The sequence below is a fragment of the Eufriesea mexicana genome, unplaced genomic scaffold (assembly GCF_001483705.2).
Source record: "Eufriesea mexicana isolate 0111107269 unplaced genomic scaffold, ASM148370v2 scaffold8777, whole genome shotgun sequence".
Classification (NCBI taxonomy): Eukaryota; Metazoa; Arthropoda; class Insecta; order Hymenoptera; family Apidae; genus Eufriesea; species Eufriesea mexicana.
In genome coordinates this window covers 147086-218797 of record NW_016916521.1, presented here as the reverse complement: position 1 = coordinate 218797, position 71712 = coordinate 147086, and the positions used below count along the sequence as shown (strand labels likewise).

The 71712-nt window shown below is 35.3% G+C and overlaps 6 protein-coding genes across 8 annotated transcripts in view; 1 reads left to right on the top strand and 5 right to left on the bottom strand.

The window, feature by feature from the left end:
- Positions 1-7054, bottom strand: part of LOC108552956 (protein glass) — a 9669-nt gene extending 2615 nt beyond the window's left edge. The window contains exons 1-4 of the mRNA XM_017907662.1: positions 7031-7054; positions 5955-6137; positions 3939-4269; positions 1223-1495 (exon numbers count right to left, since the gene is read on the bottom strand). Of these exons, the coding sequence (XP_017763151.1) occupies positions 1223-1495; positions 3939-4269; positions 5955-6018 (668 nt within the window). The 5' untranslated portion in view covers positions 6019-6137; positions 7031-7054. The remainder of the gene's footprint in view (positions 1-1222; positions 1496-3938; positions 4270-5954; positions 6138-7030) is intronic.
- A 10771-nt stretch (positions 7055-17825) lies between these two features.
- Positions 17826-21353, bottom strand: ABCD (ATP binding cassette subfamily D). The gene is made up of 8 exons (XM_017907660.1): positions 20218-21353; positions 19894-20132; positions 19403-19780; positions 19237-19331; positions 18980-19163; positions 18800-18897; positions 18048-18722; positions 17826-17949 (listed from the first exon to the last, which is right to left on the bottom strand). Exons 1-8 carry the CDS (start codon positions 20775-20777, stop codon positions 17902-17904), a joined length of 2277 nt encoding a protein of 758 aa, XP_017763149.1. The 5' UTR covers positions 20778-21353; the 3' UTR covers positions 17826-17901.
- An 11200-nt stretch (positions 21354-32553) lies between these two features.
- Positions 32554-42760, bottom strand: LOC108552953 (osmotic avoidance abnormal protein 3). Of its 3 annotated transcripts, none has more exons than XR_001890600.1 (7): positions 42657-42760; positions 40056-40127; positions 36504-37279; positions 35661-36356; positions 34952-35451; positions 34145-34632; positions 32554-32870 (listed from the first exon to the last, which is right to left on the bottom strand). XR_001890600.1 is itself a non-coding variant. In XM_017907659.1 (7 exons), exons 2-7 carry the CDS (start codon positions 40125-40127, stop codon positions 32857-32859), a joined length of 2334 nt encoding a protein of 777 aa, XP_017763148.1. In that variant the 5' UTR covers positions 42657-42760; the 3' UTR covers positions 32554-32856. The 3 variants fall into 3 exon arrangements, 2 of the variants coding, with proteins under 2 accessions (XP_017763148.1, XP_017763147.1); XM_017907659.1 differs by having other exon boundaries at positions 34357-34632; XM_017907658.1 differs by lacking the exon at positions 32554-32870 and having other exon boundaries at positions 34013-34632.
- Positions 42761-42932: 172 nt separating this feature from the next.
- On the top strand, positions 42933-51296 carry LOC108552947 (Cytochrome c oxidase assembly factor 7). The gene is made up of 8 exons (XM_017907652.1): positions 42933-43083; positions 43146-43280; positions 43468-43926; positions 45459-45751; positions 48066-48227; positions 49350-49547; positions 50772-50927; positions 51034-51296. The coding sequence occupies exons 1-8, from the start codon at positions 42981-42983 to the stop codon at positions 51136-51138; spliced, it is 1611 nt and encodes a 536-aa protein (XP_017763141.1). The 5' UTR covers positions 42933-42980; the 3' UTR covers positions 51139-51296.
- Positions 51297-51839: 543 nt separating this feature from the next.
- On the bottom strand, positions 51840-56996 carry LOC108552955 (Krueppel homolog 1). The gene is made up of 5 exons (XM_017907661.1): positions 56082-56996; positions 55350-55687; positions 54644-54805; positions 53192-53627; positions 51840-51949 (listed from the first exon to the last, which is right to left on the bottom strand). The coding sequence occupies exons 1-5, from the start codon at positions 56947-56949 to the stop codon at positions 51840-51842; spliced, it is 1914 nt and encodes a 637-aa protein (XP_017763150.1). The 5' UTR covers positions 56950-56996.
- Positions 56997-61568: 4572 nt separating this feature from the next.
- On the bottom strand, positions 61569-63678 carry LOC108552946 (aladin). Its single transcript, XM_017907651.1, has 6 exons — positions 63652-63678; positions 63091-63481; positions 62901-63018; positions 62362-62831; positions 61961-62285; positions 61569-61883 (listed from the first exon to the last, which is right to left on the bottom strand). The coding sequence occupies exons 2-6, from the start codon at positions 63447-63449 to the stop codon at positions 61569-61571; spliced, it is 1587 nt and encodes a 528-aa protein (XP_017763140.1). The 5' UTR covers positions 63450-63481; positions 63652-63678.
- Positions 63679-71712: the final 8034 nt, after the last annotated feature.

Below are 71712 nucleotides of genomic sequence, written 5' to 3'. Positions count from 1 at the left end.
TGCTCGGATGGTAATAGGGATCGGATGTCAGGTGAAACGAAAATTAGTAAAAATATTGTATCCTAAACATAAAGAAGCTTTTTCTTTGTACTTGTTTCGTCATTCCTTATACTTTGAAAACGTGCTGAATTAAGGTATTTCGAATATTGCAATATTATGCGTATAGGTTATTCAATCTGTCTTCTAATTATTTATTTAGAAGGAATGAATTTATAAATTAAACTAAATGCAATTCGTCGAGTAAGTTTCGTGCAACGAAATAAATTATTTTGATACAAATTTGCATGCAGAGAAGTTACAGACTTTGACAGTTATTCGAATTATTTAAATTTCCCGCGTTAAATGGCGTACCCTTTAAGATTAGAAACGAATAGAATAATTGTTGATGTATTATTCGAATTGTGAAAAGACGAAATATATTGTTACAAGTTTACGTAATTAAAAGGAATTCGTCCCTTTTTATTTTCGCAATACAATCACGAAGTGTTGGTTCGCCTTACAATTCATATGGCTTCCAACAAAGTGTCGATTTCTAGTAAACAGAAAATGATAGTCTCGCTGTATTTCTAATTAATTGTAACATCACCAATGGAAAGAAAATTTTAGCAATTATCAGCATATAAAATTCACTCTTCCTCGAATTTCATGAACATATTTATTAAAAATATACCATTTCCTGCGTTACTTTTCCAAGCTTTCTTTCCCTGTTCAGTAAATTAATTAAAATTTCGAAACCTTAAAATACACTAGTTCTTCTCTAACTTCTTAAATATCTTTCGAAATTCTACAAATTTTACCGAACAGAAATGACGCAGAAAATGGTGGTATCTATAATAGACGATATTAAAACATTTTTATCAAGAAAGGTACCATTTGCGTCACCACCATTTTCATTATCAAACCTTTCACTATTCAGCAAACTATTCGAAATATCAAAATTCTCATATATAATGGACTCCTTTCTATCATTCTGAATGTTTCTCCAATTTCTACAAATTTTCTGCCATCCCAAATGTGTATCTCCAAAAACATTTTAGTAATTCATTCCTTCGTCAATTTTAAAGACCAGTGGTGTCTGACATCGTAAATTTTAACAGAGGCATCCAAATAAATGATCAGATTAGGATATAGAACTTAAATCCTGGATTAAAAGGGTTTAGAAAATTTGTAGAATGTTAGAGGACGAAGAGTATCGAATTTTCCATTTGAAAATGGTACTCACCCAGAGTGCATGTTCATGTTCATGGTCATATTCATAGAAACGTTCACAGACATGGCTGGGGTGGATGTGTAGTGCGTGGGTGGAACAGGTGGCCCAAGATTTTGCGTGTAATCCTGGGAATAATGATGACTCGACCCCCCCGTGGAGTAGTATCCGCCGGTGGGACTTCCGGGATGGACCACCGCATGTTTTAACGATAGTAACACATCCGCGACACCTTCTCCGTTCGGGTTGCTCGTTCTGGGCGCGCAATCTCCTCTGGTGCAACCCCAACTGCAAGGACACTTAAAAATTACAAGGTACATCGAATACAGTGTTACAGTCATGTTTAAGCTACGTGCCTCTTCATGTTTCTTTTTCTGTTTCCCATTTTTCCTGAACGTCGCTTCCGATGTCAGCGACAGATTTTCCTAGAGAAAATCGCTAGTTTTCGAATAAGGGGAGAATACGGAAAACTTGATTGATTTCAAGCTCGCGAAGTTTGAATAAAGTTTGAGTTAAATATCTATAATTTTGCAGGGGTGGATATTTCTTATTTTGTAGTTTTATGCGAAATATTTGGGATCGTGCAGAGTCCTTTGAGAAGATTCTAGTGTTTTTTGAAAAGTTCCTAGTGTTCTTTGAAAAGATCCTAGTGTTCTTTGAAAAGATCCTAGTGTTCTTTGAAAAGATCCTAGTGTTCTTTGAAAAGATCCTAGTGTTCTTTGAAAAGATCCTAGTGTTCTTTGAAAAGATCCTAGTGTTCTTTGAAAAGATCCTAGTGTTCTTTGAAAAGATCCTAGTGTTCTTTGAAAAGATCCTAGTGTTCTTTGAAAAGATCCTAGTGTTCTTTGAAAAGATTCTAGTGTTCTTCGAAAAGATCCTAGTGTTCTTTGAAAAGATCCTAGTGTCCTTCGAAAAGATCCTCGTGTCTTTTGAAAATTGGTATCGAGTACCAAAATTGGTGACACGCGTATGATTTGGATGGGAAACATAGTTGAATATGTTAAAGAAATTGGAAAAAATTCATTGCTCGAGAAGAGGAAAAATTGTTTGTGGAAATGATCATGAATTGGTTCATTGGTAGCAGGAAGTCATAGAAAAAAGAAAAGTACCTGTGTTAATTTAAAATTATAATAACAAAATTATAATAATAAAATTATAATAATTGGAGTTCTAATAATAAAATTATAATAACAGGATAATATAATCATTTTCGAATCTTGCTTCGAATTTTCCTCACAATCCAATACTTTTCTCACCTTTCTTCGACTTAAAATCTCCTCTCGTTTCTTTTTTATTTTTATCCAATTTATGAAGATTTAATTTTAGAATTTCTCAGAATATCAAATTCGAATACTAATTAAATATTAGGTACAATAGGATTTAGTACACGATTTTTATTACATAGGTGGTGAGAGATTTAAAACGTTTTTTCGGATAAATAATGTAGGAGATGATGGTTCTAAGTAGAAACGTCTAACATTAGTCAGGCCAGCCTGCATCGTGTCTCGTTACGTTTCCGAGTGAAATAGTAAGAGGATGAAGCGTTTGAAGGGATCAAATTCGTAATAGCATGCAAATCTATAATCCGTATTATTTTTGCTTCTGCCTTTACCTCATTTGCCTCGACTACTTTCACAAAAATTTCCGTAATTTCAATCGATCAATCGGAATTTATTCAATTCTATCTACAATTCCATTACAGATACGAATTCTCAAATAGATTTTATAATTATTCTGCATTTTTCACAAATACTAATTACAATCTATTATACTCTATTACAAACGTTGGAAATTTATAATTTATTCCTGACAATGTACTAAATGAAACTTTAATCTATTTAATACTAGAATTATCAAAATGGTTCATCTCGGACTCTTTTTACTTCGTAATTTTTGCAATTATTGAAAGCATACAATGCTTTTGGTCAAATTTAATATCAATTTTTATTAAGATAGAAACGTAAATTTATTTTTGTCGTATCATGTTAATTATCGTTATTATCTACGATTATATGTGACAAAATCATAGCACTTCTTGATTTTCTATTTTCACAGTAACTTCAAAGCGATACATTTCAGTGAAAAATGAAAGAATCGTGTGATTGTTAAACTAATTCAATTTTCCAATGGGGTAGTACCAAACGATTGATAAGGATATTGTAAAAAATAAATTTGTCTTTGGAATATTTTTGCAGACGTCACAAAAATCTATCTTCTGCTCATTTATCTTCCAAACCAAGTATCACAAACAATTCTTCCAACCAGATTCCAATTCACCACGTAAATCTCTTCCTCCCTACTCGTGTTATCATTTTATCGCATCCAATTTTCCCAAAATAAGCTAAATCTCTATTAAAAATACTCTAAATCGCGATTAATAATCCTTTTACACGATTACAAAGAGAATTACATTAGTCTCGAGAAAATTGAAAATCACAGAATCACAAAGTCTGTAATCACTGTCCCCATAAACCGGTCACATTTGCACAAAACAAAGCGAACTCCGTTTAACCAAATTATTAACTACGTACCTAAATGTACATACGTCTCATTGTTCTGAACAAACACTGAAAATCGTGGAATACTATACAATTTCCTCGAGTACTGTTATCAACCGAGGAAGAAGAAATTCTAACTGAACTTCGCGAAATGATAGATCGTCTTGGATCTCACTTGGCTCGAAGGAAAAAAGTAAAATGAAGAGCACGAAGAGATATTTTCTGCGACTCACTTGTAGGTACCCGAGCATGGGCTGAAGAGGCCTGGAGGTAAAGGGTCCAAATCCAGCGGCGGCAAAGGAAAGCCAGCCATATCGTCGACCCAGAAGCTCGCCCCGAACTCGCTCACCACTTGATTCTGTCCAGAATTTTGGATCTGCTGGCTCTGATCACCGCCGATGTCCTCTGGCGAATTCTGCAGATCCTGCAGACGAAGGGTGCCCTGCAGAGCACCCAGAGTCTCCTCGTTTTGGTTGTCTGTTAGGGTGTCTTCGCTGGACAGCACTCCTAGAGGCCCGGTGCACAGGCCGGAAGGTATGGTGGCCTCTATACTCCCTACCGAACCTGCGAATGCAAAACACGTGGAAGAATTAACGAAATCTATGTCTTTTCTATAGTAGTCCCTTTTAAGTACAGTTATTTTAGCCGCGGTCAAATAAAATTGCAAAATGGAGCAACTCGGATCTATTGTACCCCATTTTCTTTCTTTCTCTTTGTCCCACGGTTTTGCTCCGAATTGAAAAATTGCTGTATGAAAATTAGACAGTGGTAAAGTTACAGTTAAAAATAAAGTATTCTGAATTCGGTGAAGTTACAAATAAAAATTAGGTATTCTTGGATATGAAATAAAATTGAAGGTTCTTTGAGAACTGTTATGGAATATTCTATAGACTTTGTCTAGAAATATATAGCAAAATTGAGTACAGTATAGCAGAGTATAGTGATTAATTTTGGAAATTAAATATGTTTGGAAGATACATAGAAACTTGGTTTAAACTTTGAAATTCTAAATTTTCTTATCTTCTGTAAAGAAATTGTTTCTGAGAAATTATAAATCTTCTGCAGATCCTTGTGACGTTGGACTTCATCCAGAAATACGTTCCACGATCTACCACGTTATACTAAATTATGGTAATCTAAATTATAGTATCTAATAAATTATTAAATCATAAAATATATGAAAATTTGATTTAATCTCGATTCGTCTGTATTACGCAAAGTAGCGACGGCAATGTGAAAGAAATTGGAAATTATTGTTCTTCCTGAATTAAAAAGAGACAAATATGAGCAGGATTTATTAATGATCAACATAGTTGCGTTATTTAGATCATTTTCACGAAAATACCGTTGATTACGTATCTCCATCTAAGTCACCATTTTGAACTTATACTTTTAAACTAGGGAAAACCAATGACTCGTAAATTAAATTCAGTATATTAATAATAATAACGAACAAAGAAACACAAGTATGGTTCCTTAACTTTTATAGAACTTACGAATCGCAGAAAATCACCGAACTGATAATTCCCAGAATTTCTTCCACGAAATATTCCATCCAGCTTCCCGGACTATGCATAAACCATAAACTCGTCAAGTTCACTGATACATCATCTCCCACTTCCACTTTCAATTTCAAGATCATCTATCCCCAGCCCAAGATCGTCATGAAACTCCATAGAAACCGAAGAATAAATTATAATAAAGAAATCAAATTTATTAGGTTGGTAGAAAAATAATTTCGTTTTGCTTCTTTTCTATCTCTAATTAATTAACCTAAATAAAACGTGAATCATCACTTCATACAAGATGTTTATTATCAAGATATAGAGCGGAATCAGCGCTTTCGAATGATGCATAACATAACCACATTTACAATTTATTGCAATATCAAGCTGCCAAAATGGAAAATACAAAAAACGAAATTATTTTTCTACCAACCTAATACATAAATTAGTATAATAATTAAATACATAAGATGAACTAAAAATTCCCAAATCCGATAGAACTAGGATACAAAACACGAGTCTGTGATCACACGAAGAGGAGCAAGATGAAACGAAAAGAAGATGCTTCTGACACAATTAATTCCACTTTTAGTAATTAAGAAGCCAATTAAGAGGCCAAAAATAATTTTTCTTTGCCAAGAAGCCTCGAAGTAACGTTGAAACGAACGTTGCACCGGGGCCCCTGGATTTTCGCACGAGTTCTAGTAACAAAAATTCTTTTCCATGCAGGACACTGTGGCTCACCTGTGCCAAGGGTGTACGGCGGTTCGGAGGTGTTCACCGTGTGATGATTCTGCAGAAACTCCATCTCTGCGAAATTTCTGGTCGCAGCCGCCCTTAGAGACACCCCCTTCCCCGCCTCTCGACAAAATACACGGACGGATTGCCTCCTCTCTGTAGAGATGTGGTCCAGCCCCTCTGGTCTCCCTAGCAACCGCACATTGCTCCGTGAGTATGACCGATTTCTTTATCAATATTTTTCGCCAGATTTCCGTCCGTCTACGTTTTCTTAGTTACCAATCAATCGTGCTCTCTATAGTACCTTGCTTGCCCCCATGAATGTCTTTTTCCTAATTTTTACAGGTCCCTAAAGCGTCGTTGTTGCGTCAAAGGTCTACCAAGGACCTGTCTGTGTTCGTCTGTTCGTCTGTGGATTTTCTGGCTGAGGAAGGTGAGCGATTTTTCTTTGATAGTTTACAGTGGAGTTTATATGTTGACCATAGGAATGCAATTTCGACGCGTGAAAATTAATTTTCAAAAATTAGTCTTTAAGCTGTTGGATGCTGTCATGGACGAAGTTGGCAGTATTTGGGAAAGATGTTCGTTTTTTACCGAATATTCTTGGTTTAAGAGTGGTGGAGTCGCGTTATGAAAGCTGGAAGAGGTGTTCGAGTTACAGTTCAAGTCTATAAAAGAAGAAAAGAAGGTGTTGTTCGAGAAAATGGCACTTCTGAGTGCAGTGACACGTAGGATAACAGTTTGGTTGAGAATTAAGGATCTTACTATCGGTAATTAAATTTGTTTTGGTAAAGAAAAGCTTAAAGATGTTGAATATTCCTAACTTGTGAACTCCTGATGGTATATAAAATATTTGTATATTCGTTTCTCTATTAATCGCATCCATTTGTCAACGACTTCGTTTCGATATTCGTAGTAAAGCCATCCTGAGTCATTTATTTACACAGTGGATCGGTCGCTAATGTCATTCTGTATAAAATAACGTGGCAAAATCATAAAAAATCAGCGAATTTCATGAATGACTTTTTATGAATGGCTGAAAGGAAAATGCACGTGCATATGGACCGAGCGTATAGAAGTACCTTTATGGCTTGGAAGACCTGCCGGTTTCCTCTAAAGGCTTCTGCAGAAAATCTGCCAGATATTTTCATTCATAGCCTGAAAACCATGTGCATCTTCCCACGTGATTCGGTTCTCCATATTCGACGATTCGCGTGATCACCGACTGCTTCAAGATCCTCGTCTCCTATATTTGCACCGAAAAAATGGCCCTCCACACTCTCCGCCCGCAAACTTACGCTTCCTCCGCTACTTCTTCCACTTGGACTCGATAATTAAACGATTACGAGGTATAACGAGTATCTGATATTCGTTGTACGTAGTATCCAACGCGCGAAGGCACTCGAGACTCGAAGCTAAACTCATCTAAATTGTTTCCTCTGCACGGTGCACAATTAACTTGGAAACATTGTCCCCACAGTTTCTTAATAGTATCCTTTGTCCTTCTTTCTGTTCTTGTACTGACTTCTTATTCTCTTTTCAAACATCTCCGAGGTCTCTTTCTTCTTCTCTTCTATCCCAGAACTATACCTCTTGGACCACCGTTCATCTTACTACGTTCGAACATTTCCCTTACAATCGACTCTTCAGTCTGATCTTGAAGCACAAAGACGACATAATTGCACTCTGCGCACTATTCTCCCTCTACTATGAAAGGCACTAGGAACATCCAGAGAAGTCCAATTTCGGAATCCACCGTGTGTTAACTTCGATATCACAACGAGGGATCCGCTTGCCGAGTTACGTCTTTCCGAAATCGTCCCGGCCGGCGTCAGTCATCGCGATGACGAGAGGAAGAAGTCTCGAGGGATGGCACCGCGTGCTGCTGCCATGCTGGCACGATGGCTTGTCAATGTGTCTTGGCTAACTAGGGATCTACCACCTACTATCACCCACTCTCACCCCTTACTCACTGACTACTACTTCGACCCCACTCCACCATGGGCCGGCCTTTTCTTCCCTATCTTTTTTCACCCACTGCGTCCGGCTTCGTTCCACGCACGTACCGTCCTCCTCTTCCACGTGTGTCTACCCCTACCCCAGCCAGCGTTAACCTTCCGTCCATGCTGCCACGGCAAGGTGTTTGCTAAGGAGATTTGCAGGACTTTTCAACTTTGTCTACGGTCAAATGCGAGCCGACGTTTCACGCTCGATAATTTTACTTTCGGGATGATTTTGCAGAGAGATTCGGAGATGCTGAGGTCGCAGGTGGAGTTCAGAAAAATTGATCGAATGAAAGAATTTTTCGCGTGATTTTCTGACGCTACGCGTAGATTATTGTGGCTAACGACTGATTGGAAGCTTCTTCTTTTCCCCGTGTATGAAATTTCATTGGATTTTGAAGAGTAAGTTCGGTGAAACGAGTTAGGTTTGGAGTGCGATTTGGAAATGGGCAAGTCGCGGTTAGAGTTGAGGATTGCTTGAATCGGAGTTTAAAGAGTTGTTAATGGTGATTTTCTGTTGGTAATTGCAGGTTACCAGGGCTGATGACTGATTGCAAGGTCTGTTTTCTCGTGTACGAAATTTCGTTGAATTTTGAAGAAACAGAATGGAAAAATGGCTTGGCTAATACCGATTGTAAATGTCATTACTGATATACAAAATGTTTAAGATTCTGAGAAGTAAGTCGTTGATTAAGTATAATTATTGAAACACGTAGAATTAATTACTAGCAATAGTTACTAGTACTCTCACCCAACGACATTTGTTTTGTCCTATAGATAAGTCCCTTAAGAAATCCCCTTAAAAGACGTTTTAAATTAAAAATAGTCTCCAATTCTTTCAAATTTCTCTTACACACGACAAAGGTACATCTGTATAACTACTGCAAGCACAGGAAGAAGCACCAAACTCGCTGTCGAAAGACCAAGAAACGACTCGTTGGACAGCGACCCAACTCGTCACAAGCATCTCGTCATCGGAATGAAAGGGGATGAAAATGGCGATGGAAAAAAATGGCACTCTCCGTCGTATCTATTACGAAGTAGAGAAGGATGCGATAAAGTGTTCAAAGAATGCTCGAGCCGACCGGGAGGACGCGAGGAAGAACGGTTTGAACGATATCCATGTCCACAGGCGTGTAAGACGCAAGAGTTCGAATACACGGGTTGGCCGTCGTCGATGCCGACGACACGGGATACTAATCGTTCATTCGGCGATCGGTGATCGGTGATCGGGCCTCCTTCGAGCCTGGTTCGTCTCTGCTACACCGATATCCCCCGTTGCCAGAGCGGGACGGGGAAGTAGGATATTATTTTCTTCAGATACCATTACCACGCCGATCACGGTGGTCCTGCCTCGCAGACGAGTGGCCCCGATACCCTCGAGATCACTGGCTTGTAATGCCTTCCCTTTCGTGGATTATTGACCAGTGAACGGTGAGCCCGGCTGCGAAACACTCCGACGCTACCTATTCCACTCGCGACCCGACTCAGCCACCCTCTCCGGCCCCAGCCACCTTGTGAACCGTTCTTCGTCGTCGCGGGAACACTGGTCCTCCACTTTTGCCGACTTTCACCGACGTCCAATTTTTTACCTGACCTATCACACATCCTTAACTTCTTGCTTTCCGATTCGTTCACAAGCTACTCCGGCGGAATACGTTGGTTGCCGGAGTTCTGGTCACTTTAGGTACGGTGTCATCTACAATTCTTGGAAGCGAGACTGAAATGTCGGATGATACTTGCCACCGATCTTTCTAGACTCTTTCGAATATTCGCATTCGTCCTTTCTTATCTCAACTGAACTCCAGAAAGACACCACCACGCATGGGCGTCCGGATTGGGCCCAACTGCGGACGCTAAAGCGAGCAGTACTGTATCCGGTGGTCGATGTTCAAGTAAAGCTCTGGTTGTTATTATTAAATTAAAATGATTAATCTCGGCGAAACGAAGAGACGAAGAATGTGTTTAGTTTAGTTCTTGTACACTTACTGACGATAGTTAGGAAGCAATTTTTGAAAATCTTCATCTTCTGCGATACGTGTATTGGAATTAAAAAAATAGGATGAATAGATATATCATGTATCTATAAACAGCGAACCTCTTTTAATTTCAATCTGCAATACAAAATTTTCTAAATCACTAGTTTGTTTCTTAACTTTTGTTATATGTGTATATTTTAGCATATGTAGGACGAACCGTGACGAATGTCGATATGCATATATTAATGTTTATGTAATGTAACATTTCCTTCTTTATAGATTTTTTGGTACATATCTTTCAAGCTTGTCTTCGAGCTGGACTCGGACGAAATTTAGAACTTCATCGTTGAACCCGAGGTTTTTGCACGGCTCCTTTACAAGGTTTCTTGCTTTATGCGCTTCGTTGAGATTGTTGCCCTATTCTTGCGAGACGTTCTCAGCAGGCTTTGCAGATCGGGATAGCGTGAATGTGAAACCTGTGGTTTAATTACATGTATGCGTTTAGTAGTACAAATATTTGGACATTAAATTCATGTAACACGATAGCAGCGTTAAGATCGAGTTTAAATACGAAGCCTTTGAGTATCGTTATTAAATTGTTATGAACACCTCTCTTGCCGCATCTAAATACGAGTTAGAATAATTCATTGTTGATCGTGTTATATCTACTTCATTAGCTGTCAGGTATTTCTAGTAAATTTAACCTGATTTTCCATTATTATAATACCACGATACAACCACAATTTCCAATTTGATGACAAAAGCTGCGGTATCTGGAATGAAGGAATTCAATCAAAAATCCATAAAATAAACGTAGAATTAACGCTATAGAAATAGAAAATTCACTAATCTTCATTAGCTTTTATCCTTTTAATATTAGACAATTAATGAATTTTTATAGTTACAAACTGGATAAATTACAAATTTCTTTTATAAGAGGGTATAACAGTTGGACGCATTTTAGAAACAACTTTCCCTGTTACACATATTGCGAACCTTGGACAGGTACATGCGATATCGTTACGAGCCTTGATAGTCCACAAATCAATCCAAACAGAACCACCTTTGTGTAACATTATTATCTTATCTCCAAGTTCTACATTTAATTACTCACTCAAGAAAAAGCAAGTCCACGAGATATAACTCTCGCTCAACATTTCACGCTCGAACACGCAAGTATAATTACTACAATCTCAAAATTTTATTTCACCTTGCATACCACGAGTCACCATCATTCCTCAACCTTCAGTCTCCCAGACACGAATCATCTCAGTATCAGCAACCGATAACCAGCTCCTCGGACGCGAATCCTATGTAAAGAGAAAAACTGCAATAATCACCTGATAAGAAATCTCTGCAAGCATGGATCCTTATACCTAATCACGACTTCCGAGAGTGCGATGCTGGAAGCGCACTTCCGGAACGAGGGAAAAGGGCAGCCAGCCGTTGGACGAGAGTCGGTCGAAATTTGAAAAAGTTGCTGGCGGCTGGATAGGCCGCCTCTCACGAGGCCAGGCGCATCCGACTATCGAATGTCTCGACATAATCGCGAACCGTCAGGCCGGACACCTGACTACGTAGTTCCGACGTGGACACAGGAAGAGGAAGTCGACCGCACGGCAGCGTTCTGGCGTCGACCGTGTGTCACCATCGAATATCGTACATCAACTCTATACTTATCGAGTAGAAGCACCATGTTTCTCAACGTGCAAAGCAAGTCCAGAGCAATTGCCAATGAGCCTGAAAAGAGAAGAATCTCTCGTATTTATTTGTCGAAGCGTGATATTTCGATGCAAATGTTTCAGATTCTTATACTGGCACTGACACATTGTTGACGGTATAGTGTGAAACGAATCACACGAATCAAGTTCGGTTGATAGATGTATATTACAAATTCTCTCTATCTCTCGTAAAATTCGTGAATGTATTACTGCCCTTTCTGAAAAAGAGAAGAAGTGAAAGATGAAGAGGTATAGGTAAAAATGCGTAAATTTTCGGAATACGATGGATGGAGAACCAGACAGAGAGCCAGGAGAAAGTGAGACGGGAAAAAAAGGGGAGAGGGTGTAAGAAGGAGACGGGAGGGTCGCATAGAGGAGCTCGCAGTACGCCGAGTGTACACCCTGGGTATTGGCTTACACTTCCAACCGATTGGGCCCATGGTATTTACGCAGGACCCCGTAGAAAACCGGACCCCGCCCTCTCTCTTTCGATGGTAACGCGCGATTCCATGGAACTGTAACGTTTCCAACGAGCTGAAGGAGTTCCTTGCACCGCGACATTCTTCGCCTGCCGGTTGGACCTGGGAGGGCGGGTGGCGATAACGATGGCCGATGGCATGAGTCCTCTGCACGGGTGTAAAATCGTTTAAGGTAAGGGGTGTAAGTCGTTTGAAGTGGAAAGATGGAAAATACTGATTGGAATAATAATGATTGCAGTAGTAGACGTTTGAATTAGCTTCTGTTATGATGTTTGATAGATAATCAATAGCTTAAAATGTGTATTCATATGCGCTGGTTGGAAGTTTGGTAATGTAGTAGTCCTATCGTATTTCAGATATAAGAATTTTTGAAAATGTAATTGACAATGGGTTTAATTAAATTACTTAAAGGTAACTAACAAAACATTATTGGAATAATTACATATTCTGATTTGTTTAATATAGATTGTAGTAAACGACATGGTTCATTGCTCATCCTGAGAGAACTACTAAAACTACAGGCATTAAAGTTACCCATAACCCTCGTTCCACTAGGGTTACTCTCTTGGAGAAATGAAAGATCTAGTACAAGTATAATAATTAAACCAATCGCCGGAAAGAATAATAAAAATCCATATTTTCATAAACGAGATTAAGCTCGATACATTACAAAATAATATTAAACAGAAATTCTTCATTCGCATCGTTTCATTATTACCCCAATCCATTATTCAAAATTCAAAATTTGTTATATATAAGACCGATACCCAACAGAGATATATAACCACAGAATTTGCATCGAAGGTTCACGCTCAATTTCCCAATCTCAGATCGTCGATTCAAGGGCGCAGATAGCATCTATAGTAACCAGAATCAGTGTTTCCACCCTCTTCGAGGGAGCATTGCGTCCACACCTGTGTTTGCTCGCACCTGAAATCAAAGAGGCGATTACATTCTCGCGATCGTTCTACCAGCGATGGTAGAAGTAAACACGCGTCGTACATTGCATATCCGCCTTGATCACGTGTGCACGTTAGGTGACCCTGTAGACCGGGTTGCATCGACAATCACCACTTACTCGGTGAATACTTTCGTAAATACTTTCTGCAAACACGGTCATGGTTCATAGGGAGATGTGTTAATTCTTGTAACCGGATTTACGTTTCCTTATGGGAAAAAGATTCTTGCCGATCGCAGTGACTCACTTGGATCCGAGAAACTGAAAATATGATAATAGTTTTTATAAACGAACTGTTCTGGTAATGATAAAATAAAGTAAATGCAATGGTGCAAATAGGATGGTTGTGTTGAATCAAGAACGCAATGATCCTTTGAACAAGTGAAGAAGTTTCAAAGTTATCAGTCTGTCTTGTACAAAGAGCGAAATATTTTTAAGGAATAAAGCAATTTTAATTGAAGACAAATTTGAGACAAATTGATACTTGAATTGTTTAACTAACTAAAATGAAAACGTAAGCTGCTGTTATCGAAATTGTTGATTCCCGATATATTAAATGACACGTAACATTGGCTTGAATTATTACCCAGTTATGAATTTATATTTGATAAATGTACCGGATCATTTTGATGAATCAAACTCTTCCATTTTATACAGGCAATTCTTTGAGACAACAAACCTTTGAAATGACTTTACATTCGAATTACGCTCTCAAGTACAAATTACAGTTAAACGCTTGGTCCCTGTTCCAACGAGGTATAACCCAGTTTCCTGCTCCTGATCGCGTACATCATGTATCAACGTATCGTTTCCACTCTAGTCGAGATAACTATCCTAACCGGCGGTGTAGGCCAACATACGAGCAGGAAACGTGTTCATCGCCGCGATTCAAAGTTGAATGATTAACCCTCGTGATGAGATGACAGTGATGGTATTGTTCACGATCAAAAGTTCCTCCCACTGGTACCATCTCCCTTCGCTAAAGTGATTGCACATCGGATAATCTTCGGTGCTGGGATAAAACCAGCTTTGAACGATCGAGATGTTACTAAATACGTCACGGGTGCTTAATTACATTTGCGGCGAACCACCTCTTGCGGCTGAAGTAATTTTCAGACACTGTGTAATTAGAAAATGGCGGGGTCCAACCTCTAACTGGAACTACCGCATTATTGAAGTCACGTACTTTATGATTAGTGATTTAATAAAAAAAGTTAATATTTATGTAATTTCTTTTAACATATCTTCTTCTCAGGATTTATTCCATATTTATCTGTCAAAAACAAAGATAATTGTCTATTAGCAGAGATCCAATTTTCCAAAATATCTTTAACTCTTTGTTTTAATAAAAATAATTCTTTGATTGAAGCGTATCGCTCTATATATCAGTTCTCCTACATACCTGCAGTTAAGTAACCACCGTTCAGGGCTAAATTCGCAGCAGTCCTTTACCTAGAGCTCTTGCGAACAAGTAGCTTCTCAATTTCTTATATTTTGGGGTATCTAAAACTGTGTGCAGACCCTGACCAGCTCACGTGTCAATTACGCTTTATTTTTTGGCTCGTCTCTTTGGACAAACTATAGACGAATCGGTAGACTATAAGTAGAGATAGAGATATGTAATTGAGTCGAACGCGTGACGAAGTTATATCAGTCGAATACAAAAATACCAATATTCCAACTTCCAAAACAATGACTTTAAATATTTGGGCCAGATAAAGAACTTGATAAAAAATTTGATAAAACGTTGTCTATAAATACTGTATGATATTCACTTGAAATAGGCTATTCCATTGCTCATATTGACAATGACTTATAAAGAATTCTTTAATATGTTGGATATATTAAACAAAATATAATACTAATGAATTAATAAATTAACTTGAAATTAGCAGTCAATCGTCAATATTTTTCCTTACATTATTTAGTCCACTAAGTGTCCCATTTTCTCATATATATATCCTCCCTCCCTAACAGTTTTTGAGAAAAATAGTCGGCCCTTTTCTCCTCTCCTCAAAGATCACATCTGACTATACAAAAGGCTACAATGACTACAAAACCGCGTCGTCGGGAGATTTGCAAGGTACCACCTCTTTGTCGCTAGAAATCCCATCGGGTGACAAGATAGTGATCGGATAGTGGCTTATTACGTTCTTTATTCCAGTGAAGATCTTCAGGCGTATGCGGTGACGGTGGCGGCCGGCTGGCACGCGCCGCGTGTAATTCAATCGGCTATTTCGACGACGAGGAACAGCGAGGGGGCGGGCTGGAAAGTGGACAAGGTTTTAATCCTCGAGGAAACTGTTACGAACAGCCAGGCTCATGCTCCTTTCGCTAATCATCCCGATGATTCTTACCGTATTTTCTTAGCCGGCTCGGACAGACAGATGCGGTCGCGTCTTTCTTCAACCCTTTCTCAAAATACGAAACTCGATACCAGCCGAGGATGTTTCAAATTGCCGCCTGCAACTGCGCTCTTAGCTAAGAATAGTCGCCTATGGTCGCTCGTTTTTGAATAAACAGCAAAGGAAGGGATGTCTGAGTGATTTGAACATCGAAGAAATCGAGGTTTCATATTTGAGTTGACCAGGGGTTGATGAATTTATGTATTCTGTAAATGGTAGTCGTTAATTAGTGGTTTTGTAAATTGTGAACTTTAGTATCTTATTTTAGGTTTCTTTGTGTGATTGCAATGTCAAATCAGGTTATTTTTGTAGCTATTGATACACTGACAGTCGTTTTTCAGGTGTAAGTTTTGTGTTTTAATGAAGTTTGTGAATTCTTTTCTTGAACTATTATTTATAGAAATTTTAGTACCAACAAACAGTTATATATTTCTTCTTAATGTAATTTAGAAAATTGTGAAAATATAGAAAAAGATCATATTTATCATATCTAAATCGTTGAGATGTCTATGTAATGATATTCTGCATAGAAATAATTAAATCGTACGGAGCTTAAGATTTTTAATAACACCTAAAAATAAAATTTAGGAATTATATATATAATTCTAATCTATAATCAACATTCAATACTTAATTGACTTATTCACCTATTTGATACAACATCCGCTTCATTAAAACAACCCTGAGTGACTTAACCTATAAAACGTAAAACATACTAGACGGAAACTCATACGCAACAAACTAGACGCTTTCTAAAGCTTCAGGTATTATTAATCTCTTCGATTAAACTAATCAAGTAATTCAATCTATTCTAACGTTAAGAAAATATGATACTATAAACAAAAAGAGGAGACGAGTTCTATTGCATCACTGGAATAATGCAGAGAATCGAGAGGCGCGTCTAATTGCGCCAGTATTCTGGAATTGCTTTAAAGCATTAGCTCGAACGTCGCAGAGAGGTATACAACCCCCCAAGATGGCTGCTCCCGGGCGTATCGACGTTTGGCGTTTGCAGGGTTTCCCAGAGGTAAGCTCATCGGAAATTGTAGGTCTTCCCTCCCCTGGCATCGCCCCCGCCGCCTTTGCTGGCCCTTCAAAACAAAGAAACACACGTAATTAAATTTTTGTCCGGCACAAATTAATGTGCGCACCACGACACGCTACTGCCCACAGCTGCACCGTCGCTAAAGGTAGTTTAATCCACGATCCGGATTTTAATCGCGACCCAACCTATACCGTCCTCGCGCCCTTTCTTCCCTCTCTTCTCTTCGTGCTATATTTCTTTACGATCACTCACTTTCATTCTTATATCATTTGCTTCGCTGAATTCCGTTTTTTAACCTTTGTCTAGTTTTCCTTTTCTCTCCTGTTTGTACCAATATTGAGATTTTTTCGATTAGATGTATATTTTGAAAGCATTCTTGATAATAAATTTAAAGAAAAATATTTTTGAGAAGAGCAAAGATCATGCTGTAGACAGATTGGTATTATAATGATTCGTTTTGATAATCTGAGGTTATTTTCCACGGGTCGATAAGAAAGGCATTTGTGCATAGATTATAAATCATGTTGTAAAGGTTGTTAAGTATAAATTTATTCCACTTGACTCTTTATTTCACGAACTTTGCCGCATCTTTATAGCGCTCGTCGTTTTTCCAAACTTTTTAAATTATTTATAAAATGTAATAAATAAGGAATAATATAATATATCGTTTTAAACACATATGAAATATATATATATATATGCATTCATTATTAGTGAATGTATATGATTATATATTTAATAATGATTATTAAATTTTCAAGAATTTTTAAGAAATACAAAATTACGATAACATCATTTCATTATTATTATAAATTTTATATTTTGATTTTATTATTTTAATGACCAATTAGTTATTTATTCTTACATTATTCTCGAATAATTTGTAATTTTTTTCTACTATATGATTTATTATTCACATATTTCAATTGAACATGACTTTCAAAACGTGTATAAATCTAATTGGAAATTTATATGGAAAGAAAAAAAATATTAAATTGAGAGAACATTAAGAGATTTATGAAAGACGATAATATTCATATCCAAAGCAAAAAGTCTAATGATTTATGTCATAAGACATTAAGTGTAAATTAAGCTATGAGCAGAAATAACATTTTTATTTTTGGATTGTCATTGATATAGATAATAAAAAATAAATATTACGATATAGATATTCAAATAACATTTATTTATATTTCATATTATTAAATAGTGATGTTTACTCATACAAAAATAGAGTATGTACTTAGAAACCGTTGTGAACAACTGTACAAAACGCATTATTGGGAATCTATTTACAATTGCACAAATTTCTACATAAATTCACTAGAGCAATAACAAAATAATTCGTCTTGCTTTGTTTTTTTCAACTAATTCCAATTTTCGTTTCCTCCTTGTGGATGTCATGGAGTTCCTGTAAGCAAAAAGTACCAAAATATATTTAAGATATACTCGTTGCAACATGGTTACTCGTTTTATATCAAAAAAATAGAAAAGGATGCGCGAACGTACATGTAACATCTGATAGTGGCCTCCTTTCACTTCATGTTCTTCGGTTTCTTCATAAGTTTGATTTGTTAGATGCGATATACTTTCTGCGTCTAACGGACCGAAAGTCCAACCACCTTCTCCGTCGAAGCGTAACAGTAATTTATGATGCTTTGCGAGGGAAGCCACACGATGCGTAATAGTTAATAGCGTTATGCCTTTTCTTTTGGCAGTTTCGTAGATCACACTTTCAGCCTCAAGACTTACGGCACTGGTGCATTCATCTAACAGCGCATACTGCGGCGCGTGATAAAATAAACGCGTTACTGCGAGTCTCTGTTTTTCACCACCAGATAACGTAGAGTCCCAGTCAGCAAAAGCATCAAGTCCTTCCGGCTCTCTTTCTGCCAGACTTCGTAAATCAACTTCTTCTAGTAATTTGAGTAGTTCTTCGTCGGAACCTACATCTGTTCGTGATTCTGTGGGATATATGATTTGATCGCGCAAGCAACCAACAGTCATATAAGGTTTTTGGGGGATATAAAATAGGGCAGGTCTTCCTTGTTTAGCAGAATAATTTTCAGCTGGTCTTATTAACGTGCCTCCATATATTGGCCATAAGCCAGAAATTATACGAAATAGAGAACTCTTTCCACAGCCATTAGGACCAGTAATTAATATATGATCCTCTGGTTTTATCTGCAAAAGAAAAAGCAATTTGTTAGTAATTTTTCTTGTTTGATAATTTATAGTTTAAAAAGTTCATTAATACCTACATGAATAGTTAATCTAGGTACAATAACTTCACAGTTTGGTGTAACTATTGGCACATCGATTAAACTTATACTACCATCTGTACTTTCACGCACAATTCCTGTTACAGATGTTGTTTACATGTTATTATTGATATGCACTTGCTCAAAGTATTGTTATTTTACATATTTGTAGAAGATTACCTTTTATCACTGGTATTCCATCCTTTAATTCAATTATGTCACTTATAGCGAAATTAGGTGTACCATTTGCTATCTTTAATGGACTGTTAACAATATTTCTTCTATATTTACATAATGCAGCATCTTTAAATACATTTAACATTTCACTGACTCGTGCTGCATATCCTGCTAATGCTACTAATTCCTATAGTAAATAAAATTTATTATAAACATATATTATTTTTAAAATATTTGAATGCCATTAAATTAAATCTTACTTTATAAGATGACATGAGCCTTTCTACGGCATCAGCACCAGAACTCAAAAGATTTTTAGAAGTTGTCAAGTATCTAGTTCTTTCACTCACTCCATCTATTTATGAAAAAATAGCTCTATTATTTACTATTTTGCACATTACAAGTTTTATATCATCATTTACGTACCATCAGCATTATTCCTTAAGACTGGAGATCCTGATTTAATTGAAGTATAAAGAAGAGGCATGGCAATAACTAAAAGTCCAGTACCAGACCATACATACTTCATAAGTAGTTGTTCTAACATCACATACCAAAATTTGAGAACTAGTACTCTTTTTAAGTGTGAAACAAGAGATTTATAAGCAGTGGTCAAGTATCGATGCTCCCTATAGTGACCTCCATAGAATGCAATTTCTTCTGCATGTGCACTGATGCGAGCATGTGCCTCTCTTAATGTTCCACGTTTCGATGCTTCTACAGTCACTAATTGGCCAAATTTGGGAGATGCAAGACGTAGAATCTGTCCAGTTATGGCAATTACCGAACAAGATAACAATGGTCCTAGAAAACAATGCAAATGAAATTCAAATATATATTAGTACATCACTTAATTTACTTTTCTACCAAATACTTTATTCTTATTCACACATTTCATAGTTTCTTTATTATATTACCATGTATTCTTGGCCCTCCTATCTTGGAAGAAAATGAAATAAGCGTAATGCACACTAAAGCACAATCTAACAATGGTTTGGTTAAGCTGGAATACAGATGTGCCACAGAACTAGCCAGTTCAGATAAATCATCTGTCAGTCTTTGTTCAGCATCTCCAAGTCTAGTATCCAATGCAGATACTCTATAGTAAGTTTGTTGACTCAGATACATTTTGTAAGCATGATCCACCAGGCGTCCTCTTTAAAAACAAGAGAGAAACTTGACACTTGTTTATAAATTTTCAATAATATAAACACATATCAAGATAATGTCCATGTAAATACCTAAAGCTAAGAGCCAATCGTCCGTCTAAATATCGAATAGCCGAATTAACGAAAGTCGCGGGTAAAGCGATCGCAAACCATCTCGCGAGCATCAAGGAAAATCCTCGAACATCTCGCAACACGATCCTCTTCACGATTTGACCTTCCAAAGTGGCTACATAAATCGACAAAAATGTCCTAGCTAAAAGCGTCACAGTGACACATGTCAATAATCCGGCTTCGCGTGTTCTCCATCCGGGAACCATGATCTTCAGCAGCGCGATCAGCTGTTTAATGAACTCCCGGTCCAAACCCACACTTGGTTTCCCGACTTTCTGGTTCGATTTGCAACTTTCAATATTATTGACATTATTTTTACACCGCTTCGGCACTTCAATATTATTTTCATTTACTTTCTTCTTCTTTTGGTATTGTTTTATACCAAAAGTTACGAACGGATAACCGATCCTAATGAGATAAAGCGTGCCCACGACGCCAACTACACCACGGATCAGCTGGTTCTTGTTGATACCGTATTTGGTAGACGTCGCGTCGATTAATTTCGAAAACACCGACGACATCCTGTCAAAGACACGCTCTCATCAGAGCGTAGCGTGATGTAGAAAACTTGTTTAAACGTCGTTTAATCGAAACAATTGTTTCGATATTGGTTCGTTCATCAACGACGACAGTTACTCATTGTGGTATTATCGGTGGCGACCGCTTCCTCTTCACGTCTCTTCCTCACTGCGAATACCAGTCAAGAAGCACACGATTATCGCGCGGATCAGAGCGATTGAAGAGCTTGCGTGTGCACGACTGTGTATGCACGTAGGAGAAAAAGAGACGCTCACTCTACTCAAGACTGCTCGATCCACGTAGACCGGCTACCAGCTGGCGACTGCTCGTCACGTCTCTCGTAGTCCACCGCTCCGTTCTCTTTTGAACCCTCTCCGCGGGCGGCAAGCAGAACTGTGACTGGTGGTTCACTTACGTCTATCGCTGGACTTGGATCTGAGCTCGTCGACTCTACGTCACTTGTTCTTCTGAGCTATTGTTCCCAAACGTTGAAATGCAGACGTTTGGTCCGCTAACATTTGGTCTGCTCTATTGGGATCTTTTTGTATACTTTGTGAGTAGGCAGTAGTTTTCCATGAAACTGCTAGCACTGATAGGTAATTAGATCGTGAAGTATAGAATTCTATATAAGGAAGACTCTCGTGTAAACAGTTTATCAATTATGCAAATTCTTTTAAATTATTTCAATTGTATTGCTATAGTGCGTATATAGGTGTTTAAAATTACTGGTATAAAAGTTGGTTATCTAGAAGAGGAAGAGAAATTGGTAAATTAAAAACTAATAGCTTTTGTCGAGAAGTTTATGACGATATTAAAGTTAAATATGTATAATGTGTGCTTTATTTTTATGCGTGGAGAATCTGTAGAAATCCTCTTCTCTTACTGAACGTGTAATCTAAAAATATCACCTTTTAGCGTGTTAATGTACCAAATTTTAATTGATATCTAACACTAGAGTCGGAACTGCGTCTTGCTTGAACACGTGGTACATTTGTGGATCAAAGTGCCGCTAACATAACTGTATTCGCCTTCCTCTCCTTTCCCTCAGAGATAAAGCTGCGCATATATGTTTGTATATATGTATGTATATCAAACGTGTTATTAGTCATCTCGTGATGCGTCTTTCATATGTATATTCGCTTCGAGTTTCTTTGTCTTTCTTCTTTATAGTCCTTTTCTGTGGCCTCCTTCTCCTTTATCATTTGTCCTGCTTGTTAGTCATGAATATCGCATGGTTAAGGGCGAAATGTCAGCGGCCAGTTACGCCTCTAATTCTCGGGATTTTTTGGCTGACTGTTGGCTTCTGGTTAATTCTTATTTTAGACACAGTTGTTGCACACGGCGTTTTATAGTCGTCGCCTAAGAAATGAACATAAGAGTAAAGAACAGTAGATTCGTAAATAGTTAAAAGAACGCGTAGTACAATGTAATGTTGCATTTCGTAATTGTAACAAGCCGTGATGAGTAACCGCTGGTTATGTTCCTTATGTATATAGAAGCATCCATGCTTCTTGTAGTTTCTGCTTTTCTTCTGTTCGTATAGTATACAAGCTATGGTGTACATAGACGGACGTAGCGTACACTGACCCCGACATTCCGTGAATTATCTGTCTTCTGAAAACTTCGTCTTACAAGTATGATGCTTGGAATTTGTTGCAGAATAATTAAGTCATTCCGATAACAGTTGTTAGTATAACTTTTTATTATGTCGAAAAAATATTTTAGATTATCGTTTGTGCATGAAGTTTGCTGGACCACTCTCGAACAGATAAAGCTTCGATGTCAACAAGGAAGTCGATCGAAATAAATATTCCAATTGTGACACTGAAGAGACATCTATCGTGATTTATAGATGTTAAGTGTCTACTTATTCCTAGATTAGATCTTGAATAGTGGTACAATGATTAAAAAAAAATATTTAATCGAGACGAAAGTTTGATATATTTCTATTTATTTCGATCGTTTAGCATTATAATATTAATTAGATAAAAATATATTTTAGAAAGTCAATAATATCACAAGATAATTTTGTTCGGGAATAAATATTTTTCTGTTTAGTTATGTACTTATCAAATGATAAAGTTTATATTTGTTTATGAAATACTATTAAGGAGTAGAATTTTTAAAAAGGGATTATTGTCATTCTCAATGTTTAGACAGGTTTTAAATTAAATAAATTTCCATTCCTATATAATTGTTAATTTATTTGATACAATGATACATCGATTTAACTAAGATGAATTTCGCAACAGAACTGACATGAACATTTCATTACTGTTCCTGCCCTTCAGATAAAAACCATATCTATCAGGAATGTTATCTCATCGTTTTTATGGCAATTTAATACGCGTTTATCATGAGTCACTTGGCCTCTCAGGAAATGAGCTGCAACATTGGCAAAAATTAGGATTATATTAAAAGAAAGTCTCAAACGGTAACTACTGCACAAATCTTGACCATGAAGATTCGATTAGATTCTGATATAATTCTAGAATAATTGTATAACCTTAAAATTTCACATTTATCTATAATCGATTATCGATATTATTCATCAATATGTAATTAAATAATTATATTATGTTAATTATATTCGGTAATTATACTTAAGTTTCACTGTCTCTTATTAGAGTATGTGTATAATTTCCGTAATGAGTTTTTAGAAAATTGAGAGGAAAAGTTCTTTATGCCAATTTCATTATCCACGATGTCAATTTCAAATGTCTTCCTTGTAGAAGAGGATCACGTAGCAACCGTCTCATGAAATATGGAGAGTAACAAGGTCAGTGCTCTGCTCTGATTCGTGTTACGCGATGTCGATGCTTCTTCCTGCTCCGGGAAGCGTCGTCTTCAGTGATTCCACCGCTGTAGAAGAAAGAAGACAGGGGTAGAATGAAATGTGCCAGTTGAACTTCAGACCCGATATGTGATGTAATCATGATAATATATGAGAATTAGGATGATTTTTCCTCGAATTTATTTATGTTAATGTAAATTAATTACTTGCACGTGGTATATAATTACTCATGCATAAATTTCATCGACACTATTTTGTTTTATTCTGTACGATAATATACTGTTCTCTCTGTTCCAGCTTTATCTTGTTCATTGAGTATGAGTAATTGTTTATAGAGAAGGTCATAATTGTTATTGATGTTGAATTCTATGTACATAGGTAACCTATTTAAACTTTTTTATTTTATAAAACACAATTTTTGTAGAAACTGAAACCAAATATTTCTAATTGAATATTTTCATAATTTAAATATGATTTCAATAAATCAAATTTTAGTTAAATTTGAGTAACTTTTAATATTTTCTTTTTTATGAGAGTTAAGAAATTTAATTAGAAAGGAAATTTTTCTAGAATTGAAGATGAATTTACGTAATGAACGTACGAATGTACGTACGTACATTATGTGTTACTATTGTTTTAGAGGTTAAAAGGGATCGCAGTTACATAAGTAATAAATGAATGATCGAAGTTTTCCTATCTTAGATAAAATGTGGAAAATTTCACTCACATTAAGAGAAAATTTTCATAGTTATTACTATTGTGACGTGTTTTGGTTTAATTTTTAATACATTCAAGTATTTGAAATTTGAAAGATTATAATTACAAAATTTACAGATAAAACTTTTATAGATAAAAGAAAATGAAGAGGAACTTTCTGTTGTACCAAACACGATTATTTCATTATAGCATACGAAAAATGGCTAACAATATTCATAAAATTTAAATTAATTCATTGGAAAGAAACAACTTGTTCGTATTTCTTAAAGTTTCAAAATCGTGGTAAAAACTTAAATTCGCATAAAATGGCTTGATTCATTCTGCCTTTTGCAATTAATCGGCGTCAAATTAAATGGTTGAAAGTACGGAATTGACGGCATTAAATGTAACGAGCAAGGAAAACGATTTCCAAGTTTCATAGAAATTGAAAGCTGTACTTATACATCAGGTAATAAATGTAAATATTTAGAATTCTTATGGATTCTAAGATTCCAAGATTATTAATCTAAAATTTAATTGTATTTAAAGCTTTGAAACTTTAAAAATTATTTCAACATTAGAATTAAATTCGTTTTAAATTTGAAATTAAATTTCTGGATATAAATGGATATTTGTATTAATGCAATCGTTCAGTACAAATTACACTAACAGATTTATATTGTGACATAAAGTCGGTGTGATTTTATAAAACATGTAAACGGTAAGATCGACGTAATCTGCAATTATTACACAGTATCAGATTGCATAAAATTCTTGTACAAAAACTGGAGAAAAAACCAGTATTAAGGTTTTATATATACTTGGAAATTAGGTAAAGTATTTGCATACATATCTATATATATACATTTTTAAAAGTGTATTTTATTAAGTGTATACATATTATTTACGAATTATTATTTGTGTAATAATAATTTGCACATTGAAGAATTCAGTAAGTATTTCATCAACTTCGGAAATTTCAATTTAACACATTTGTTGCAACAATTGTACGATAATTAAAATGATTTTCAAACCGATAGTAATATTAGGTACACATATAATAACAATTTTTCTAAAATCACTATTTTAATTTACACACTTAACATTTTTTTTTCAGATTTTATTTATAAATTGGAAGTTCCTCACTCTTGATGCTCCTTTTAACAGACGCACAGTCCCATTTTTCCTATGAAGAAATGCTTGTTGTTTCCTCTCCTAAAAATTACTTGATAATTCAAAAAAAAAGGTAAGAATAACTAATAAATTAAAATTGAAGAGCGAAAAGAAAAATACTACGTTTAGTTCCACCAGTGGGATGATTACTAATTGCTCGTTTATTCGTTTTCCTTCATGCTATACGAAACTTTCAATTACTATGATTTCCTATTATTACTATGAGACGGATGTAATTGCTGACTTTCAAATAATTCAAGCCGAAAAAACACATTCTACTGGCTGGACGATGGATGACAAGTGCCTTGAATCCACGTTAAATTGAAAGTATTCATCGCCACGATATGAATCACAAAGGATTTTGAGAGTAGCCACGTCTCGATATCTTGAGACAGGACGAGAGGGAAAGCGGTCTCCTTTCGGCTTTTACCAGGCTCGCGGACGCTGTTTTGCGTTTCGTGCAGAACAGAGAAAGTAAAAGTGAGCCATCGCCGGTATATGTATACAGCAAGCTGGTTTCTTCCATCATTCGCTTTCGTTCTCTCTGAATGTTCGTGCTTAACGAGCTCATGAGCTCCCTTGTGACTCCTTTTGACAAAACGTTTACGATAGTTTCACTCGAACACGAGTATCCCTAGATCAATTTCGTTGTCCTTTGTGAAACGTAGCTTTTCTTTAGCCATTTTTCTCGCGACATAATTTTGGTCGAGATATTCTGTAAGAAAGATGTAGGAAATTTTTCAATTTATTATTTATTTAGGAATGATTGTTACTGCTAAAAATATTAGGATCATTTTCACTGTACCAGTGAGTAGTTCAGATTAAAAGAATTAATCATTAACTAACTTATTTTGGAGAAAGTATACTTTATTTTTCTTTTCTTGTATTTTCTATTTGAATATTACAAAATTGTTCCATGTTAATCGATTTAAAAATTAAATTATTTATATTATATTATACGGTAATTATATTCATTTATAATATTCGGTTGAAACATACGTATTTCTTCATATCTTAAAATATGAAGATGCGATAAAGTCGTTTGGTGTAGAAGAAAGTTGGTGAAATTGACTTCCTTTTTTTAGATCATTCGTCTTACAGCCTTCAAGGCCACTTTTATCCTCTGCAATAAATGTGCATGTTACTTTTATTACATAAACCTTCTTATCGCCTTTTGTAATAAACTATCTTCAACTTAGAATGATGATTATTTCTTTTGTAAAACTCGTTATCCGAAGTGTATTAATATTTTACAAGAATATTGTGAAATTATAGATTGTTATCATTATACTGATCCGAAAGCAGTGATTATTCTTCAGTTAGCATTCATGATAATTACCTTAAAAAAAGGTAAATTAAAACTATTTTAATAAAATTGTAATAATTTTCAAGAATTGAAAAGATTATGGAATTTAGATTTTCAATAAAATAAATCTTTAATTTAATAATATTTATTAATATTTAATTAAATTTAGATAATATTTAAATTTATTAAAATTAATTACGCTTTTAATTTAATTGGAGATTAAAAAATAGTATATTAATTACAAATACTGGTATTAATTAATAATTTGCAATTATTCAATCAGGATACTTAATTTTCAATTCATTTAACATTTTATCTCTACTCATTCAAAAAAAAATCATTAACATATTAATTAAAAGCTAAATATTCAGTTAAAAATCATGACATAAATATTTCAACCATGAAATATAATACGTTTAACATGTTTATTTCTAAACAGTTTTTGAAATAACCAAAATTGAATATGCATTAACAATTTTATTACAATTTAATTGCTTACATAATATTTTCATTTTCGAATTGTTGACGCCAAGTAATTAATTCAACTTATTCTTTCATCGAAATTCTCATAATAGTCGATTTAGTAAATGTATTAAGGATGTTAATTTTATTTTAAAAATAGAAAAGATTAAGTGCATTTTATTTAAATGGTCTTAGCTTTATAGCGTTAAAAGTCACATTGAACCGATTCTGTATGAACCGTAAGCACATTGGTTATTTTCGTAATTCGGTTCTGCAATTGCTTTTTATCGGTTGCCTAGCATTACTAATTCTCAGTAATAGAATTAATAAAAAGGTTAGGACCTTAATCTCAGTCACAAATTAAATGAATTAAAGTGATAAGATCGTTTCTCGTGGATTAAGATCGACTGGCGCTACAAAACAAAAATATTATCTTGGAGACGATAGGGGGCAGTGCGAGCGAATTGCAATAAGGCGATGGTCAGTGCTACGACATTTGTCGAGCGTTTCAAAATAATATGTCATGTTGTAACTTGTAAGTGGGAATTCATAGTGAAACATGACGATAAAATAATTGTAAAATGACGATATTAGTAAATCATGTATCGAGTGCTTAACTCGTAGCTGACACTTGCAATTGAAGGAGGAAAATAATTGTCTTATTTTGGTTGATTACATATCTATGTATTCGTTTACATGCATAAGCAGTGTTTACATACATATTTCTTTCAATGGTGTGAATTACGATTAGTCGAACAAGGAACGCAATTTATTCGATACGAAGAGTGATGATGATATTACTACTGAGGAATTTGGAAGAGACTTACAAGAAGTGATTTATGATTTTAGGTTATTGTTTTTCAACTCTTTCGAGGTATTGACATGTATAGTTTAAATTATTTGAATTCTCATTTGATATTTAGAAATGTATTTCAAATAAATATAATTAAGAAGTAATAAATCTTTCTCTGACTTTAATAAATTTGTCTTTAAAGAGGTTAAGGAAATGTAGAATCATGTAGTGGGTTTCTTCCTCTTTACCAATCACTTCCACTTAGGGACAGATACTTGAAAGTTTCTGAGCTATTTGCCTTTGCAACCGTGAAGGCCGGAGTTGATACGTCCCTTCTAAGAATCTTTCTTCCACTTGTTTACGTTCTATTGAAAACATTAAATGGAAAAATATGTTTCAGGATAAAATATCAAATTTATTAATTCATTCATGCCAATTTTGAAGTGGCATTTTAACAAGAAAAATTAATTCGAAACGAATTAACGATTTGCATCTAAATGTACTTTCTTGGATACTTTTACACAGCAAGAAATCTGGTTGATATTATATATTTGTTCATTTAGTTTCATTAATATTCACGCACGTAGAAATAAAATTAATAGCAGGGCAAAAGATAATCTTTAGAAAAGTTGTACGCCTATAATATCCATGTATCATTAGGCAACGTGACACGTGTTTCAGTCAAGCGGAAAGTAAATGATTAAAAATTCTATGAATTTTTAGAAAAGGTGATAAATAAAATCTATTATATAATATGTAAATCAGAGAAGTTATACTCTCCTCATTTTTTAATTTTAGTTTCAGATATTTTATTAATTTATACTATTAATTTAAGAATTATTAATTATTAATTTTTATGAAAATTTCAGTAAAATTTTATAAAAAAAGTTAAAGAAAGAATATTCTTCGTATTTGATTTCACATTTGGATTTGTTCAAGAAGACTGGAAAATTATTAATCTATGACCAACAAATTTGAGAAAGCAATAAATCATTAAAATTTATATCGAATCTAAATAATATGAATTGCATAATATATATAATATTTCTTAATAAAGTAACCATGGAGGATAAGATGTAACAGATATCAGAGGCAAGATAAAATATCTAAGCATTCACATCAAGGAAAAAAAAGCAAGTACAATATTTAAATAGGAGATGTCAGCGTAACGAAACGAAATGATCAGTATCTTTATCTTTTACATAGCCGACCAAGCGTTATCCTATTGTTTCGCTCTCATTAAATCGTAAGTAGTCCAAAAGATAAAGAAACAACCAGGACCAAGTCCAGGTAGAAAACAACGCGACATAAGTGTAAATAATTGGTAGACAAAAATTAAAATATTATTTAAACAGACATTTTGAATAATATTGCATGACGAGGAAAAATGTCTGATTTTGTTCTTAAATCGAAAAAACAGCACGTACAAGAGACCCAATTAACACGAATGAACGTGCAGAAATTATAACGAAAACATTGCGCCGCAATAAAGGTCATTAAATAAGGCAAAAAAATAACATTCACATATTTAAGGAATATGTTAAAAGGTCCCACTCCAGAACAAAAATTGGTTTACAGACGTGTCACGAATATTTAAAAATCTTTTAAAATGTTCGATGCAATTTATTCAAAGAAACGTATTATCTAATGAAAACGGCATACAGAATTTAATAATATTATAATTCTAGACTCGAGTTGTCGTCCAGATTTCTCTAGGATCTTTTTCATTCGGTTCTCCAACTACGACGATACTACGAGGAATAATGTAATTGCACTTGCTCGAGGCATGGACTCAGAAAACCTACCAAATGACTCGTCAGAATCATTTAAGATGAAAGTTCAATACAAAAGTTCTTGCCAGCTTAGATTATTCAAATCGAACGAGAATGTACATAAGTACATTGGCTGTGTACAATGTTTTATCCTCTGTTTCCTCTTCGCGGAGGTCTGTTGGAAGGTAAACGTTTTAGGAGAGAGCCACTGGTTGCTCGATCAGTTCATATAGCTGACTACGAAGTTTCTCTAGAGCTTCGAGGGGATATGATCTTTGACACTGTCTCGGTTGGCTTTGATGTCGTGGGTGTAAACTGGCAACCGATGTTGGCTCTCAGGTGAGAGGAAGCGAGCATCTTCTATGGATTTAGAGTGATTAGAGTGTATGGGCCAATGTTATATATGAGCCAACTAAAGCGTTGCATGCTATTTTCGTGCAACACTTTGACACGAAACTTTCAGTGATCTGAAACCACTGTAGGTGTGCATACGAATTTTTATTTTAATCGAATTAGTGAGAATGCTTAATATATAGAGTATAATAATATAGAGTTACAATGGATTTCCTCCTGCGAATATATGTCTGCAGAGTATAGAGTTCTACGAAAGCTTGGGTTTAACTTATTGCGAGTTTTAATGTTTGTAGGATGGAAAAAAGTGCTTTTCAAGCAAATATTATGGAATGGATGGACTATCATGTAGAAAAAAAATGCGAAGCGTTAAATCTCTTTCTTCAGCAGTAACTTAAAATGCTAAATACAAAAAAGGCGTCAGTTGCTTGAAAAAAAGAATCTAAATCTGTGTCACATCAGTTGTACAAAAATCACTTTGGAGAAGTAACTTAATGCAAATAAAATTGTAGAATTTGTAATGGAACTTAAGTAATTGTTTAATTTATAAGTTCTTGCATTAATGTTGTCTAAGTGAAATGATGTTTCTTTTCTAACATGTTAACGCTTATTTAATAGTTTCACGATTGTTGTTTTGTTCTTCATTGCTTTTAGAATATTTAGTAAGTTGTCTTGTTGAAAAATGACACTTTTTTGTTAACCAGTTGTATTTTTCTTTTTCATTGCTGTTTTTAACGTCCAATCGAGGACGATATTCGTCACATTCCAGCATTTCGTTATTTAATAAAGATTCTTCACGAATGATTCACTGAATAAATGGCAGAATGTAACGCCTATAAAGTCGAAAATACTGTGAACTTTTAAAGAACATTTATTGAGTTCCGTTGACAACGCATATAGCGATTAAAATTCTAGAGCTATTTACTTAAACAATTCTTACGAAATTTGCTCTCCAAATATTTACGAATTTGATAACAGAAATGCAATGTAAAATCAAATGTTTCATCGAATAATTCAGAACAGTGTACAACTCGAATCTTCATCTCAAATCCAAGAAACCAGTCTTTTTCCAAAACGGTAAGAAACAAGAAAGATCTTGCAGAGACCAAAGAAATTTACGTACAAGTCTGTGGTTTCAAATGGTTTCATGCTCTTTATTTATTATTATACAAACCATCTCTTCTTATATCACGCACACGTATAAGACAATTTCTAAAATACTCTTTTCTGTTTTTCAGCAGAAACAACCATACCGTGACAATCCAATTCGTTGTAAAGACGAATCAAGAACACTCTCTAAATACAAGGAAGAGAGAGGTAACTCTCAATAATTATCAAGAACAAACGTCGCACCTCCCTCAAGTAATTGCTCCCTTTATTCAGCCTTTTCTACTATCTACAACCGTGTAATAGTTAAACAACGTTCTATGTACAAGAATTTCATAGCATTATGGTACACGGATCGCCAGTAAATACGCTTTTACGACTTTGGTCCTTTCTCTGGCACTTTTTAGAGGCGCGTGTGTCAGGTGAAAACAGCTGCTTGTACACCTGAAATCTCTCTCCCTCTCCCCCCCTCTCTCTCTCTCTCTCTCTCTCTCTCTCTCTGTGTGTGTCTGTCTCTTTCTCTCCCTCCCCTCTCTTTCTTTCTCCATCGAGAAACGTAGTCGTTTTGCAACAACCTTTATCGCGGAACGATAAATCGAAATCGTACGATCTAACATCCGAATGGTACCCCGACAAACGTCGAGCAACCGTGACCATTGCCTTCCGTCATCGCGTGGCTACCTTCGAGGTTTCTCCTTTTTATTTCTCGCGTATGCATAATTTAATTGAATATCAGTTAATTTGGAAATTTTTGCCGGTTCTTATTCTTCTTCCTTTTCTTCCTTTTTTTTTCAGCGACCAGTGCCGAGATTTCCCTGAAAAGTGTGTCGGATTGCACGCAACGTCTTCGCGCAACAATTCCTGGGCTATTGGATTTCGTAGAAAGTACACGTTGGTTCCAGCTCGACGGTTGTTCGAAGACGAAGTTACAGTTAGACGTAGGTTTCGTGTACGAACGGAGAACGAGGTGACCCGCGGAGGGTGACGAGTTGTACGGTGTGCCTCGTGGACACTTGATGATTGCTCTTGATCCGAATGTCGAGACTGATTTAACTTTTTTGAAAATGTAGATACACGTTATTTATAGAAGCACAGAATTCTTCTCGGAGCCTAATACAACGTTGGACATGAATTTTTTGAAAGGACCAACTTTCATACAAGTGATATTTGCACTTTGAACTCCTTGTAACTTTAAAAGAACGTATTCCATAACAGCTGTACACAAACCCGCATAAATAATAATTTTAACTAAAAAATTAAGTAGATGTACAATGTTCTTACTCATAGAAAGGTATTAAAAGGATTCATTTTAGCATGGCAGATTTATAAATTTGTTTATCCTGTGTAATATATGAGCACATGTCAATGTGCATAAATTGTATTTAGAATTAACGGAGCATAAATTTTTTAGATCCTTGACTCAAGATTGAACGATAGTGATTTCTAAATCTCTGTTCACAAAATGATTTCAAGCATTAACTGAAAGGGAAATATGCGGAGGGCAAAGAGTTGTTTATCACATTGCTATTTTCCAACGTCGAAAGTCATCGTTCACACGTGACCACGGTTGGCCAAGGAGCTTCCAGAAGGACGTCCATTATTCAGTTACGTTGATAGGACACACGTCTCAAACACTGTTTCCTGTAAAAGGCATCACAGAAATCAATTTTTATCTTTTTTAACAAGATTGGAAATTGCTAAAAAGAAATGAATTATCATATTGTGTATCAGATCAGTCTTCTCTTAACATGCACCACAGGTCTAGAAACTATACACAGCGTATATGTAAACCTTACGTTTGCATTTTTAGGAATTTAATAGAGACGATTGCCGTGACTGCTTGGACGTGATGATAAGTAAATAATGTCATGGAATTAGATAGAAAAGAAAAAAGAAGAAAAAGAAAACTATGTATTTTGTATTCATACGAATATTTATTCAGAGTTATGACCTTGTTCTAAATTATCATGATTTCTATTTTGTCTACTCATTTCTGTTTGTAGAAAATTTTATCATTGATATTCTGATCAACTTGTTATTATTACAAGTATAGAATGAAATGATTTGTAAGACAAGATGATATGTATATATTCTATTAGAGAGCAATAATCATAGTCAATTAATTAATAAGCATTGGATCGTCTGTTATTAGTCATTAAAACGTGAATTATCTACCACGTTTTTTTTATTATGAATCAGAAATTATATTAACAAGTCTCCTGTTATGAATTAGAAATGTTTAGGAAATGTCTTGGCACGTGTTGAAATAATATCGTGTACGAGTGGCATTTACCTGGCGTGGTACCCAAAGTGCTATGATTGAAACCTATCCAAGATTATTTGACTACTCAAGGTTATTTCACCCGTGAAATATCATTACGAAATACTTGTAGTTACAAAATTATTCAGATATATGTATAATTTAACTTCTGAGCATTTTAAATGAACTCAAGAGTGCCATATTAAATGACAGTGATGAAACGGTGAGACAACCAGGACAAACTTCTTGCATAAATTTCAAAATTTAAATTCTGAAGAATTTGTGTAAAGTCAGAATCGAATCAAGGTAATATAAGTACCAATCTAATCAAAATGTCTGGATAGAAACATTTTGTTTTTTGAAAATATGCAATTGCTCTTGGCAAAATTATTATTAATTTCTATTGAGTCATAAACATAATTATATGTACCTATTTATTTTTATTGTATATATTGTATGTTATTCTTTAATTATTATTATCTATGTATACTATATATATGAGTGTACATTACAGGTTGGCGGTTCCAGTGTTAGAGATGAGATACAGGTGAACAGACAAGATACTTCAAAAGGAAGGGTTGCAATACATAAATAATATTGCCGAAATGAAGCACTCGTGACTTTGAACAATCAACTGATTTTAAACCAACTATACCTTATCCATATCTCTCACTGATATCACCCTAGCTCGTTGTTCCCAATTACCACAGTCTTTGTGTCTTCAATCTCAATACGTGGGGGAACGAGCGTGTTCAACCAACGTTGAGTGGTTATCACCGACCTCGTTGTGAATGAATCTCGACGATATCTTATCGGATATCCTCATCGAAATGGACCTATTCCCAAATTTAAAGGCACCATTTGTACCTTGAGGATATGAGGGCAATGCTTCCAATATTCGAGGAGGATTTCGTTTCATCGTTTGGTTCAGCAAGGTACTCTTGTTGATCGAATTTTCTTCCAATATCCAACCAGGTCGGCTAATCCGTCCAGTTGATAGACGTTGTGTAGGTTTGTAACCATCCAGGTCACCGATCACTGGTGCACTGCTTTGCAAATTCAGAGCGTTCAGTTGAAGATGGTTGCCTCCAAGTGGAACCATATCCTCCGAACCACCTGACCTGCTAAGTCGACTGCATGTTTCTGTAATGCATTTACAATCATTGCACATGATTTCTTGCAATATGCGTGGTAGATATTCGAGCCTAAACTCGAGTTTAAGTACAAACGTGGATTTAGAAATTAGCAAATTATACTTGAAATTTATGACTCTATCGAAACGAATCCAACTTTCATCCACGAAATACTCTATCTATATAATCAGTTCTGATTCTCAAACATTATTTATTTTAATGTAAAAACTGCACTTTATCTAAAAGCTGTTAGTAACTATCGTATATCCAAGATTTTCAGATTTAAATCTTATCATACACAACTATATCAATTTTATATTGTCACTGACCAAACGTTTTTGCTTCCCTGACATGAGCCAGTAACTTGTCAATTCTATTCCGCCGGAAATACGTGTCCACGATATCTGGCTTCTTGACCTCTTCTTGTTCACTGCTCTCCTCGCTATCAGCCTCGTTGCCAATCTCATCCTCATTGTCCTTGCCATTACTATTATTGTTAAGATCAGGTTTGGAAGGCACTATATTGTACTGTACGTTATCTTTAGGCACTAACGACGCTGGAGGAAGAGAAATATGTGGCGTCACATCCGGCAATCTCCAACGACCCAACTCATCGCACCAAGTGGCCGCAGATCTGAGAGCAGCGACATCGCGAAATGGACATCCGGGTCGAAGATGAGGAACCATCACGTCGCATATCTGAGAGATGAGCAGTTCTCTACGCAAAAGATCACGCCGCTCTGCGTCCCAGGAAGCTTGAAGATCAGCTGCTTCCGCTTCGAGTTGCTTCACTCGCTTGGCCATTCGCTTTAGAGCATCTTCTGTGGATCTGTATAAGAAACAATTTCCAGGTAAGATCTGTTTATCGTTTCTAATTATAATAATATGAATCTGAAGTATTTATCGATTAATAGAGAATTATGGTATTCTGTTTCATTATTTTATGACAATATTATTTATATTATTTATTATTATTTACACATCATTTATATAATTGCTTCTCTACCCGTATCTGAAACTTTCATTTTTATTACTGACCTCAATTGACCATAAACTTGGAAGACACTTCCGTTTCCTTCCTGAGCACTAGTCTCCAAAGCTGTGGCAAGAGCTGCTAGCTTTTTTCTTCTCTTTTCTCGACGTCTCCTCAGTTCCGTGTTCCCTTGCTCTTCTCCTCCAATGGTCAACTTCTCTAATCTCTTCAACACCTCTTGCATAGCCGCCTCTCGTTTCTTTCTTCGTCTTTCCTCTCGTTCCAGATCCTGCTCGTCTATTGCCTGCTGAGGAACAGGCTTGGTACTCGTGTTATTAACGCCATCAGCTTCATAACGGATCTTCAGAGACTCCAGTTCCTCCCGAAGCTTCTGAGCCGACAAATTTGAATGTTCACATTCTTTCTTTAATCTCTCGACTTCATCGGCGTATTCTTTTTGCTGAGTACTCTCTCCATCGTCGCTTCCTTCCTTTACTGGAAGCTCCTTTATGAGTAACGGGTCATTTGACTCGAGTAGCTTTTTTAAACGTTGTAGTTCTAACTGATATTGCCTTAACAGAGCATCCTTCGGATCTTCGTTGATCACAGGCTTGTTTTTGATGCATCGAGCTCTAGCTGCATAGCGCAAAGTACTCAGTGTCTCTTCGCCATCCACGTCGCTGGGACTTACACAAGCAATCATCAGAGTCCTTGCATTCCCACCAAGACTGTCTCTTAGGAGTCTGGTTAGCTTGCTGTCTCTAGAAAACGAATTTTAAAGGAATGTTTAATAATTTTGTAATTGACATTACATGATATATATTATTTTATAATAATTTTCATACCAAGTTTCTCAGAGAATTCATCCAGACGATTGAAGATGAAAACCATCTAGTACGTTGACTTACCTATATGGCACATGCCTTCCATGACCAGCAGCCAAAGCGCTGATCACATTTCCCAAGGCAGAGAGGCTTAAATTAATACTAGCAGCCTCTTTCAGTCTGTCTCCAGTGGCACCAGTCCTCGTCTGCCTCTCAGACCCAGCAAGATCCACCAGGTGAAGTCTTCCTCTTTTTACAGTATTCTCAGTCTTACTGTTCTCCTCGTTAATTGCCAGTGTCTCTAACGACAGTGTCAGTACAGCGTGACTTCTAGAACTAGCTGCGTTCATTTTGGTGGCTGCAGCAGCTCTTCTTCTATCACCCTGTTCGACTAGTCGTGCACACTCTGCAGCATCTTTCACCGTGACCTCCTTCAAACCACCAGCCACGTAAGTTCCACGAGTGGGATCCTCTTTCAAGGTCAGAAGATCGCTCATGCCATCTTGCAGGAGATCCCGTAATCGTTCGTTATAAATTTCCAGGTAACTGAGCAAGGCCAGGTATCTCATTTCAGCGCTAGCTGTCGATGTGGCCTCGAAAATATGGTCCAGGGTACGTTCGATGAATCCTCGCATCGTGTGAGATTTTCCACAGCCTGTTTGTCCGTAGGCAAACACGGTACCGTTGTAACCATCCAGGACAGCCTCCACGATGACAGAACCGACATTTTCGTAGACGGATTCTGTGGTGGCTTCCGGGTCGAAGGCGGCGTCGAATTGATACACCTTGCCATTTCCGGTTCCCGCTGCAGGACACTCGAGGGTACAACATTTCGACGATGAGTCGATTGTCATAATGTTCTGCAGAATTGACGGTAAGTGAATTTTTGGATTTTGAGATAGAGTGAAAGATTGGTGAATTTTTGATATAGTTTACACTACTAGATAATTGTAATTTTATTCTTAGGTATACGAATAAAAATAAATAAATTGAAGATATTAATAAACAAAAAGTTAATAAAGAATATTGTTAAGTAATAAAAGAAACGGGTAAATAGAAAAATATATGTATATAATTTTTTTCTAAATAACATTAAGCACCTAGGGACAATATATACGTATTCGATATACATAAAACTTTGTAGTATAGGAAGAACATAAATGCTTTTAAATGGTCGTGTATTTATTGTCTGAAGACTTTTGAAGACTAAAGAACTCCACTAGAATATTTATCAAGCGAAAAGGATTAAATGGAAATCCCATTTGAAATCAACGTTAAATTCAAGGAATTTGAATATGTCATAAAACTGTATTATGTCATAAAAGTATGATTATTTATAGGTGAGACCTATCGTATTCGTGGTCGCTATTTTTTTATACCTACCACGGTCCAAAAACTGTATAAATTAAAATTAATTCGAGGAGGCTGTTAAAATATATTATCTCGAACTTGATATTATCTTTCTACAAAACTAGTCGATCGACCTTCGAGAAGAGTTATGTAATATTGTAACAAGCTCTAACCTTTTAACGAAAGATGTCCATTACTTGCAACATCAGTTTAGTAATAGTTCATACTCGTATCGATTAAATTTCTCGGAAATAGTAATCAAGCGCAAGTATAACACTTCTTTCACTGCACAGCAACTAAACTATAAATTTAAGATTTTTTCCATTGTTCATCACAAGTTCATCAGATTATTATTAAAGTATAATACTTCCGCTTGTTTTGTATTATTATAAGAGAAACTAAATGTAAAATATAATTGTTTGTTTCGCCTAACGATTATTCATTCCTCGGTAAATTAAATTCTTGTAATTTCACTTCTACGTTTCTACATGTCTAAGTAAATGCAGGAATGGGGTTTATATTTTACATTTGTAACAAAAATTAATTAATTGTAGCAAATTATAGGAAAAATTAATTAAAAAAGAAAAGGAACTTATGCTCTGTATTCCAAGTGTTAAATTGTAGTCCCTTTCCATTTTCATCGAACGTCTATCAACGTCTTATGACTGCGTATCACGGAGCATTGTGTACAATAAGCCGTCACTAAATTTGCTATTCCATAATATATTCAGAAGGCAATGTAGGCACGCTAAGCTGATCGGTGCATACACGATGAACAGATAGCGGTATCCAACCGGCGTTGCACATATCTCTTTACATATATACGTACATTTATGTGCTTATCGATGGAACAGAATATATGCCAAATCGATGGAGTGCTACAGTAATGCTATGACTTTTATTTCTTCTTCGCTTTTTTCTTTTTTTACATTCATGCATGACGACACACGTGATTGACACAGTGGCACACGAGACACACGTGTATCCAGAGTATAGGCGTAATTTCTGTGTAGGTATAGTGGTATGACTCACGCTAAACACACATATATAGCCAACTGCGCGAAACGTAGTAAAGCGAAACACTCATTAATACCAACAAAGTAATTATTTCGACTTTCTTTGAGATTCATTTTGCACCTTAATCGTTGAAGAACTCCAAGTCGGCTTATACAGGATAAAGAGAGGAATGAAGAGAGTAAATAAGCAATAAATGCATTTTTCCATTTTATTTTTAGTGTAGACTGTTGGATCCATTGCCTATAAAATTGAGTCAATTCTTTTAGTTTGGAAGAAGTTCAAATTTTTGATAGTTTATTCTAGTTGAATTAATCCTTTAAAATTGAAATATTTTAAAGTTGTAACAATTTTAACAAAACAAGTAGTAAAAGAAAGAAAAAGAAATTGTTTTTTATACTTCCTCAACGAACTATCATAATTAATATACATATATGCATTTACTATACAAACACGTATATGTATTGAGGAAGTTTTACAAAAATCTAAAAGCTATAATGCTAATTAGTATAAGATAGTTATTAAATTACATGGTTAGTGACTGTTTAGCTTGTTTAGCCTAGTATTATTGTAGCAAAATAAAAAGAAAAGTAAGTACATGAAACCTACTTTATAAAATACCGTCTATAAATACTTCTATCAAGGCGGAGCAAAATCTAAAATTAGTCCGGAAAAATGTTTTATAAAACATCCAATCATGTTGCCAGTACTATGAAACTAAAGCTGAACAGTTCCTACTCGTTAAAAAATTCAACCGCTTAAACGAGTCTCGTATAACGTTCCAATTATTTGAATCTTCAAGGCCACATCGTATTTCTAAGAACCATAAGAAATACGTAACTCTTCAATTTAGACTTTAAAACAGCCAAAAATCTAAAACAGAAGAAAGCTATCAGTCAGACTTCTAAGCATGGCAAACCTAGTTGGCTCATTTCAATGATTCCTAATTGAATGAATTTCATTTATTTGATGAACTTACGTCAAAAATAAAGGATCACAAAGCAACATGCCATAAAAAATCATCCAACACAAAAATTACAACGTCAATGCATGCTGGTCGTGTGTTTTGGTATGGTCGCTAGGTTACAACGCGCTCGATAGAATAATGACGAGTTTTTCACATTCTTTTCACGAATAAACAAAACAAGAAATAGACACGGAAGTGCACATACTGCACGCTGCTAGCTGATTGGCATATGTGCACGAAATAAACTCAGAAACGTCGATCATCTCGTGCATACTAGTTCATGTTCTTCGTCTCTGTGAACGTACCCTGCATCCCTGTTGCAGCTCTCGAGCGTTCATCGGCCGACATCTCACGGCCACTTTCACGGACTCACTCATCTAAAAATAAAAGAAGCTAGTAGAGACTCCGCCTCGTGGTGAAGATTGGAATTACGTATCAACTGTACAGGTGGCAGCCGGCCGTGGCTGCGAAATCATTGTGAAAAGATAATTATATAATTGAAGATTTAGGATCTGTAGATAATCGTCGGTTTGATTTTTTTATCAAACATTGTTTTCAATATTTTTCTAGGATTCCAACAGTTAAAGAAGTTTGTATATGGGAAGTTCGAGCTATATTGGTGACTATATGAAACTATACCGGAACTATATAATAGTAATCTGTCGGTAATTTTAAATTATCATATAGTAGAGATACATATTAAATATTTTTGAAATATTCAGAATATAACAATACTATAATTATTTCAAAAGTGCTATTTTTATCCATTCATATTCTAATTATTATTCAAATTTTGTACACTAACCTATTCCTTTATTTCATTATTTTATTTTCAAAAATTTATTAATGAATCAAAATTAATCAATGAAATAAATTATCAAAAAACATTGATTATAAATAGCAATAATTCCATAAATAATAATGAAACAAAAATTCAAAAAAAGAAAAAAATTTTAGACTCTACTTTATCAAACAATTTATAACTAACATATATTTCAAAACTAATATACAATTGTTTTCGAAACACTGTAATTTCATTTAATTGCAATTAATTAATGTACACCAATATAATTTGTGTGAGCAAACAGACCAACATTGATGATCAGTCAATAAAAAGAAATCGATAGAAAGCAAAGTATAGAGTACACCATATTCCGTGATATGGAAAGTAAGACAAGTACAGAGGAACCTTTAATTTTAATCATCGAATATAATAATAAATTTTACTATAAATTTTATTATATATTAATAAATTAAATAATCATATTAATAAACTACTATAATGAAGAATCTCTGAAAATGTTATCACAAATACGATTGATTTTCTTATCATTTTCATAAGTAATTCATGCAATTTTTGACCTTATTGCCAGCCAATATTTGACAATATTTGACATACCATTTGACAACATTTGACGACACTACTCAATATCATAGTTTTCAAGAGCACGTTGCTTTTTGCTCGTTAAGTATTCCATTCGTGTGCCGGTGGAATGTGTGTGTTGCCCTTGAACCCAGTTTTCGCGTTGAATCACCCCGAATTATGACGTATTCCAACTGTACACACTCTATGTATGTGATCAGCATTTATGGAATTGTGCTTGAATGTAAAATGGTTGAATGTGCTATTCGAGATTGCATAATGCGACAACACCATCTGATAATTGAAGTTTATAATAAGTTCACCATTATTAAGTATATCAGACAATAAAGTATTGGATTTAGTGGTTTTAAGAACACAGACATTATAATAAACTATAGTGATAATTATAGTAACGATCAATTTAATAAAAGTTGTTTGAAGATCAAGGTGTCAATTGATATTGAATTGATGTTAAGAATTTACATATGATTTTTTATTTTGAAATACCAATAATTGTATTCATGTTAATGTCATGTTAATATTCGTGTTACTTATTGCGAGAGCAACAATTTATAACGTATATATCACGGTATGCAAAGAATGAAGTAGTTGGACATAAGTTAAACGCGAGTGCAATTCATTCCGCGTACTTTACGTTTGCATTTGCACTTGGTATGTAGATGAATTCTGATCACGAAGGGTAGATAAGAAGACGCCCCCCTAACCCAGTAAACTCTGCAAATTGACCTAGTAGAAGACAAACATAGATTGACTATAGTTACACTTTAGCAACTAGCCAAATATTTTATAAAAATTTATTAATCTACCAATTTTTTTTTCACGTATTTCTTTTTTTCGTTCAATGATTAGCTTTATAAAAATTGCAAAATTTAAATTTGTTATTAAGTGTTTTTTGTATAATTATATGCGATGCATTATTGTAAGTGTACATAAACATTTATACTTAATTTTAAATATGTCTATATGATAATAACTCGTAGATTTTACTATATTTTATTCTTGAAAAAGTAAGATTTATTTAAACGATATTCTATTTTAATGCATTCAATTGAAATGTTATTAAACAATTATTTTTATTTAGACACTATAAAAATGACATTAATTTGATATTACAATTGCTTTTGATGGATATCTTATATTTTATTAAATTTTGAAATTGTAAAACAATTAAATACCTCGTTATGTAAAAATCGTTTTAGTGTAATTATTAAAGTGTTTATTAAAAATACATTTCTTCCGTTTTAGTTGAAAAAAACACTTCCAAAAATTTTTGATGGATACGTGTAAATTAAAACATATAAATATTAAGCCTATAATATAAAACAATACAATTCGATAACCTTAAATACAAGCAAACGAAGCAATTAAAACACTAAAATATGTGACACGAACAAGAGATCTTAACAAAGTAGTTAAGCGAAAAGAAATAAATTTTCCAATAATTAGATACCATTTATAACAAGATCATCAAAAGTTTCATAAAATGCATTAATGTAATCAAACTTTTATTTTAACTACTTACTTCAATAAAACACGTATTTTCTTCCTCGACATATGAGTTATCTTACAATTGTAAAAATGTACGTCCTCATATACTGTATAAGAATAATTTGGAATATACAGTGCACTGCATGACAAACACACCTGAACTGACAAGCAGGTTCCAATGTTGTGAATTACTAATACCGTCGAAGTCGACTTGCGCTCGTTCGAAAAATCATGGAATGCGCACGCATGTCGTTTCATCATTTGATTGGTCTTCGAAATAGGAAGCATGTGCGTCCTTTCCTTAGTTTATGTTCTATAACTTCGACTTGTGTTGATAACTTGAATATAATCATTGAATATGGGATCGTATAATTTAAAAGATGCTGATGAACTTCATGAATATTTAAAAAATCTTCATATAGAATACCAATTTGGTTGTTTAAGCGAGAAAAACCCTGAAGGTATGTACTGAATCAATGATAATCCTAACCTTATATGTTAAATGTTTGATATTTTTGGATAGTTTGCCATCTTTTGGGTGACTATAATGAAGCTATTAAGCAAGATTATCCGGAGGCATTAAAAGTGTTTAAAAACAATTGTGATGAACACAATTATGCAAGAAGTTGTACAAAATACGGCGATTACCGAGTAATGGGTGAGTAAAGGTGGCGCATACGTCGCACCGCGAAATTTGAAGTGTATCAACGATTCTTTTGGTTACTCATTAAGTATAACTTATAACATTGCATGTACATAAACATATATTTTTCATTTAATATTCTATGCAATCCTAGAAATATTTATAAAATTATTTATAAGAATTTCAAATTATATATATCCAGGTACAGCATGCCAAAAAGATCCCGTAGAGGCATTCAAATATATGCAAAAAGGATGTGATCTTGGAGATACAAGAGGTTGCCTTCACGCAGGTACTTTGGCAGTATCTCAAGAAGAGCTTAACCTAGATAGAAATTCTCAAATTTCACTTGGCATGAAGCTATTGAAAAAAGCTTGTGATTCTAATGAAGAAAAAGCATGCTTTTATTTGTCAGGCATTTTCTTAAGTGGTATTGAAGGATATGTAAGCAAAAATCAGAAAGAGGCATACGTACTCTCATTAAAGTGTTGTGAATTAAAGAACCCCTATGCTTGTGCCAATGTATCGATAATGCACAAAAAGGGTGATGGTGTACAACAAAATGACGAGTTAGCAAAATCCTTTAAAACACGAGCTGAAGAATTGCTACAAGAAATCAAAGTACAAAAAAGACCATTGCGATTTCATCAGGGCATTGATCCTTAATTATATTTTGTCTAAGATTATTGTATAGAGTATATACAGATAAAATTTAGTAGTACATATAGTACACTGGTTAAATTTTATTATCCTTTATTTCATGGACAATATGAAATTATAGATTTCGACATTTGCATTTATTATTTTATACAATGTTAAAAAATATAAATATTGTAAATTAAAATGTAATAATAGTTTTATTTCTGTGATCAAAGAGATGTTTATATTTATTAAAGCATTATCTTTATTGTTTAATTATTTCAGAACTTTGTAATAAACGTCAAATATTTCTTTCATAATTCAATATCGAATTTTGATTTAGATTAGATTGTTTTTTTCTGATTATTTATGTTTTAACGAATGTTAAAAATATAATTAATTCGTGTATGCTTAATATTGTTTTATTAATATTTAATTACATATTATAGTGATGGGAGTAAAGTTATGTATAAATTGTTATAGAATTGTTTATGTAATTTATACTGTTTTTAATTGTGGAAATTTTGAAAGTTAATTATAGATTACTTCGTTACATTATAAGCATTATGTATAAACATTTGTTTGACAACAAGAAATTTGTAGCATAACACATTTGTTTCTACCGAGAAAGCGTAGAAACCTTCGCTTTACTATGTTAGATTACTTAAAACTATCTTCTCGGTGACACACAATTCTACGCGTTCACATTACAACTAGAGAAATGCGTTACGTTTCACTTTCCGCAGTTAATTTACATGTACTACTGACTTTTTGAATTTTATGTTTTCTCTTTACTTTTTTATTTGCAGTATGAATAATATTCATACCGACTATTTCGTAAAATTACTTTTCATTCGGTTTGGTATTTAAAGCAATTCTATAAACTATAATAATTGTAATTTTTATTTTTTTAATAGAATAATTATGATATTTGCGATAATACGCATGCAGTGATACTCAAACGATTAATATACTGATTTCTATTATATTTTTCGGAAGTTATTAAATCTATGTTATATCCTAATACTTAAGAGGGTAATCTTTAAGTAACAGACTTTCTCCTCTTTTAATATCTTTATTAAAGATATTTGGATTAATCAATTAAAAAAGATTCAAATACATTTTTCAAATTTAATTTGGGAACTTTCCAAGTTAATTAATCTTGATACTTTAATATTGTTTTTTTATCTATACTAGATAAAGATCGATATAAAGCCATATACAAATAATTATCATATTATCCAACTCTAAAATAAAACATTTATATAATCACAATTAGTATATATCTTGACATACAAAGTTACTAAGTAATACCTACATTCAAACTTTTTTAAAGTTCTCTTAAACCTTCGAATGATAAAACTAAGTTTCTTAAAACTTCCATGAAGTTTTTATCAATAATCGTTACCTCCACTTTCTCCATTTTCTATTGCGTACACGAGTTAAAATGAAATTACCTACGGAAGAAATAAAGAAAGGAAACGAGTCATCAATCAAGCGAGCAGTTCCCCTCTGTAATCAAAGAATAAAGGATGGGTCCTTGATCGAGGTTAGGATGGTGCAAGATACCTACCGTGCAAGGGAGTATTTTAAATGCCATCGAGCGTATTATTGATTATTCGTCTCTCTCTCCACTCTTCTCACACAAGCTCTTTCTAGCAGCCCCCTCCTACATTTTCGAAGTCTCCCCTCTTGGCACTGGCTGTAGCCGCTATAGACAAAGCTGGTTTAAAGGCCGGTGGCCGGTTTGTCAGCGTACCAGAAAGACCATGCGGTGCTACCTGTTCACTTCGAGCTACGCCATCGCGGTTATACTTGCCGTCACGTTCCTTGGCCATAGTGCCCTGGTGAGTGGGATTTCTTTCAGTTTCACTTTTAATAGGTTAAATATTCGATATATGTATGCACATATGCTTAATACATCGTTTTATTTTAAACATTGAATTTCTGTTCATTTTCACTCAAAATGTTGAATATAAAATTTCAAAGAATTTTGAAATCATTAAATCGATATTAAAATTACTTTATTACTTTCTACTATCTTTTTATTCATTTCACCTTACATATTTCATATCTTATATTGTATTTTGTTCGCGTGAACAGTAATTTTTTAATTTCTTTAATCTCTGAGTTTGAAAATTATGTTAGTTTCGGTATCAATATCAAGTATTATGAATTAATCTAAGTATTTTGTACAATATAATAATTTAATGGAAATGGGAAAGCTGAGTAAATAATTTGATGAATTGATTATTTTTTCGTGATTAATGGGTAAAATAATATAAATATCTAGTACATTGTTAAATTATAAATATTTCATAATATGAAAAATTATAATTATTTCCTTTTTAAATTTATTTCTATGGGGTCTTATTTAAAGATTGTCATATATTTTCTGGCGCGATTTACGTGACAGCAAAAATGACAATGTGGTACACTATATATCGCACTGATAATATTTTGTGAACTAAAACGTGCGATAAGCGAGAATATAATCTTAGCCTTCGAACTCAGTGGTCCGTTATTTATGACTCATATGATACATTACAGATTTACGTCTCGAAATTTAACAATTTTACTTATCTATTACATCTATCATACTTTATAGTTTCTCAACAACGATCATTATCTTGTTATTGCTACTATCATTATTATCATGTCACTTTAATGTAATTGAGCGAGAAAAAATAAGTAATTGTGTGTCAGAAAAATAATTTTACATGTAACACCAAAAAAGAGTTCAAATACTGAAAGAAGGAAAAAGAAACGAATCACTTATAAGCCGTATAAGACTGAGATTTAATTTCCTGTTCTTAATTTCGATTCGATAATTAATTTTTCTAATCTTTTATCAATCTGTATCGAACACGAATCTTAAAATGATTTCCCTCTACGTAAGATTAATGGTATTGTAGATAAAACAATTATTTACAAGTTTACGACAAAGTTTTCGTTCTTATCGCCGATGAGAAATTTTTTAATAATGAAATAGATAAAATCGATATTTCTTATAAGTCTGATTCGAAGTTCTGATAAATTCTTATTTCGGTGCATCAGGGGTGAAGAAACTATCAAAACAGTAGCAAATCCGGTTTTCAAGGATTTTTTTCCGAGTACAGTACAACATTCAAACCTGTTTATCGGTTATTCGCGATGACCATGTTTCTTTGTTCCGAGTGTCGCGGAAGATTTCTTATCGAGGAATAGTAAGAAGATATTTCATTAGTAGTTTGTTGAATTAATTATAAATCAAATTAAAAAGTTATTAACAATAGGTCTACTACCTTTTCTATGAATCATCTCTATCAAAATGTTACAATATTTTAAAGTGTATGAAAATTTCAGTGTAAAGTTAGAGCGAGTGTTTTTCCAAGTCTTTACATGCACACACAAGTTTAATTTTTGTAGCCTGTGTGCAGTAGTCTAATATCAATTTTTCTGTTAAAATTCAATTGTATCTGAATTTTTGTTAAATTACAATCTTTATCTTTGTTTTCTGAGACTCTCATATACTTTATATTGTTACCAAATTTTTGTCAAATTACTATAATTAAATTAAAAATAAAAAGAATTATAAATACAATTAATAAACATAATTTGAAAATGGTCACATAAATGCCTTTAGACCACATTTTCTTTTATTTCTCTCTTGCGATTGCAATTAATGTTGAGGTATGTGCGAATGTAACGAGTGTTTGGCGTAGCGAGTGGCAGGTGTTTGAATGGCGTAGTACCAGCGTAATGCGCTTTACAGTTATTTCCAATACTAATGGAATATTTGAAAAACTTCGACAACCACTAATTCGACTAATTGAAGTCTGCATTCTTGCAGAAAAAGGAATTTTGAACACTTCTTGTCTCACAAGAAGACATAAATATCTTTAAACGCTTATACCTTTTTAATAAAGCATTTCAAGTTCATGAGTTTATATGAAATTTTTTCATCGATTTGATCTCAGTAACACGTAGTCTCAGTTTGATCCTAACCTTTTTGGATACCCTGAAAACAAAAATTATAAATTGCCTATTAGTATAATTCAGGCAAAATTAATTATGAATTTACCGGAAGTTAAGATATTAATAATTAGATATCCGTATGAAACGTAATTAGATATTGTACTTCTAAAACTGGCTCATGGTCGTTCTCTGATAATTGTGTAGGTGGTGGCCAACGAACTATCGAATACTGTGGTGGATGTGGGAGTTTATTACGAATCGTTATGCCCGGACAGCATACGGTGGATCAAGCAGCAGCTAATGCCAAATTACGATACATTACAGAATTACATCAACGTCACTTTCGTTCCCTATGGGAAAGCATCGGTAAGCCGTGTTTTGCATTAAAACTTTCTATCACACTTACTATACCATTCTTTGCTACATTAGATCCACAGGTAACAGGACTTGCACATGGAATCCCTTCATTTTTATCCTTTGAGTATCTTACGATACAATAAGTATGATAATGTGGAGTGCAGATGGTAAACGATGAGAGCTGTGGTAAAAAAAATTATCTTTTTAGTAAAAAAAAGTTGTAAATTAACATTAGTTTTTGGTTAGAGATAAAAATAGCATTTAATTAATAAATTACTTCTTTTTTATTTACCATTTTTGTAACGTATGTTTGATAATTAATGTTTATTCAAAAATGCACGTTTATTTGAAAAACGCTAAGAAAGAGTTTTCCTGTCAGTGTCGGATGTTCCTCTCGTGAAATAACATGGCCTTATATTTTTTTATTATCGCATTTTGAATTAGCCAGGAAGTTAGTTACGCGAATGTAGCACTAAAAATGGAAAAGAAGAGATTAATTTAAAGAATGATATTTAAAAATTTGTAGTAAATAATCGTTTCAAAAAACACATAATTTAAAAACTAAGTAATAATTTTGATTTAAATTTTAAAAAGAATTATCAAAACTCTTAATTAAAAAAATTATAATATTTAAAAGAAGAAGATAATAAATATATTTTATGCGCTTTATTTTCATCGCCAAAGTAGATTTTATTCATTTTCATATGGAATATGTTTCTATGTATGATATCTTTTATACCTTGTATGTAATGTTCATGTAACAATGATTGATGATGACACTATTTTGCTTCAATTTTAAACTATAATGTAAAGTAGAAGTATTTCATTTTTTAATTTATCGAGTTTGCAATTATCTCTGATGTCGATTTTTGATCAAATGTAGCATACGAAAATCGATAAAGACGACGAGTATTGATAATAAGAAATAGTAAAAAGTATGATAAAAATAAGAAGTCAGCGGATGTATGAAAGGCAATAACCTCAAAAATAATGTAATATATGCTACAAATCTACTTAAACTTTCATAGACACGAACCAATTTTAATCATTAAATCTACCTTACCTCCTATAATAAAAACTGCACACAGCAACTTATGTCACATATCCTAATATCTAATTATCGATACGTAGTACCGACAGGATAGCGATACGCAGCAGTGGCATTTCACCTGTCAACACGGGCCAGAAGAGTGCAATGGGAACAAGGCTCAAGCATGCGGTATTTATGCGATTCAAAACGAGGAATCGGCTAATAAAGTTCAACAACTCAGCGTGGCTTTAGTCGGTTGCGTAATGTCCTCACGATTCCCGCCGTCATCCGTTCCACAGGTAATAATCATTTATCTCTTTCTGCTTGGTAAATTGACCAACCTTCCATGATAATTACAATGAATGCGTAACCGATGTCGCTCCCCTTCTATCGGAAAGGTAGATTTCTTTATAATTTAGCGATAACTACAGGAAGTTGATTGGCGGCCATTCAACTATACTATAGAACCTAGGGGACTTTGTGTCATACTCGTAACACGTGTTTGATTAGTTTTCTTAAGCGGAATATCGTGGATATTGAAAGTTTCAGTTCGGTTGTGTTGATCTTGATTCGAAAGTGTGTAATTATTAACGATCGAACTAACCCATCAGTTAAAATGAATGGTTTTATATGTCTTGATTTCGCAGTTACCGAAAACACGCAGTTTTGGCAGGATTAATGTTGATTTCGATTGAGATAGAAACGTAATTATATATACCGATTTATTTTCAACGTAACACCTTAATTATTGTTATATACATATGCAATATTTAGGCACACATTATAGATCAGTAGTTCTAGTGTTAAACTCGACAGCAGGTGAGGTTAGTAGAAAGATGGGAACGTTTTGTACAACGAAACACTTACGATACCGATGTTACTGATAGGGGAATTTTTAGCCAATGAAATATTTGGTTTTCCGTGGCCATTTTTGTGCTTGTGTTGGGAAAGCAGATAGAAGTATCGATAGAGTAAAGAGTGAGAGTAGAAAGTAATAGATTTATTGGAGAATGGGTCGTACAAGTTTCTCGATAGTTTCTGTCACTTATTCGTCGTAGCAATTATTTTTTTGCAGTGTTAAAAGTGAAAGAAAATTTTATAACGAAATATCTACATATAATTCTATTAAATCCGGAGTATAAGTCAGTTAATTAGCATACTATATCCTTCTAAAACTTTCTCTGATGATGCATAGTTACTTCCAGACTAAAGACGTTCTTGCCAAAAATAGATATTCGACTAATAAACACTCTAAATCTATCTACCACACTAGTCAAAATAATTGTTACCAGATTTTTCAATTCTTGTAATTTGTAGTTATTAGAAATATGTAGTTATTTTTGGGAAAATGAATGTCCACATTTCTGAAGATGCATAGAAAAATAATTATATATACCTATTTATTTTCATCATACTATTTTTATCCCTATTTATATTTTTATTATTATTTTATCACTAAATTAAAAATCCCATGTGTTTAAAATTAATGTTCTCCGAAATAAAATTGTCGATTAAATTTACAGTGCGCTCAGAATTTAGGATTACACGACAATACCCTAACGAGCATCAACAAGTGTATCGAGGGACCTAAATCCAACGAATTGCTGGTCTTACACGGAAAGGCAACGCAAAATTTGAATCCAAGTCTCTCTTTCGTCCCAACGATCACAATCAATGGAGTGAGTATACTTGATATTTCTATTGCGTATCTTCAATTCGAGCGTTCAATTACTGTCGAATCATTCTCTAAGTCATTCTTATTTACGCTCTTCACGTCTGTTCCAGGTTAACTCGCAGGAGATTCAAAACAAGGCACAGAATAATTTCTTTAAACTAATTTGCGATACACTGGCGGAGGGGGCGAAACCGTCGCAGTGCAGCACAGCTTGAAAATAACCGATTGCTTAACCCTTTCGTCACTAAAAGATCTCTGTAGTGGGTCACACTGCTTTTTATACAAAGCTTGTTGCAGCGTGTCATCGCTACAATCCGCGTGAGAGGTCACTGTAGTAGGTTAACGACAAGCTCGATAAATAAAAAAGAAAGAAAAGGGAATCATTCGTACTTGTGAATTTGCAAACTTGTAAGCCTTCTACCACGACATCGCATTTTGTACAAAACTATAGGGAATCTTCTTAAGAATGTATAATGATAAAAGAAAAAGTTACAGGAATGTAAGTATGTAGGATATATTGGAAAAATATACCATATCAATGATACGACAGAAGTAACAAGAAATTGTAATCGAGTAACAATTTGAAAAGAAATCTACAACTCAATGTACAACGAATGAAATAAAATGTTCATGTTTTATAAGCATAGCAAGGATTTTATAATTTCTACACTAGCAACATCGCTGACAGACAACGCATTATACCCTCTAAATAATGAAAATGATAAACAGAGGACCAGAGGTAATAATCAAAACCATATATTTAATCATAATATATACAATCGTCTATGTACAAAAATATATCTATCAAGTAATCGAGCGTATAAAATCGAGTACAAAAAGAAATGGAAACAAGTCTTTGGAAATATGGCGCACGCCATGAAGTCTCCCTCCGATTTTCCTCCTCCTGGCGCTCCACTTAACCATCGATGAATACCGCATCATCCAGGCTGCTCAGTTCAAGAAACTGCTGTTCAATATCCGATCCGAGCTCTTGGAAGTCAGGAACCTCATCCTCGACCTGGTACCCTGTAAAATACAGCAAACGAGACCTCGATGACCAACGGTGTACCAGTTTCGCGTGCCCAGTTAGACGAAAGACCTAAACCCAGACTTGACACCTAAGTTAATTAGGCTCGATGGGTAATTTAAAATAAACTCTTAAACAGTTTTAGAAGGTGGAAGCGGATCGATGGTGGCCGTATTATTTGGTAGAAAATCGCGGCCTCGAGGGGCTGGAATTTAAAAGGGCACGCGTGTGTGTCGCACGTGGCAGGCGCGTCGTCTGTTTTGGCGCGTGCGTACGTGCGTGTGCTCCGGCCAAAAAAGTCGGGAATATTATTTTAAGACTCGGTGTGGGGTAAACGCGTAAAGCGGTGAACCTCCTCTGAGATTAAGCATGGTGCAGCGAAACGCGCACTGTCATCGGCGCCGTTACCATTTACCGGGACAGAAAAAGGCAGCACGCGCGGACCAGTGCAATAAAGATTCGTACGGGTCGTCGAATAACGCTACAACACTTTTTTGTCGAAATCTTTTGTTAGTTTTTGGCCTCGTGTTGCTCTTATCGCAAGGTTCTCAGAATTTTTATCCACCTTGACACAGAGTTGCCTCGAATCAGGATCGAGTACATCGGTCTACCGGACTTTTAGGGATTCTTTAGTCGGTTTACTCGATGAGGATATATCAAGATAATTCGAATTTTCTGCTGAGGGTTTAGGGATGTATTAACTTTCTGATAGGGTACATTAATTTTTGTATTGCACTTGTTTGAAGAAGATACAATTTTAATGGGATCCAGTAAGTGGATTTGAGATTTATGAGTGGAGGATATTAAGACGATTTTCTGATGGATGTTTAGAACTTTGCAGAGGATTTATCGATACGTTAACCCTCTGGAGAATTAAATAATTGAATAAAATGCATTACCTAGTAAACAGATTGGAGGTTAGGATATCCAAATTTTCTAATAAATATTTTGAATTTTACAGAGTATTGTATGAACACGTGGACCATTTATAGTAGATTGAATTAATCTTCTACTAAAATTGCTTAAGGAAAATCTATTTAGAATGAGATCATAAGTACCTGTATCTTCTTTCTAACAATTATCCAACCGCAATTGAAACCTCTCAAAATTTATCAAGAGAATAAGATAGAATAAAATCTCTAGAGAACGTTCAAGACAGAGCGTATCAAACTTACGCAGAACTAGGAGAAATAGGATAAATGACTAATCTAATATACAATTAATCACCAATCTTTCCTTACCTGTACCATCCACGTGTGATCCGCTGACGTCGTCTATGAGAAAGCGTTTCACAGACTCAATCGGGACGTACTCTTGATTGCTGTCAAGGTTCATGGAAATCCTATCGATCTGACACAGATTCGTTTGGAACAGATCCGCGTCCTCGTCCGCGTAAGACTCCGAAGTCTTATACGTTCGATAATTCGATTCCGCTTGGTAGCCGATCGCCGTTTGTGCCTGTTGTTGCTGTTGCTGATGCTTTGAGCTCGTGGAAATCGGATCGTGCCGCGAATTACTCGAACTATTAGCAATGCTACCTGGTGCCTTGGTGTCTGAGGTCAGCGACAGGTTAGACAGTGGTGTCGTTGGCTCCGTGTGATTCTTCACGTGTTTCCTCAGACTAGATGGGTCTGTGTACCTCTTCCCGCATCCGCTCACTTGACACGCATATGGTTTCTGGGAATTTAAATGGGTAATTAGTCAGACACGAATCTTGGAGTAGTAATGGAAAATTGAAAATCGGGTAAGGGATGTTAATAAATTAAATTTGATCAAATTAAGGGTAAATTAATTAATGGTCACTTGGCAGACAGTGGATGGGAGCTTGTATGGACAGAAACAAGGATGATATTCTTTTTAATGTTAAAAAATTGTCTAATTATTATTATACTATTAATTTCCCAATTAATAAGCGAATTTTTTAATTCTTATGATGTAATTGTGAAGTTTGACATTCCGTGTATTATAGTTCTCAAGCTTTTTGAGTGATTTCGACATATATGTGATTTTTGTTCAATGACCTCTTACACTGCAAAATTTCGACATTGGTGATAAGAGTTTTTCCTTTTATGTTACTTTATAGGCAAGTAATATTCCATAATAGATTATACGTTATATTGATTATAGAAAAACATTCATAGTAATGTAAATATCGATTAATCGTAAATATCAAATTAACGGAGTATAGGCCGGACTTCGATCATGCGATCGTATAATCATATTTCGATCATGCATACATTGACGAGTTATTGAATGAAAATGTTAATGGATCGCAGAGTAATTAATTACAATTAAGATGTAACCACTTCTTGCTTCCGTAACCTCGGCGATTAATTTGAAACAAACATAATTGATGATAAGTCTTAGTAAATGCGAACACTCCATGATGAAATATCGTTCTCCAGTTGCGATAACTCTTACATAACAGACGAATACTTTCGAATATAGAATCGTTGTCGATATTCATTCTAAGCTGGCTATATCAGTCATATGCAAGTCATAGACAATTGAATCCAACTGATAAGTATGTTTTTAAATCATGCGAACCGCTGATTCGAATACACGTGTACCAGCTGAGCAAAGTATGTTAAACGTACTCCTTTTGCAACGATTCTTCTTTTATTTTTTAATATTTGTCGACGCAGTTTGATTAACTTCTTATCTGAGAAGCTAAAAAATATAGCAACACTCACCGTGTCATAGTGAGTTCTTTGGTGTTTTGCACGATCACTGCTGTTGCTAAAGGCTTTGGTGCAGCCACGATGCTGACAGGCGTATGGTCTTTCCCCTGTGTGAGATCTCTGATGAATCTTCAGGTTCTCCAGTCGTGAAAATGCCTTCTTGCATCCAGTGAACTGTAAAAGATTCATAAAGGATTAATTGCAGTAACTTTAACAAAGTAAAGAAGCTGCTGAAGGTAGTCTCAATGAAAATTCAACCATTCAAGAAGATTTTGAAGGGAAAACGCAAGTCAGATGTTCAACCCAACTAACCAGCTCGGAAAGCACTTGAGGATTTTAAATAAGGATGGAGAGGCTAGTACTTAAAATACAAAGGACGGTGAATGTTTCAGATCAAACTCAATTTGTCATAACACCTGAATTTTTGTATAAGAATGCATCATATATCAACCTAATATACCAACTTAATTTCAGAATTCTTCAAGACATCAAGAAACTTATATTTCCATATAGGAATACTATTAGGACACTATAGTAATGTACTAATGCTATTAGACTAATACACTAATGTTGTTATATTAATTATACTATATTAATACTAGTAATGCTATACGAATTATACTGTGTTATTATACCAGCTTCTAATACTATTATACAAGTATACCAATTTTTATTTGCAGGAACCTAATACGAATAAAATTAATTAGCTCGTACACACCGGACACTTATTGGGTTTCTCTCCGCTATGAACCCTCATATGGATCAACAGTTTATATCTCGCGTTGAATGGCCGAGCTCGCGGACACCCTTGCCAGAGACAAGCGAATTCGTCTTGTCCGCTTCCTGAACCCGCGTAAGACTCTCCCTCTTTGTCTTTGTCCTTGTCTCTATCCCTTTGAACCCGCCTTCCGTGTCCATGAGCGTTCGACGAAGAGGATTCGACATGCCTTCTTTCGATATGGCGAACCAGACCCTCCTGCTCGGCGAAGGCGCAGCCACAATCTATCCATCGGCACTGATACGTCGACGTCAAGTTGTCGTCCGTCGTTGAACAGTCTGAAACGGAAACAAACGTGTCATCGGTATGTAAACAAGCTGTGGATTTCGAGACTCGTTAAGCAAGCTACTTGAAACTACTTGCTGCACTTGAGAGGAGCAGTCAAGAGGTTTAACTTCCTCGACCAATCTGTTTATTTGTGGTGTTGCTGAAAGGAGGTACATACTCTTGATGATTCCCTGAATGCACCAGGTGCGAGAGAATGGATAGAAATAATGATATTCTAACATAAGTCAATTGGAATACTGATTAATGAAGGAACGTTGAATTTTAAGTATAAGTGATGTATCACGATACGTCTTTTAATATCTTCTTTTTCTTCTATAGAAATTCTAGCAATATTCCAATTCGATATTGCAATTTATTAATTGAAGCAAGATCTTTCAGACTCACCATATGATTTACTCCGTTTCTCCGTGTCCCCTGTAGGCTTGGACACAGGCACCCTTCTATCGGTCAACAACAACCCCTCGTTTCTGGGCAAGACAACCTGATTCCCAAACCCATCACTCAAGCCAGTGTCGTTAACGAAGTTCATCGTGGACACTGATGACTGTTGTCCAGAGACCAAATGCCCAACCGCGTAACAGGATCCACTCAAATTAGAAAATGGATCTTGAAGCTCCTCCAAATACGTAGATGACGGCGAGGAAGGTGATTCCACATTGCACAGCAGCGACGTAGGATCACCTCTAATTAAACTAAGATCAAACTCATCCGTGGCAGCCTGCATAGACCCATTGAATGTCTGGTCCTCTGTTTGATTGTGAAGAATAAGTGGCAAAGACACTGACACGTCATCCTGGTACTCTTGATAGTCCTGGTAGCTCTGGTACTCCGGATAAATAGTGTTGCAGAAGGTTCTTGAGAACGAAAAGGCAGAACCAACGGAAGGTAACCTTTGTCCACTGGGACAGTCCGACATTTCACTACGGATGACATTGTTCCAGGTTGGCGTGGTAGCTTCGCTACCAGTGCTTGGAGACCTGTCTGTAGTCGAGTATGGTTGACAGGGATACTGAAAGACCGTTGTGAGCTGTTCCCAGTCTGTGTACTCCCTAGGGCTGGAATTGCTGGCTAGAATTGGAGATGATATACTGTCAGCGTGAGATGTGACCCAACAGGGTTGCTGACTGCTGGCGTTTATGGAAGTGATAGGCGTCAGGTGAAGAGAGTTAAAGTCCTCTTGTTTTATGTTCTTCGAAACTGCCCTTTGCACATCCTCCTCGCTCCTGTTCACGTGGTAGTCCTCGAGGTGCATCTTGTGTGCAACCTGCAAGTTCGTGGGCGAGATTAGTAATATGACTTTGCGAGGATAGAGTTGAGAGTTTGGATAGTTTGCTGAAGTTGTGAATGGCATGTTGTTACGTAGAATGAATGGAAAGTTACAAAGGCTTTAAAAACACGCGTCGAGATGTTGCAACGTGTCACGCGTGATATAAGGCGATAGAAGCTCGAGTAATCGCTAGCAGCACGTGAGTGAAAGAATTTCTGGAATTTCTAGGCTTCCAAGTGACTTATTGACGAATTTGTGAATGAAACCTGGGATTAAATGTAAATGGAACACACGTGAGTATATGGAACTTCAATTAGAAATAGTTTTAACTATTATACTTCGAAGTCTTAACTATGGCGCTGATCAACAGTGCCCGACAGAAACTTAATTTCTTCTTTCCTTCATTACCGATATTTTACTGACTAATGTTCTCTCATAATCAGTCACAATTCTGACAAAATTTAGCAATTAGAGTCACCAACTAACCAACAAGATCACCATTCTGCAACAACGTCAACTTGAACCCAATAGAATTCTCTGATTCCTCACTGTCCACTTACAAGATCCGCCTCACCGATTAAACTCCCCAAATAAATTCCACCGGCACCGACAGTCTCGCAGAAGTCTTCTTCTTTGACTCTTTTACAGTGATAAGCTTATCACTTGTTAAGGTCCACGCGTCACGCGAACTGGCGTGATCTTAATCGCGATGAATTGAAATCAAATGGACACGGGATGGCCGAATAAACACCTAGACACGTTGACCGTATCTCAGCAGACCCCAAAGATAGCACGACTACACCCGTTCCCGCGTCTCCACGACGACTATCAGCCAGGACAAGACATCGTAGTGTTCTTCCAGTAGACACGGAGGATCCCCTCCACCCCTGCTCGAGGAGCAAGGGAAGAAGCCTTCGAGAAGGGTACGGCGCCGCCCACTCGCGTGGCCGTGCTTCGTTCTCCTCGGAACACGCGGAACGACGACGACGAAGAAGAAGAAGAAGAAGAAGAAGAAGAAGAAGAAGTGGAGGAAGAAGAAGAGGAGGAGAAGAGAAGATCCTCCGGCACTTGTGCATCTTTGTGCACTTGCCTCAACCTCATCGGTTTCAGGGTGGCGCGGCACATCTGCGTGCGCGTCTGTCGTCTCCCTTTTTCCTGACTGCCCGTTCGAATTCGTCTTCCACGGGACTTTTTTGCCCGTGCCTAGATTCTTGGAACGATTATGCCCGATGGATTGTCTTCGGGGCTGACGAACTGTTGCCGGATTGCGTCATTTGTTGTTTGGTGTACCCGCCTTTTGATGTTCCATGGGGGTCCACTGGCTGGGCCCTGAAAAAGATCAATCGGTATTGGTTTGTGATTGAAGAAAAACGGTGGAATTATATGGTGGCTTTGGAAGACCTTACTCGAGCCGGAGATGATGGTGTAATTGTGGCGAGGTTATTGGGGATGATACTTCATGGTTTGGTCATGACTTGGAGACTAAGGATTTTGCTAAATTGTAGGTTATGTATCACGTGTACATGGATATGACACTTGACCTATATGGGAATTAGATATTGGTTAGGTTAATTTAATATGATAAAATGAAGTTTGTGTTGCCAATTCAAGAGACACTATTCTGTCTCATATTTTTCTTTTTATTAGTTCAATTTTTTAAATATATTGGAATGCTATAGAGGAAATTATAAGACACTAATTTTTACCTTGAAATGAAAACTTGTTAGTAACAAGTTTGTAGAGAATTATGGTTTTTCAAATTTTGCAAAAATCCATATCTTACTCATAAAATTCACAATTCGATAAATTCATTTTCCGTAAAAAAAATTCATTCTACCACCTCTCTTATCCTTAATAAATCCTCTTGCTAAAAATCTTGCTCAAAATTATACGTATATAAATTTGTATTTTTTATAATTATTCGTAATATCGAATTTATTTTGAATCGGTCGTCGATATGTAAGGGCAATCTCGTATCGATACAGTTGGAGGACGCGTGGCGATCGGCATCTCTTTGAAAATCTGTTAAGGAATATTCCAAGTCGAGGTGCAGCGGGACTCAGGCAAGAGACAGAAACAGAGAAAGTAGCGGGGGAGGGGGTGCTTAGGCCGATCTTTCGTCGCTCGAACCCCGAGAATCGGGTGTAAGGCAAAAAACGTAAAACCAGCTGCCGCACACGCGTCACTTATTAACAACAGCTTCTTCGCGCGCACACATGAGGGCAAGTCGTTCACTCCTTCCTCCTATTACAGCCTACTATTATTTCACCAACTTCCCCGTGTCCCTCCTCCTCCGTTGCGTCTTGCACTTTCACGCGAATACGCTTGATATCGTTGCATTCTTGATTGAATATTGCGAAGCTTGTGTTTTGAGGATCTCAAACTACCAATTGTGTTTGTGGGTAAATGGGCGGTTCTTGTTAGGTTTAAGGGTGTACCAATAGAATTTGGAGTGCTGGATGTTCTTGGAAGTTGTAATACAGTTGACGTTTCTGAAATCATTTAGGTTATGTTAAGAGCAAAGATTTGAGAGGGAAGCTTTTTACTTCGTAGTTGTTTATAAGAATTTAAGAAGTATAAATTTGGAAGTATAGAATGTTTGGAAAATAAGAAGTTATTAGTAGAAACCATCAAGTTCTTTTTGCATAGGTTACTAATGTATATTTAAGTATAAAGTTAGATATGAAGTATAATGTATATATACAAGTAAGTTTACAAAAAATATATTATTCTTATGATATTCAATTTCTTTTTCTATCATATTCTTCTATGCATGATAAAATAGAAAATACAATTTCCCTGATTAACATAATTTGTAACATATTGAAGAATTATTATGTATACACATTCTTCAATTATCTATAAAACCTCACTCTCCAAACAACTGTCGCTCAGCACACAAACGGATTAATTTAAACAAAGTACAGTACTAAATTCCTTTTCAAACATTCAATCCTTAACTGTATCATGCTCTACTTACTTATAATTTTGCAGTATTGCTAATTTTTCCAATGGTTATATTACTGATTGAAAAGGATATGGTGGAATAATTAAGACGACAATAGAAAATGGCGATTGCTTGGTTCATCGACTGTCCAATTCAAAAAGCATTGTTATGATTTTAAAGCGATTCTTGCAACAGTACGATCCTTGAAAGTCGGGTGCCTTCGGTTTCTTCCAAACGAACGCACACAGAAGCATCTTCATGCATCCTCCTACTCACCCCTTGCATACACACGCGTGTGTATCTTGACTGCTGCAGTCATGCATACGCACGCAAACACGCACATGCATGCGTTCACAGTTGCATCTTATGGTCGGGTTATACGTCATATTACGGGTAGATAAGTGATAGAGTGGCACATGTGGCCTGCCAGCCCTCTATGCTTACATTATACATACTATGCCCGCTCTCGACCACGCTTTTTTGCCCAGGCACCTGTCAACTCCGTTCGTACCATAGTCACCGCATGTGTACGACTGCCATTAAAATAAATATACTGGAAAAAGGATTTCGATCGTACACCCCATACGGATGCAATAACAGAGAGAGAATGAAGGAGGGAGAGAAAAAAGAAGGTGTCTTAACGAACGTTTAATCGAAGGGGATTCGGGCGGTTGTTCCCCTTATAGTCTCTGGAAGATTGCTTATGTAGGTAAGATTGAATTTCTATATCCAATTTTTCTAAATTCGGTGGACTACTTGGGGCTATTTTTCTCATTGAAAATAAAATTAATATTGACCCCAGTTTAAAATTAAATTACATATTTAGAAGTTTGTAATTTCATTTTTTTTTAATTTTCAAGAAAAAAAAATTTATCGTGTAAATAATATATCTTACATGATAACTAAGTTTATCTTTAACATAAACACACGAGTAGCATAAAGTTTAAAAGTAAGGAACGATTACAAAGTAATTAAATACTGAGGTGGAAGCATGTTTCTTCAATAGCCTCGAATGCAGATTGTTTTTGAATGAAAGGCGATAGTACAGGTTATAAATGCTACACAAATATAATCTTCTTATACAAAGTATGAAATCTATATTTGACGATCACCGCATAAATAAAATGACAGGGCAAGATGACAAACTGCGTTTGAGAAACATATTTAGGGTGACAGAGTTTCTGAAACGATGGAACAATGGTGGTTAATTTGTGTTTGGAGTTGCGTGGCGGTAGCAGTGGATACAGAACGTATTGGAAATAGTGCGGGACGCATCACATACGTACGTGTCGACGTTCAGCATTCGGTCAAGCGACGTAAAAATAGAAAGACGTGCGCTCTGCATGTGACTTCGTATAATTAGGTACCGAACCCGAGAGCCGTCGCGTTGTATATCCCATACGTTAGGAAGCTAGCACATTAGAGCTTAACACGAGACTCAACGATGTTTTTTTTCTGTAGGGCTGTTGACGAATCGGTTATGAAATATTATATAATTTCTGTCAGACCCCGATGTAACATTCGGCAACATCGTGCTGTATACAAACAAATAATTTATTGCTATTTTATACTCAGTTTAACAAAAATATGTGGTTTCTTATATCACTTAAAAAATTTGTAAGCAAAATATTAGTAGTTCTTGCTTAGAAGTTATCAATCATAAACAATAAGAATTCAAATCAAAATTATATGTGTCGCGCGATAACGAAAATGAATGCGATAAAAGTGATGTACTTGTGTTCATAGTAGGAACAGTTTCTTTCTCGACTATTGGAAAATGTTGAATACGACCGCTACTCCAAGCAATTGTTAAACAAACTATATTGTTTTGCCCTGCTTTACACTTCTGATAGAAGTTCATACAATTCGGAACTTCTCCCGGAAATCCTTTAATAAGACAACTTGGTTTAACTTCAATCACGAGCGACAGATTTCCCAGTTTGGTTTTAATTAGTGCAATGCATGGACTGTCCTAAGTAATTAAAAATCTATTATTAGAATTTACAATTCAAAATTATTTTTCTCGTTAAATTACAATAAGAAATATACCTGAAAGAGGATAGCAAGATATCTTCCTGTAGGATCCCATTCCATTGCAATTACTCTTCCGCCAACAGTAACGTAATCACCATCCGACGCAAAATTAACTCTTGCTAAATCTATCAGAGGTATAGCCATTTTTGCATCATCAAGGGATGGTTTCTTAATGTTAAAAATGTTTTCCTGTAGAGGTAAAGAAAAGATTGTAGCAGGATCTTCATTTGATGCAAATAATAAAGTCAAATTTGGACCAAAACATGCAACTGCTACGCGACCATTAGGCACTGTCCATTTATCTGCGTGCCATGTCGTTGCTACTCCCGTGTTCCAAACTCTACACAGTTATTAATGAATTAAATAAAATTTCATGTTGCATAAATATTAAAAATACAAACAGTAATGTTCTGTACCTAAATATATTTCTACAAGAAGCTGAAAATAATCGAGAACCACATGATGACCAACGTATAAAGCATAAGCCATCACCTCCAACTCGTCTCAATGGTACACCTTCCTTCCTAGAAGTATCCCAAATAATCATACGTGTATCTGCTGGTGAGCAAGATACCAGTAGATCACCCTGTGGATGCCATGTAACACTTGTTACAGGAGCATGATTTCTTTGTTTTAACAATACCGCATGACTGAGAAAATTACTGGCTGCTCCTATTTCTATCGTCCAAACTAAAACACCAGCGTGACATGCTACTGCTAGTTCCTTGCCAGAGAGTGGTCTCCAACTTATGCAGCAAACAGACTTTTGAGCACCATGTCTTAAAATTGGTACTACTGGTATTTCTTGAGAAAACATACGTATGCGATCATCTCTTGTAACTACTGCCAATCGTGCACAATGTGGATGCCATGCAAGACATCTGATCTACAAATTAATATTAGAAATATAACAGGTATTACCAATAAAATTAAATCATTTATGTTAATAGCTTACAAGAGATGTTTCCCAATCTCTTGTGTGAACAACATCTGTAATTGACCCAGATCCAGAAGCAGGTAAAGTTTCTCTTTGATATATTCCTTTATCCATTAGATCTAAAACCCATTTAAGTCTAAAATCAAAATTATGAAGTCAAGTGCCACAATAAATAAAAAATAGTTTGTATTATTGTTATTATTAATACCTTGTAGCTACCCAATGTAAAACTGGTGTAATTTCTTGTGGTTCCGCAGATTCAGCCAGACAAATAGCTTCAACAAACCCTTTTTCTCTGAATATACTAGCAACTTTCTTAAAAATGCTGTCATGAACTGGTAAAAATAAATCTCCAGCAGAAACTGTACATGCTGTTTCACGTGTGGCAAGAATATCAGGAGTAATAGAAACCTCTGGATATTCACGCAAATATTTGGAGAAGGGTTGCAATTCATCTGTTAGATTTTCATAATTACAATGACGTAAAATGTCTTCTATAAGAGCGACAGTAATTGATTCATCGTCGGCAGGAGAATCGAATTTGTGCAGTGACAATATTTCCATCATGATTATTCGTTTTATGATTGTATTTGCTTAACCTATAAAGATAAGACACGAAAACACAACACTATATATCTTTTTAATCAGACAAGAAATAATAAGTTCATGAAACGATGATTTTTCAGAAAAATTAATCATAGTTATTAAAATGAATAGAATTTCAAAAAGTAAACTCTTATAATATTTTCTAGATTGAGAAGTGTTATACCTTTCGATACAACTGAAGCCGGATAAAATGGCGGAAACTAGTTTACGTCGGTTGCCATGGCAACATCCAATCGTGGTGTAGAATAGTTAGGCCATTGCGCATGTAGCAATTGGCTCTCATTCAAAACGTTTCAGTTGTGAAGAGAAATTTTTAATCAATTTTACTGTTGAAAATTTGCATGTCATTCGATGTTCATAAATCATTGTAATATGATTTACTGAAAATATATCGTTGAAATGTGTTCTTTGTAAAAATATTTTTCCAAATTGTAGAAAATACGATCAGAAGTTAGACACGTAGCGGAATATGTCGAACATGACACGGGCAGAGGTAGGGGATCGGTGAGAGCAGGGTGGGGACTAAAAGGGAGGGGTGAGGTGGGGACAGCAGTATGCGGTCGCTATTCGTGCGGCGCGGATTACGTATTAGAGTTGTCTTCTGCTACGGGTAGGCCTCGTTTGTTGGTTCGTTTCGTTCCAAAGCTTTTGTCTCGAGAAGACTAACAACGTGGGATACACTGGTCGGTGGACAGTTGATAAAATGCTACCGCAAAGGTAGTGGCAAGATCAATCACGATGGTTTTGGTGGAGCTGTCGTTCTAGAAAGTTGGCCGAGATCGCTGGGGAGTCGAGAGACAGAAGGGAGGAGGACCAGCACGGTCTTCATGAGAGATGGGCAAGAAGGGTTCTAAGCGGAAAATTCGATGGAGAACTCTCAGCATTGGTAGTGAGTGTTTCTTATCAATGAAATTTATTACGACACACATGAACATTGTGTGTTTGAAGTTGTGCATGCTTTCAAAACCTCCGAGTGCATCTCGTGGTCGCATGTTTTCCAGTCTAGTCATTGATCTATTACCTGAAATAAATCTTGCTACCACGACTCGTCCGTAGGCATTTATTGTAGAACGCACCCCGCTTGTGAATTGCTATTCTGCCATCTGCGTGATATCGAACGTGTGCATCCTGCTCACCATCGTGGCCATGACTCTCGATCTGTTCACACGACTTCGCTTGATCTCGAGTCCATCTTTCGAATTCGTGAAATAATCAGTTCGAGAAACGTTTTTGTTGAACATGACATGCCGTCTATTATGCCCGGCAACGGAAAAAAACGCGTTTTCGTTGCGATAAACAAGGATACGGGATGGTTGTCGCATAAACGAACGAGGTTACATCGGACTGTTTCATTCGGTGACAGTGCTCGATATTGCCAGGAAATTTTGCCGTTTTGTCCGGAACCGTTTCCTAGCCAGGCATCGATCCGTGCACCCTCCATGACTTTCCTCCTTCGTGGAAATGTGTCTAGCTAAAGCAAGTGCTCTACACGCAACTTTACAGTATGTCGATGCTGTTTTCTCGTGTTAGTCTTTCTTTCTCGATTGTCGAAGGTGTACCACCGTTGTCGATGACCCGTTACAATATACACTGTCTCCATCTATACCCAGTCCCGTGACATATTTAGTGTAAACCCGAGTGCAAAAATCGTATACTATTTCGTCTGTCCGCCGCGTGCTCTCCTATAACCTCTATACGAACGACTATTTTCCGTTGGCTTCCGTGTTTGTCATCACGATGTTTCAAACCTCAAAGCGAGGTGCGTTCTATCTTTGGAGGCTTTGACCCGTGAGGGTCGTGTCTTCAGGCATCGAAATTCCATTCGATGATAGATATCCCGGAAAAGTTGACAAAGAGTCATAGATAATGTAAAGTAGAGAAATGTGTTTTAATTATGGAGTGTTTGAGAATCAGGTTGGTTGGTAGACTACCAACCGCGTGTCATCGAAGAAGAAACAGGGTGCAAAGATGGTGGTATCCGGTACTGTGAGTACATAGGATTTTATCAAAAAGTCAAAGAATATTGTGTGTGTTTCATTTAACCTTTTTTTGTGCGCATAATAATAGGTATTATTACGATCGAGAAATAAAAATATTCTGTTATCGTATATATCGAGGAAAAAGCATGAAAGGAAGGAAAGAAAAGCATTTTAATAATTCGTTACAATTGAACTGTATTTTTGATATATCGATCCGTGTGTTGAAATTGAAAGTGTTTCATTTTGTGAATATGAAATTCATAGTTCTAAGGCATGTAAGTTATTTTGTTAGTAATTTAGCTTGTAGTAAAATGTATTTATTTTGATGTTGTGTATCATCCACGGTCAACGTCGAATGGCACAACACGCACGTGAACATGCTAGGTTAAGACGATAATGAGTTCTCGGCAATTGCCAAATGTATCACACCGCTAGTGGCATTTTATAAACTTTTCGTAGACGTTTTTCGTCCATTCTTTTTATCTTCTATTTTTCTAAAGTCTTGTTTGTACGTCACGTTTCATTAAACATTTATCAGCTCAGCTCACGTTATCTTCGTCCGATAAGGTTATAAGGATTTATGCTTGACAGATGATCTAACCAAGAAATTTTTTCCTACCCCATAACCTCTCTCATAAGTTTATTATACATATTCTTTTCGATCACTTACGTCGAAATGCAAAATAAATATACGTTATTCGTGTCTTTATTTATTTTGTTACTTATTATCATTAACGTTCTTGTATCGTTCCCCTCTGCAATTTGTTTTGCAATATTATACATATGTTAAATCTTTTTTTACTGTTACTAAGTTATAAACTAGTCATTCTAAATTTGTACTATTCTTTCTTAATTTTCTAAATACGTATTTTCTAACCTCTTTTATGTCAATCATATTCAAATATTTTTTTATTCTTTAACTTTCCTTTCTGCATTCATATCGGATTGTGTCGTTTTTCGTGCTTTCACTTCGATTCAGTAGCGTAGATAGATGGGTTATATTCACTGATTTAAAACGAGACTTCTGATTGGGTAATCGATGTTCACAAAAATATAAACATAGGTGGAGTGGCAGTTCGCGGCATGGTTCGCGTGTTAAATGCGTGCAGTCATCTAATACCTAGGTAGCCTTTCAAATATGATCTTGAAAACGCGGTTATATGTAACGAACATTTCGCGCGTTTCGATATGGCGTACTAGTACATACTGTAAAGAAAGGTAGCTTGGTGTATGATGTTTCCGTGTTTTTCTGTTTGCTGTGAACGAAGTGGAACAAATTGAATATTTCTCGTGCCTTCGTGTTCATGCTAGCGGTAATTTAGTTTTGAAATTGCGTAACAGATCTTTTGTGTGCAGAGGTAGGTAAAAAGACGTTTGCGTGTGTCATGTACGTGTGAAAAGGAACTCTGACACTTTGGGTATGTTAAAAAGATGCTTTACGATTTTTATTCTATTTATAGAAGATTATAGTTAAGCTTTAAACGTTGATATTTATTCTGGTTGCAATGTTATCAATTATCATTTTTCTGTTTGCTATTAAACTGATGCATAATTTTATGCATTGCGTGCAAGTTATAGATATTTGGCGCATGCGCATTTTATCGGTACAAAAGTCATTAAATAACGGGTGAAATGATTGGAAAATGAATGTTATTTTCGTTTACGGTTCTCTTTTATGGAGCGTTTGGAAAAGCTTTTTACGAAATTTCTGTTATTATTATTATTATTATTTTTTTTTTAGGTTAAAGCATCTCGTTGGCATGGAAAATATTTCTTTAGATGTCAGTTGTATTTTACGTAGTTTTTACATCGATATTTACTAGTCTCTAAATAACACGTATTCTCGCATTGTAACTATTACATATTCAAATTACATCTATATTTGATAGTTTTTTAATCTATATTTATATTATATCTATTATATCTGTATTTGATAGCCAGTCTTTGATTAACAAATTGCAATTTAATTGAGAGTTATCGCTGAAATTAAAATAAAATTGGTATCCTATATTTTATATTGTCTAATCAATTTAAAGTTGTATAACCTATAAATTTCTTTTATTTTCTCTAAATGCTTTCTTGGTTTGTTAGAGTACCAGATATGAGTTTAGCATGAAATGAGCACTATTGACAGAGTGTATAAATATTAGGGTGATTCAGGAGAGTTAGTATCTTTGGTAAATTAACACGTTAACTTGCATTATTTACATAAAGTCAGTGCTTGGAGAAACTTGAATAAAATGATAATATTTACCTTTTCTTGATACTTGTAATTATACTTCATTCCTAAATCCAGCTGTATATTTTCTTTTCTAGCGAATCGATTCTGACGAATACTCTGCTTATATCAATATTAGGGTAAGCAATCAAAGTATGAATATTTCACAAAATACTTGAAATTTCCTGATAAATCGTGTAGGTTCTCTCCTATGGGGTTATCGGCGAGATAAACCGTAGTTTGATCTATTAGAATGAAATAGTATATATTGTAATCGATATAAATATTAATCTTCTCGTGTTAATTTTTTGAGAGATTTAATTAAAACATTTTATTTCAGTGATTTCGAATCAATTTCTTTGCAAGTGGCACAAACAGATTGCAATTAAAGGCTGAAGTGTAATTTTCTCTCTTAAGAAGCCAGTAAAACTGCAAATTGCTTTTATTTTTAGCATTGATCACACATATATCGTTTTTATTTTCCTTTACTACTTTCTTTCCCCTTCAACCGGACAGGAAAACGATTCGTCTCAATTGCATGAATCATCCTCTATAGCATAATACTCATACCGTACACATAAAGGCCCACGCGCATGTAGCGATTTTTCGATCTATCGTCCGAGGGAAAGAATCGAATATCCCATCAAGTTCGCTATTTTTCCTCAGATAAAATTGTTGGAACAGGTCTCTTCAAATTTCACCACACTGTAATACGAAATGTTTCGTAATACCCATCGATTCCAAAATTTCAAGACTATTAACCTAATATAATTTTTCACGAATCTTGCATCCCAATTGTCAAAATATAATTTCGGGAAAATAGGCTTGAATATTTTTAAACGAGTTTCGAAATGATCATCGTACGAGTTAATATTTCTTTTTCACGTTTGCTCTAAATATTTTCATAGAAATGAATTTTAAAATCGAGAAATACGTGCAGGGAGAATCGATACTACTCTGTAATTCACTGAACTTGCAATCTTTTCACTGTTCCAATTTTTGCACGCATTCTACAAACGCATCTTCTACTTTTCACCCACGTACACACGTTCTCCATCTCCCTTCCTTTACTTGCATCTCCCACCAGCAATTCGCAGACTCGATACTTTGCTCGCCTTCCAGTCTCCAACCATTTCGACCAGTTTACATATAGGGTGCGGCTAGATTCATAGTGTCTACTGTCTTACAATGAAACAGCATAGTACACGTGAAATACGTAGAATGTTCTTATACGAGATTTCATTTTGTGCCGAAGAAATAAACTTTGCATTTCTTTTTTAAACAAATTTAGAATTCCCCAAGACACTATAGCGATTGTCAGATTAGTATCATAGCGTTCATAGAATTTTTAATATCAGTTTCATCGAATCAGACATTTAATTTTCGTATTTAATTTTACTGAAAACGCGAAGTTATTATTGACAAAATTATTTTCGACATTTATTCAAGTAGGAATGTTATTCTATACGCTTATTTATTTTCATAAAATTAATTATAGCGCTGGGTTGAGTTAAGAAACAGAGATATTTAATTTGAATAATTTAAATGTATTTATTGGTTGGATAGCCACAATCTTTTTAAGGGTACCGAAAGAGGGATATTTAATTTTAATATGTTGGATAGCCACAATTTTTTCACAACAGAGACACCAAATTGGAGGCATTAATTAACACGATAATGAATCGCCCCTGCGAATGAAACTTTCCTTACACGAGCAAAAAATTCTTTTATCACGTCATTGGAAGAAGGTAAATAAAGAATAATTAGTTATGTTTTTCATTTCTCATATTAAGAATTCTACCCGTTCCGATAGCTTTTCCCTTTTAATTTTTCTTAACACACTCACTCTTTTGCAGCTAAAAAAGTGCCCTCACCCTTCATCTCGAACAACAACGACAACGGAGGAAAATATTTTTCGCAGTTGCTCCTATCCGACCGCACCCTTCTACATCGCCTAAATGGATTTTTTTAGTCGACTGCGTTAGACGATAGGGGGTGAGAGTCTGGACCACCCTGTCTCCCCTTCCAAAAAATGTGCGCTCGCCAAGAATTCCACGATCTGCAACCCTTGACATTCACTCTCTTTCTCCGCGACACACACTTTCGGGGGTCAAAGATCCACAGAGAGAACGAGAGGGTGCAGTGGGACGAGGAGTGGGGGTGGCAGGGAGCGAATCAATAGGGCAGCCGTTGCGCCTTGATCGCCGTCTTGCTCGAACTTACGAATGAAATGCTGTTATGAAAAAGCAGAGATAGAGACGTTTGCTGCTAGGCTGCTTTATTCCCTCGCGAGGGTCCTAGGGAAATAGTGCAATCAGTTCTGTACAGTCACTGAACTTTAGAATATTTTTCCGAACGTTCCTGTGAAGAGGGATCAGACGATTGGATAATGGGGGTGATTAGGTGGGGTAGATCGGTGGATAAAGATATGGGGATTATACGTGGGGAGTGTGCACATATGTTAGCTATTGGAACCCTGAGAATTTCGTCCTATCTAGATTTTCATGTTAGGGTAACCCCTGAACAACGAGGTACTCTTACAATTGTAATTGTGGATTTGCTCTAAGAGGATCCGAGAATTGGCAAGCTTTCGTATAAAATACTATGTAATGTTCAGTGTATAACGCTTCCTCGAAAGTTCTTTTTCTTTCATGCTCGTTCTCAACGAACTTTTAAATGCTATTTTTAATTTTTCGATACTTTCATAATCGATTACCCATTTTTTGGTTAAATAGTCGAGTGCATTGTGGAGATAGATGGAGGTAAAAATAGAAATCAGAATAAATGACGAGGGTTATAAGAGGTAGATTTTTCCGAGTGCTATGTGCAGTAGTACTTGCAGAATCGAGTAAATGACATTGTTTGGCATTATAGATACGCTATCTGACGGATAAGTCTTGTTAATCCCATGAGGGCTTCTGAGGTGTTTGTCGACTTCGCGTGTTCCTGGTTTGATAGACGACCGCTTGTCTTTTTACTTCGAAATAACTTATTTTATGAAATAATTAATTTGATAAGTCGTGTTAATCTCGAGGAGGCTTCTGAAAGATTTATAGACTTTGCTTGCTCCTATAAATGATCGATTGATGTGTAAGACATGTAGTCTTGTTAATTTGTTTAAAAAGGATTTATCTCAATTTTCTATTTACCGTTATTTGTCTCAATTGCAAAGACAATTGAGTACTTTTCGCAAACACTATCGATTTTGTGTTTCACGTATCGAATAAGTGTACATCATTCTGATTCACTCCCGACACAATCTAAGTTGGATAAATTATTCAAGGTTAAATAAATGCGAGCTATTCGCGGAAGAACGTGTTCACGATGTGCAGTTTGTACGCGAGGAATAAACGATTGTATCAGAGACGTCGAATCGTAAATCCTTATGGATTCGTCGTTCATGGCGCCTTTTACTAATCCCATGAGTGGGCTCAGCAATTGATTCGTACTACTGGGTGCAGAGATTGCGTTTTCTCATTCCATTTGCGCTCCTTCGCAAGTTAAAAATACCGGTGTTATTGTTGCATATCAGTGGAAAAGTTGCGTGTCCGAAAGCTGTATCTTTCAGTACAGTTGGCTGACGTTTTAAATACTTTCATCCGTTCGCGATAACAATAGAAACAGGGGTAAATTGTTCTGTTCTGGCACCTACTGAATATACCATTCGTATATCTGGTATGAAACTAAATATTTTCGGTAGAGTTACAGAGTAACTCACTTGGAGAGTATATTTATGACGGATGACTAATAAATTAGGATATTATTACTGGATGCTATCCGAAGAAAAAAGAATTTGAAGATAATAATTGCAGCAAATAGCAAGCTTTTCTCAAGCAAATGCTAATCTTTTAATTGTTCGGAAGATCTACGAATAGAAACGTGTTTAACATTTTAACATTAACATAACTAATCTGATTTGGACGTCGAGATGACACACGTAATCGTGGTCAGCCATTTAAATTTCCCGTCTAATTTCTAAGTTAAAGAAACAGCACTCCGGCATCAATACTCTAAGGAGCATGAAGTT

What these genes read in the sequence shown, in the direction of transcription:
- LOC108552953 (XM_017907658.1), bottom strand. Translation starts at nt 40,127, where the DNA reads ATGAGTGAGTCCGTGAAAGTGGCCGTGAGATGTCGGCCGATGAACGCT. An exon ending in GGAAGGCATGTGCCATATAG is followed by an intron (nt 36,357 to 36,503) that starts GTAAGTCAACGT and finishes TTCGTTTTCTAG; the next exon opens with AGACAGCAAGCTAACCAGAC. An exon ending in CAGGGAAGCAAAAACGTTTG is followed by an intron (nt 34,633 to 34,951) that starts GTCAGTGACAAT and finishes AATGCATTACAG; the next exon opens with AAACATGCAGTCGACTTAGC.
- LOC108552947 (XM_017907652.1), top strand. Translation starts at nt 42,981, where the DNA reads ATGGGATCGTATAATTTAAAAGATGCTGATGAACTTCATGAATATTTA. An exon ending in AAGCGAGAAAAACCCTGAAG is followed by an intron (nt 43,084 to 43,145) that starts GTATGTACTGAA and finishes ATTTTTGGATAG; the next exon opens with TTTGCCATCTTTTGGGTGAC. An exon ending in CGCCGTCATCCGTTCCACAG is followed by an intron (nt 49,548 to 50,771) that starts GTAATAATCATT and finishes TTAAATTTACAG; the next exon opens with TGCGCTCAGAATTTAGGATT.
- LOC108552946 (XM_017907651.1), bottom strand. Translation starts at nt 63,449, where the DNA reads ATGATGGAAATATTGTCACTGCACAAATTCGATTCTCCTGCCGACGAT. An exon ending in TTACATTGGGTAGCTACAAG is followed by an intron (nt 63,019 to 63,090) that starts GTATTAATAATA and finishes TTTTGATTTTAG; the next exon opens with ACTTAAATGGGTTTTAGATC. An exon ending in TCTTGTAGAAATATATTTAG is followed by an intron (nt 62,286 to 62,361) that starts GTACAGAACATT and finishes ATAACTGTGTAG; the next exon opens with AGTTTGGAACACGGGAGTAG.
- LOC108552955 (XM_017907661.1), bottom strand. Translation starts at nt 56,949, where the DNA reads ATGCACCTCGAGGACTACCACGTGAACAGGAGCGAGGAGGATGTGCAA. An exon ending in AAAGAACTCACTATGACACG is followed by an intron (nt 53,628 to 54,643) that starts GTGAGTGTTGCT and finishes TTAAATTCCCAG; the next exon opens with AAACCATATGCGTGTCAAGT. An exon ending in ATCACACGTGGATGGTACAG is followed by an intron (nt 51,950 to 53,191) that starts GTAAGGAAAGAT and finishes TGTATTTTACAG; the next exon opens with GGTACCAGGTCGAGGATGAG.
- ABCD (XM_017907660.1), bottom strand. Translation starts at nt 20,777, where the DNA reads ATGTCGTCGGTGTTTTCGAAATTAATCGACGCGACGTCTACCAAATAC. An exon ending in AGGAGGGCCAAGAATACATG is followed by an intron (nt 19,781 to 19,893) that starts GTAATATAATAA and finishes ATTGTTTTCTAG; the next exon opens with GACCATTGTTATCTTGTTCG. An exon ending in TACCTAGATTAACTATTCAT is followed by an intron (nt 18,723 to 18,799) that starts GTAGGTATTAAT and finishes TTTCTTTTGCAG; the next exon opens with ATAAAACCAGAGGATCATAT.